The sequence below is a fragment of the Xenopus laevis genome, chromosome 3S (genome assembly GCF_017654675.1).
Source record: "Xenopus laevis strain J_2021 chromosome 3S, Xenopus_laevis_v10.1, whole genome shotgun sequence".
NCBI lineage: Eukaryota > Metazoa > Chordata > Amphibia > Anura > Pipidae > Xenopus > Xenopus laevis.
In genome coordinates this window covers 97,425,365-97,497,453 of record NC_054376.1, presented here as the reverse complement: position 1 = coordinate 97,497,453, position 72,089 = coordinate 97,425,365, and the positions used below count along the sequence as shown (strand labels likewise).

The 72,089-nt window shown below is 38.1% G+C and overlaps 4 protein-coding genes across 10 annotated transcripts in view; 2 read left to right on the top strand and 2 right to left on the bottom strand.

Annotated features, from left to right (window-relative positions):
* Nucleotides 1-7,744, top strand: part of tdg.S (thymine DNA glycosylase S homeolog) — an 18,814-nt gene extending 11,070 nt beyond the window's left edge. For 2 of the 3 annotated variants that reach the window (XM_018254197.2, XM_018254196.2), the window contains exons 8-10: nucleotides 3,111-3,282; nucleotides 4,870-5,001; nucleotides 6,103-7,744. In XM_018254197.2, the coding sequence (XP_018109686.1) occupies nucleotides 3,111-3,282; nucleotides 4,870-5,001; nucleotides 6,103-6,227 (429 nt within the window). In that variant the 3' untranslated portion in view covers nucleotides 6,228-7,744. 3 annotated transcript variants of the gene reach the window in all.
* A 6,589-nt stretch (nucleotides 7,745-14,333) lies between these two features.
* On the bottom strand, nucleotides 14,334-42,235 carry glt8d2.S (glycosyltransferase 8 domain containing 2 S homeolog). 2 transcript variants are annotated; one of them, XM_018256063.2, is made up of 10 exons: nucleotides 41,397-42,235; nucleotides 37,338-37,379; nucleotides 35,841-35,933; nucleotides 35,034-35,196; nucleotides 32,898-33,015; nucleotides 30,212-30,296; nucleotides 21,615-21,727; nucleotides 20,055-20,221; nucleotides 16,984-17,096; nucleotides 14,334-14,567 (listed from the first exon to the last, which is right to left on the bottom strand). In XM_018256063.2, the coding sequence occupies exons 2-10, from the start codon at nucleotides 37,354-37,356 to the stop codon at nucleotides 14,401-14,403; spliced, it is 1,038 nt and encodes a 345-aa protein (XP_018111552.1). In that variant the 5' UTR covers nucleotides 37,357-37,379; nucleotides 41,397-42,235; the 3' UTR covers nucleotides 14,334-14,400. The 2 variants fall into 2 exon arrangements, with proteins under 2 accessions (XP_018111552.1, XP_041444599.1); XM_041588665.1 differs by lacking the exon at nucleotides 41,397-42,235 and having other exon boundaries at nucleotides 37,338-37,955.
* Nucleotides 42,236-47,418: 5,183 nt separating this feature from the next.
* LOC108713204 (deoxyguanosine kinase, mitochondrial-like) lies at nucleotides 47,419-51,649 on the bottom strand. Of its 4 annotated transcripts, none has more exons than XM_041588664.1 (2): nucleotides 51,279-51,649; nucleotides 47,419-48,421 (listed from the first exon to the last, which is right to left on the bottom strand). In XM_041588664.1, exon 2 carries the CDS (start codon nucleotides 48,394-48,396, stop codon nucleotides 47,605-47,607), a length of 792 nt encoding a protein of 263 aa, XP_041444598.1. In that variant the 5' UTR covers nucleotides 48,397-48,421; nucleotides 51,279-51,649; the 3' UTR covers nucleotides 47,419-47,604. The 4 variants fall into 4 exon arrangements, with proteins under 4 accessions (XP_041444598.1, XP_041444596.1, XP_041444595.1 ...); XM_041588662.1 differs by having other exon boundaries at nucleotides 47,419-48,522; nucleotides 51,279-51,648; XM_041588661.1 differs by having other exon boundaries at nucleotides 47,419-48,522; nucleotides 51,320-51,648.
* Nucleotides 51,650-55,932: 4,283 nt separating this feature from the next.
* Nucleotides 55,933-68,351, top strand: LOC121402040 (host cell factor 2-like). The gene is made up of 10 exons (XM_041587768.1): nucleotides 55,933-55,993; nucleotides 57,877-58,128; nucleotides 58,911-59,016; nucleotides 61,613-61,622; nucleotides 62,357-62,480; nucleotides 64,626-64,702; nucleotides 65,155-65,331; nucleotides 66,122-66,407; nucleotides 67,496-67,559; nucleotides 68,133-68,351. Exons 1-10 carry the CDS (start codon nucleotides 55,933-55,935, stop codon nucleotides 68,167-68,169), a joined length of 1,194 nt encoding a protein of 397 aa, XP_041443702.1. The 3' UTR covers nucleotides 68,170-68,351.
* The last annotated feature ends 3,738 nt before the right edge of the window (nucleotides 68,352-72,089 follow it).

Below are 72,089 nucleotides of genomic sequence, written 5' to 3'. Positions count from 1 at the left end.
GGGGGTCTTCCTTTTGGGGCCCCTGTCTGCCACGTGCTTGGGTACACCTATACATATTGGGCATCAAACTGTTCAGAGGACCCTAGGCTTTCATATTTGGGGTGATATCTCTTGATACCTAAAAGTATGTGGGTAATACGATGCTGCAGGGTAGAAATTTTGAGGTGATTTTTGGAAGTATCACCAAAATCTCCAAATTTAGGAATGATTTGTGGCTTGGTACTTTGCAGTACAAACACATGCATACCCAATTTAGATTCATGGGAATGTGTACTTTCCGAAAATATATGGTTATCTGGGGTGAACCCACTTTTTCCTACTTTTGACCCCCCCAAAACGATGTAAATGTGTTGATTTTGCAGTACCTGAAATGACAGACCATATGGGGGCCTTCCTTTTGGGGCCCCTGTATGCCACGTGCTTGGGTACACCTATACATATTGGGCATCAAACTGTTCAGAGGACCCTAGGCTTTCATATTTGGGGTGATATCTCTTCATACCTAAAAGTATGTGGGTAATACGATGCTGCAGGGTAGAAATTTTGAGGTGATTTTTGGAAATATCACCAAATCACCAAATTTAGGAATGGTTTGCAGCTTTGTACTTTGGCGTAGAAAGACATGCATACCCAATTTAGATTCGTGGGAATGTGTACTTTCCAAAAATATATGGTTTTCTGGGGTGAACTTGCTTTTTTCTACTTTTGACCCCCCCAAAACGATGTAAATGTGTTGATTTTGCAGTACCTGAAATGACAGACCATATGGGGGCCTTCCTTTTGGGGCCCCTGTATGCCACGTGCTTGGGTACACCTATACATATTGGGCATCAAACTGTTCAGAGGACCCTAGGCTTTCATATTTGGGGTGATATCTCTTGATACCTAAAAGTATGTGGGTAATACGATGCTGCAGGGTAGAAATTTTGAGGTGATTTTTGGAAGTATCACCAAAATCACCAAATTTAGGAATGATTTGTGGCTTGGTACTTTGGAGTACAAACACATGCATACCCAATTTAGATTCATGGGAATGTGTACTTTCCGAAAATATATGGTTATCTGGGGTGAACCCACTTTTTCCTACTTTTGACCCCCCCAAAACGATGTAAATGTGTTGATTTTGCAGTACCTGAAATGACAGACCATATGGGGGCCTTCCTTTTGGGGCCCCTGTATGCCACGTGCTTGGGTACACCTATACATATTGGGCATCAAACTGTTCAGAGGACCCTAGGCTTTCATATTTGGGGTGATATCTCTTGATACCTAAAAGTATGTGGGTAATACGATGCTGCAGGGTAGAAATTTTGAGGTGATTTTTGGAAATATCACCAAAATCACCAAATTTAGGAATGGTTTGCAGCTTTGTACTTTGGCGTAAAAAGACATGCATACCCAATTTAGATTCGTGGGAATGTGTACTTTCCAAAAATATATGGTTTGCTGGGGTGAACTTGCTTTTTTCTACTTTTGACCCCCCCAAAACGATGTAAATGTGTTGCTTTTGCTGTACCTGAAATGACAGACCATATGGGGGTCTTCCTTTTGGGGCCCCTGTATGCCACATGCTTGGGTACACCTATACATATTGGGCATCAAACTGTTCAGAGGACCCTAGGCTTTCATATTTGGGGTGATTTCTCTTGATACCTAAAAGTATGTGGGTAATACGATGCTGCAGGGTAGAAATTTTGAGGTGATTTTTGGAAATGTCGCCAAAATCACCAAATTTAGGAATCGTTTGCGGCTTGGTACTTTGTAGTACAAAGACATGCATACCCAATTTAGATTCGTGGGAATGTGTACTTTCCGAAAATATATGGTTTTCTGGGATGAACTTATTTTTTTTACTTTTACCCCACCCCAAAACGATGCAAATGTGCTGATTTTGCAGTATCTGGAATTACAGAACTGATAGCTCAAATGAGGTGTCTACAGTTTAGGGCCCCTATATGTCACGTGCTTGGGTACACCTATACATATTGGGCATCAAACTGTTCAGTGGATCCCAGGCTTTCATATTTGGGGTGTTTTACATTGATACCTAATGATGTGTGGGAGATACGATTCTGTAGATTGGAAGCTTTGAGGTCATTTTTCAAAAAATTCACCAATTTCTATAAAACATTATAACTTTAGGAAACAATTGCAACTTGGGAGTTTGGAGTACAACGATATGTTTACCCATTTTTGATTCACCAGAATCTGTTCTTTCTAATAATGGGTAGTTTTCTAGGGTAAACCTACTGTTAGTGGAATGTTTGGCCTTGAAATCAGAAGTATGCCGTTTGGGGAGCGGTGCTTTGGACATTTGCTAGTGTACTGCTTTTAGATTTTGATCTATACAAGTGAGAAATCTCCATAAAACTATATATATTTGGTATTGCCGCGTTCAGGAGACACAGACCTTTCCAAATCAGCTGTTTTCTCATACATAAAGTAAATAATGTTTCTGATATATGTGATTGTTCTTTGTGAAACATGATTTTTTTCATTTTATTGGACACTTAGAAGCCTATATTTTTTTACAGAAGTAGAATTACACCAAAATTCTTGCATATTTTGAAAGTTCAGGTTGTCCTGAAAAAAACAATATATTGTTTTCCTGGGTAAACTAAAAGACCGCCCCAGGAAGGGGCCTAAAAGTGAAAGAGTGCAAAATATCTAAAAACTGCTTGGCAGTAGATGTTCGCATCTAGGACAAAACGGCTGGCAGGGAAAGGGTTAAAGTCTCTTTTCACTCAGCTTGGTCAGATTAGATTCAGTCCCATTGGTTGATTTCAAACAAAATACTTTTTCTTAGCAATACTAACCATCTGTCATTGAGCTATAGATTTCTTTCCACTGACCTAACTAAGTCTGTAGTGTGACCAAGTGCTTATGAATATAGGATAAGGTGCTGTGAAACTAAACCATGTGTTGCTGAATGCAAGACAGTTCTCATTGAGAGTTTATGGAATGCTCATACAAAAGACACTGCATGTTTTATTAATCTGCACATGTGTTTCTAAAGGGTTTCATGAAACGTTGAAGGTTGGGAACTATCCTGCAAAAATATGGTCGTATGATAATTGTGTATTTTTCTCTTCCATCCTCTATACAATCAGATTTGCTATCTGATGCCCTCATCAAGTGCTCGATGTGCACAGTTTCCAAGAGCTCAGGACAAAGTCCATCACTACATTAAGCTAAAGGAACTCCGAAACCAGCTCAGGGGAGTAGAAACTAACAGAGAAATTCAAGAAGTGCAGTACACATTTGACCTGCAGTTGGCACAAGGTAGGATTCTGCTTACCTTAGATTAATTACGGTGATTCTTTTTTATGCTGTGGATAGTCTAGTGTTGTTGAAATCCAAAAACCAGCATATTTTGCTTCTAAAACTGCAGCTTAAGCTTTTTAAAATAGAAAAACTGGACACGGCCACATTGAAATTGAGTAAAATTATTGGGATTTTACTATTTTTTTGTAATTTCCGTTCCAATAAAGCTATTGCTCATTAAAGGACCAGTAACATCAATTGAAAAAAAAAAAAAAAAAAATTAATTGGTATAGAACGAAAAAAACAACAAAGACAAATGAAACTTTTAAATCGCTAAGTCTTTATTAAGAAATAACTTACCAAAACTCTGCTTGTGCTCCTCTTCAGAAAAGGCAATCTGGCGATCCATCATGTGGCACTCGATTTCTCCTCCCTGGCTATCTCCTATAAGGAAGGCAGGGAGGAGAAATCGAGCGCCGAACAATGGATCGCCTTTTCTGAAGGGGAGTGCAAGCGGAGTTTCAGTAAGTTATTTCTTAATAAAGACTTAGCGATTTAAAAGTTTCATTTGTCATTGTGTTCTATACCAATGAATTTTCTTTTTTTAAATTGATGTTACTGGTCCTTTAAGGTATATTTATTAAAGGTTTGCTACAGTTCGCAGAGGGTATTTTACAGTGATCTGTTTATTTGTATAGTGATATAGAAGTGTATTTGTCAAAAGGTAACATTTTCATCGACTGAATAAAAAAACCCATACAAGTAAACAGAGAGCTATGAAATCCCCTTTGGTGAACTGCAGCAAGCAATGTATCGCCCTTTGATAAATACACTCCAATTTGGTTTTCAGAAATACCCTGGGCTGGTGCAGTTTTTAGCAAACAGGAGCACTGGCCCAGGGTATCAGGTAAGTGATTTTTAAGCCTGGCACTCCCCAGTAATTTAAACTTAAGTTTTCCTTTAAAAATACTTTTATTACAAATACTGCATTGACCATATATTAAAAATGCATGCCTCTGGGGTCCATTTACTAACAATCTAATCGCAATTTTTTCCACAAATCTCAAAAAATTTGTGGTTTCTCTATTTTTAAAAAGCTCTTAAAATTCTAAATTTATTAAATGAAAAAACCATAAATACTTCTAATACCAAACTTTGCCATGTAAAAGCTGCTGAGGTGCTATAGAAGTCAGTTGGAAATGCACTGATCCTATTGGACAGTTTTTAATCAACCCAAATTTTAGAGACTTTCGGATTCTTTTTTGTTCTGTATTGTCTGAACAATTTTAATTTTTTGAAGGTTTTTGAGGTATTTGTATTGCATAGTTCTGAGGTTTTTTTTTTTAACACTTTTTATATTCAGATCTTTTAATACATTTAATGACAATCTGGATTTTACAGTTTATGAGTTTAGTCCTGGATTCAAGCCCTAAAATTTGACCTTTAATAAATATATAATAAACCTTTTTAAACATTTTATAATAACCTTTTATATAATAATTTTGTAATTGTTCTGGTGTGTTTTGGACCAAGCCTCAGAGCTAAGCTCAGTGAGAGTTTGACACAGTAACATGAAATAGATTTTTACTTTGTTTTCCTTTGCAGAGGATGCAAAGAGACAAGCTATAAAAGAGGAAAAATATGACCCCGGTTACAATTCTGCCCTTGGAGAACAATTCAATGAGCAGACAACAAGCGGAGAAAGTGGAATGTGCAACTTCTCAACAGACGCCACAGGTATTCTTCTATCTTTCTTACTTTATACATAATGTACACGGAACATTTTGAGCTCTGTTTTGGTTTTGGAGAAATGTTTTATAAAGGAGTAGTGCTTTAGGCATTCAGTCCCAACATTGCTAGACCATATCTCCCAGCATGCCTTAATGCCTAACAATATGGGAAAGTATGCTGGGATTTGGGTGGTGAGCACTACTGTGTAAAGTTTATTTTCCCTTTAAAAAGACTGTACGATAATATTTTAGCTGCACGTTTGCCTGTATAGTAATGAATGAGCAGAGGCAAACTAATGGAAATGTTCTTAAAGGAGAACTAAAAGCATAACTATTATTTTGCGTGCAGTATAAATCCTGATGCGTCTGATGGCATTTACAATAAAGGTTATAAGATCTCTTAGCTTTAAGTCACTGTTGTTGGTTGAACATAAGTTCGGACCCCCTGTTAAAGGAACAGTAACATCAAAAAAAGTGTTTTAAAGTGATAAAAATATATTGCAGTGTTGCCCTGCACTGGTAAAACTGACGTGTTTGCTTCAGAAACACTACTATTGTTTATATAAATAAGCTGCTGTGTAGCAAAGGGGGCAGCCATCAAAATGAGAAAAGGTTTAGGGTACACAGCAGATAATCTCTGTAGAACATAATGGTGTTATCCGTTATCCACTTTTTAACCTGTGCCATATTGCCTTTTTTCAATTTCCACCATTGCTACACAGCAGCTTGTTTGAAAAATAGTAGTGTTTCTGAAACAAACACACCAGTTTAACCAGTGCACGGCAACACTACATTATATTTTCATTACTTTCAAACACTTAAATTTTTTGATCTTTTATTTTAAGAGCAACTGAAAATAAAAAAGTTAAACAGGCAATACTTAAAGTCGCTCTTAAACTTTTTCCAGTTCTGCCCAGGGATATATATTGTCCGTTAAACAATGTGTCTCTGACATCTAGGCCTCACTAACAGTTTCTTATATAAACTGTTCTACAGAATAAACGAAGGAAACACTAAACGGTAAAATAGTGTTTTTATTGATAGAATGTACCATAGACCACCTCATTACTATGTCATAGTGATATGATTCTGTTTTTGTTTGCAACAGTACCGAGCAATGCAGAGTTTAATGGGCAAGCTCAGAATGGACAGTGGATTCCCCAGCCTATTGCTGAGCAGATGTCAACTTATAACCACAGTGGTGACCAACAGCAAGGAGGCAGCAACGCTTGAAACTGCTCCGAGTTCCAAGCTATGCACAAACACACTGCAGTTTTATTGCAGTCCCAAGGAACCGAACCTCAGTTATGTAACTGAAGCCTTTCTTTTAGTTTTTACATTTTACCTCTCATTTTTATTCTAGTGAAATATTTAGATGTAGCTCTTACCTGAAATTAGGTAGTTTTAATGAATTATACTACATTTTTTTTAATGAGAAAAGAAAAAAAAATTAGAATAGTGTTTTTCGGGGTTTTTTTTTTGTACATCTGTTTTGTATTTAACTTCAACTGTGCAATGCAGTTATTCCCAAACTGCATGTTTTGAACCTTTTGATAAAATGCTTGACACAAGGCGGCTGCCACTTGGAATTCAACAGGTGGAGCCTTTGTTTGGATATATATTAAGTAGGGATGCAGCGAATCCAGGATTCGGCCTTTTTCAGCAGGATTTGGCCGAATCCTTCTGCCCGGCGAACCGCATACAAAACAAGGAAGTAAAAAGGGTTTTCCCTTTCCCACCCCCAATATGCATATGCAAATGATTCATCTGAATCTTTCGCAAAGGATTCGGGGGTTCGGCCGAATCCAAAATAATGGATACGGTGCATCCCTAATATTAAGATGGGTGCTATATTGTAAGGGCATCACTTATACTGGATATTTGAACTACATGTTCTATCTGGTTCAGTAGGATGTAGTTTGCTGGGCTGAAGATAATGAGAGTTATAGGGAATGACAGTAGAGCAGCCATGATGTATAAACATACAGCAGATTCACATAGTAGTATTTGACTGGACGTCTAGTTTGTAGCCTGTCCAAGGAAACAACTGCAACTTTTAGAAGATGCTAAAAGCCACACTCCGTGGGAAGGGGCTGGGTATTAAAGATGTACAATAGTTTGTAGGAGCACAGTTTAGACATTCCTGGAGTAGCCTCTGTGTTTTGAAGAAAACTATACCCCCCAAACAATGTAGGTAGGTCTCTATAAAAAGATATTGCATAAAACAGCTCATATGTAAAACCCTGCTTCATGTAAATAAACCATTTTCATAATAAAATACTCTTTTAGTGCCATTGGGTAATCCTAAATAGAAAATTGCCATTCTAAAAAATAAGGGCCGTCCTTATTATCCTAGGATTCACGGTGCACACAAACAAACATACATGTTAGGTCACATGAGCCAATTAACAGACAGTTGTGTCTTTTGCTTCCACACTTCTTCCTGTTACAGTTGTAATATTTGTGGTCAGGTGATCTCTGAGGCAGCACACAGACCATCACGAAATGGGGGTTCAATGATGTAAGAGAGCAATATTTACTTAAATATATATTCCAGTTTGGTAAGATTCTTTAATATGCCACTTAATTTGATCGGTTCATTTTGGGGGTATAGTTTTCCCTATAGAGTGAAATGCCGCAGAATGAGTGAAATGTCCTACATACTATGTTTCTCTTATTTACTAGTCCTACAAAAGTCTTCTGTGTACTTGAAATATATATATATAAATATATAGCAGAATAATTTAAAACATCTGATTATTAGTTTTTTTTACTGTTATTTTAATCATTCAGTGCGGGTTCCTATTTATTGTCTTAAACTTGCAGGCTGCTGCAGGGTATGAACTTCAGAATTGAGTTTCAAAGGATGAACACCGAGAAGCAAATGTTATTGCTGTTTCTGCACAGTCTGAAATAGTACCAAGCTGGGAAGGCTCTGTTATTTCATAGTGACCATGTCTCTTATTTCATATTGTCCCCACCAGGCACATTGATTTAACATGAAATCTATTTTATTAAAGTAAACTTTAGCCTAAATTTTGCAGGTCTTTATAAAAAATATTAGGCCTTTGCCAGGATTTGGCCTTTTTCAGCAGGATTCGAATTCGGCTGAATCCTTCTGCCCAACCAAACCGAATCTGGATCCTAATTTGCAAATTAGGGGCGGGGGGAAATCACTTGACTTTTTGTCACAGAACAAGGTAGTGAAAAATGTTTTCCCATTCCCACCCCTAATTTGCATATGCAAATTAGGGCTTGCTATTCAGCCAAATCTTTTGCAAAGGATTCGGGGGCGTTGGCCAAATCCAAAATAGTGGATTGGGTGCATCCCTAATAAATATAGAACAAGGTTAAGATGTCAGCTTTTATGGTGCAGTGTATAACTAAATTGAATGGGTCCAAAAAATGAATGTAGGATTTATTCATATATTTACCACCACTTTCCCCCTTATCACATAATAATATTACAGATGTATGTTTTTGTTTCTAAAAGTCACCTGGTTTCAAGGGTTGTCAGCACAGATAATAAGCATTAAATGTAACCCTTACTTTACTTCAGCCTAACACCACCCTCCCCTGTGAAATCACGACTTTGTGATGCAGATGTAAGAACGTTAGCTACACAAAAAACTAGTCTGTTAGTAAGTCCCAAATGAGGGCATCTGCCTTGTATTGATCAGCAGCTATTGATTTGTATCGGGCTGCATTGAGTCTGGCACCTCCAAAATACACAATCCCTGCCTATCAGTGATGTGTAGACTCTAACCTGAAATATTTCCCTTCACTCTTTTCTGAGGACAAAGATGATTAAGTAAGTTGGTTAGTCCACCTCTCGGGAGTGATGCTGCATCTGGTTTACACAGTGCCTGGGTGTGTATAAAGTTAACTCCATGTGGGCTAATGTGCTCCATGACAGGTCGCTGTAGCCCCACTATATCATCTGATCATTGACCCTAAGCCAACAAACATCAGCTAGATTTGTCCCGGTGCGTAAGTGTCCACATGGGACAGAGATCAGTGTTAGTGATATGTGCACCCGACCCGAAACCCGCCCTCACTCCACCCGTGCCTGACTTCGGGTTCCTTTTGTAGACTTGCCCCGCTAATGACGTCATGGAAAGGGCGGTTCCTTTTATGGACCCGCCCGGCCAATGACATCACAAAAGTGGCGTTGCCAAGCAGGCACGCTGCTATAAAACTGGAAGTCGGAAGCCATCCATGTAAGGTGGCGGGAGGGGAGAGTAGGAAGAAAAACTTGACCCGGACCCGGTGCGAGGTTGGCCCGAACCTGACCCACCCGCGGGTATCAGGCCAGCCTGCACATCACGAGTTAGTGTATTTTGCCATCTTAAAGGAGTTGTTCACCTTGCAAACAATTTTCTCAGTTCAGTTGTTTTTCAGAAATAAAGACTTTTTTTCCAATTACTTTCCATCTTTTATTTCTTACAGTTTTTCCAAAATCCTAAGTTTAAATTTTAAAGTTCCTGTATCTGGTGTTTGAGTGTGGCAGCTCAGTAACTCAGGCGCAACTTTGCAACATTTAGGGTCTGGCCACACGGGCAGATTCAGGGAGATTAATCGCCAGGCGACAAATCTTTTATTCGCGGCGACTAATTTCCCCCGATCTGCCGGCTAAAATGAAAATCACCTGGGGGCAGGCACTTGGACCGATTATTTTCCGAAGTCGTCCATAATTGCCTCACGAGGAAACTTCAGGTGACTTTGGAAAACAAAGCTCTCCGCGTGCCTGTCCCCAGTCGGTTTTCATTTTAGCTGGCGGAAGGCAGATTGGTCGCCTGGCAACTAATCTCCCCGAATCTGCCTGTGTGGCCAGACCCTTAGTTGATACATTTCTCAGCAGCATCTCCGGAATATTAGCAACTATTGTATCAATTCTAACAGCTGCCTGTAATGAAACTCAGGGATTCTGCTCAGCAGGGACAAAGATGACAAATGTATCAACTAAATGTATCAATTTAGAACAGTTTACAGGGTCAGCGACCCCCCCTTGCCTTTAGAAGATGAAAAATGACACTTTACACTTCAATATTGGAAAATGGAAGGTAAATGGTAAAAGTCTATCTCTGGTGAGCTCTCTTGAACCAATTGAACTGAAAAAAAGTGTTGGAAGGTGAACAATCCCTTTAACTTGTAATATGCATGAGAACTTCTCTTGTTTATAGGGGTGTGTATACATACAGTATGTGTCAGCCTCATTAAATCATTCTGGTGCTCTCTGTATGCAGATTGTGTTCTGTGCAAACCAAAAACTATGGCTGGCTAGAAAACATTAATGACAGCAATGTTATGCCTACATTCTTTTACATGTGCAGAAAACGTTTTGTGCAGGTTTTGAGAAATAATATGCATTAATTATGTTCTGCTAGCTTGAGCAGATGATGTTGATTATTCTTGGAAAGGTCTATGTACCCTCTTCATGTTTGGAAATGGGTACATCGCACTAGTTACCTCTATACAGGTATGGAATCTGTTATCCGGATTACGGAAAAGCTGTCTCCCATAGACTCCATTATAATCAAATAATCCAGATAATTAAACAGTAGCTTGTACTTGATCCCAACTAAGATATTAATTCATCGTTATTGGAAGCAAAACCAGCCTATTGGGTTTATTTAATGTTTACATGATTTTCTAGTAGGTATAAAGATCCAAATTTCAGAAAGATCTGTTATCCGGAAACACCACGTCCCGAGCATTCTGGATAACGGGTCCCATACCTGCACTTACCTCTTATGTGGTGACCAAAACAGTAGTTTACAGCTTTATGGAGTAAGATGGTTTGTGCTGAGTAGCAATACCCAATGAGATATAAGCTAATAATGGACATTTAATATTCCTGTATCGTGTATTAAATCAGTAGGAAATGACCTGTGTGTATGAATTAGTTCAAGCCCGGTGATGTACAACAGACACTGCTATTGGAGTGATACTGAATTGGAAACTGAAAACCGTGATTTTGTGACTGTGTTTATACCTTTGTGCAATAACAACAAACCATGCCTAGAATTATTTCCTAATGATACACATGTACTGTTGGCTTTCCATTACTGAATTACCACTGTTACTGTTCGGGAACTATTGTAAATGTGTTCAGTCATTTTTTTTTTAATAATAATAAAAACATTCATGCAACTGTGGAAATTAAATTCTGTATTTTTTTTTTATTTTACATTTTGTGTCTTAAATCTATAACCTTGTGTATAGCAGTAAGAGAACTGAATTGTGTCTTTGTGCTGTGGGGTCCTTCTGCGTTTTTTTTTTCAGACAGCACAATAGTGTGAATCGGAGGCAGGGCTGCTGTTAAACCTTTTACCACATTCAGCATTAAAGGAGAACTCCACAAAAACATAACTTAAGCTTTTTGAAAACTAAATATAATTTCAAGCAACTTTGCAATATACAACAATTAAAAAATATGCAGACTTTTCATGATTTTTAATGGTTTGGAACAGTTCCCTAAGCCTAGTCCCCTGCTGATCTGTCTGACTACTTTGCTGAGCTGGCTGACTACTGTTACTTTGCATCAACAGTCATCTGTCCTCGGCCTGCATCCTCCAAACCCCACAATTCCCTGCACACGTGATTTCAATAAGGAACATCACAGTGCAATGCATTGTGGGTTATGTAGTTCCTGTATGATGTCTGTAAGCTGTGGAGAAGTTGTTACAATTTGTAACATCAGTGTTTAGTCCCTCCTTCCCTGCCAGGATTTCAAATGATGCAGAAAGAGAAGAACTGTTGGATTTCAGCATAGAAAATGGCATTTATTAATACTTTTTAAAGAAACAGGTAACTATGATGGGTATATTAGGGGTCTCTGTGTTATGTGGCCTCTTTATCAAATTTTGGTTTGGAAGCGGGAGTTTCCCTTTAATAAATATTGGTGAGTACTCTGGTATAGGGAGATCCTACAGCCATTGTATCACCCAGCTGATGACTGTTCCCACTATTGACAGAGCTCTGGCAATTGATATTGGTTTTAGAGTGAGTATTTTGGAGTGAAAATGTTTGCTCTGGCCAATAGGCTGATATTGGGACTAAATGGATGTCATTTATTAAATAATTGTGATACTGTTTGTGCGTGTTATGATTCTTTGAAATCAAAGACCGTTATGAAACCATCAGTTTGAAGGAACACTTCTGATAAAAATGCTTTTACTATCACCAAATATACTAGCAAAAAGACATTTTTAGGCTATCCTTGTTTATAGAAGCTCCATTTGATCTGTGACTGCAAGTATCTTAGAGATGCAAAGGATCCCCGATTATTATTATTTTTTATAGCAGGATTAAGCCAAATCCAAGTGCTTTGGTCGAACCCAATTTGAATTCCTAAAGTCGTGGCTTTTTTTTTGTCCGCTGTGCAAGTAAATTGCATTTTTTTTTTAACCCTTCCTTGCCCCATTTTGCCTATGCAAATTAGGGTTCAGGATTCAGCCAAATCCTTTATGAAAGATTGGCCGAATCCCAACATTGTGGGTTGTATATTTTGAGAACTGAATGATGCTACAACTTCCTTTCACATGTATATAAATAAGGAAATAAAGGGCACGCATGATGAAAGTTTAAAGGAGTGGTTCACCCGTAAGCAGACTTTTAGTATGTTATACAATGGCTAATTCTAAGCAATGTTTTAATTGGTCTCTATTTTTTATAGTTTTTAAATTATTTGCCTTCTTCTGACACTTTCCACCTTTTAAACAGGGGTCACTGACCCCATCTAAAAACAAATGCGCTGCAAGGCGACACATTTATTATTAAGGCTTATTATGACTCACCTTTCTACTCAGGCCTCTCCTATTCATATTCCAGTCTATTATTCAGATCAATGCATGCTTGCTGGGGTAATTTTGATTAAATTCCAAACTGGAGAGCTGCTGAATAAAAAGCTAAATAATTAAAACACAAATAATAAACAATGGAAACCAACTGCAAATTGATTCACAATATCGCTCTCTATATCATATTGAAAGGTTTAGGGGTTTGTTCACCTTTCAAAAACTTTTTTCAGTTGTTTTCAGATTGTTCACCAGAAATAAAGCCTTTTTTTCAATTGCTTGCCATTTTTTTTTTTTTTACCGTGTTCCCGAAATGTAAGTTTGATGTTCCTGTCTCTAGTTTTTCAGTCTGGCAGCTCAGTGATCCAGGAACATCTGAACTGTTACAATTTGCCACATTTAGTTAATACAGGGGTGTCCAAACTACGGCCCGCGGGCCAAATGCGGCCCGATATCGATTTTATATTGGCCCGCAGCGTGCAAAAATCCCTCCCCCTCTCAGCATCTAGAAGAAAAAAAGTTTCCTACCACGTGTCATTGGGGGGCGGAACCTACAGTGCTTCACTGTAGACTCGAGGAAGCTTGTCCTAAACTCCGCCCTCCCCTCCCTGTGACTGGAGTTTAGTGTAGTGAGGGGGCAGTAAACAACTGAAAGCATGGCTCCATTCCCCTTCTACACTGCTGCCTGGCCTGGATTTCGTGCATCTGATGAACTGTAAGTAACTGCTCGGTGCTTGGCTTGGGGGATGGGTGGATTTAGTGAGGCTGCAGCCGGGCAAGGGAGTCCGTTACAGATCTAGTGTGTGATTTACTGTGTGTGTGTGTGTGTGTGTATCTGTCTGTATGTGTGTCACTGTGTGTGTGTCACTATATGTATGTGTGTCACTGTGTGTGTGTGTATCTGTCTGTATGTGTGTCACTGTGTGTGTCACTGTGTGTGTGTGTATCTGTCTGTATGTGTGTCACTGTGTGTGTGTGTATCTGTCTGTATGTGTGTCACTGTGTGTGTCACTGTGTGTGTGTGTCACTATATGTATGTGTGTCACTGTGTGTGTGTATCTGTCTGTATGTGTGTCACTGTCTGTATGTGTGTGTGTGTGTGTGTGTGTGTGTGTGTATATATATATCTGTCTGTATGTGTGTCACTGTGTGTGTATGTGTGTGTGTTACTTATTTACAATTTGTAAAATGAACATGTTAATCAGGGAGTGTGGCCACAAAATGGGCGTGACCACAGTGAGTGGCCCGGCTGTTTGTATATTTTACCGCATATGGCCCTTGGAGAAAAAAGTTTGGACACCCCTGAGTTAATACAATTAGTTGATACATTTCTCAGCAGTATCTGTGGAATATTAGCAACTATTGTATCAATTCTAACAGCTGCCTGTAATGAAACTCAGGGATTCTGCTCAGCAAAGATAAGAAATGTATCAACTAAATGTATCAATTTATGGTTCTTTATAAATAAGAAAAGGGCATTTCTGATCTCTTTTGGTCACTTTTTTGTTGTTATGCTCGGTAGTAAAATATCAAATGATTATGAAGGAATTGTAGGCTTGGTGTTTATTTTAAGCCAGCAATTTGCATGGCATTTTGAGTTCTAGGTGTTAGAGTTTGCGTATCTGAAAGTTTCCGGTGGGATCAGGGATAAACCATTTGTCCCACAGATCGGCATGGGAATGGGCATGTTGCCAAGGCTTGTATCTTCCGTTCCAATGGAGCAGTTTTGCTTCCCGAAGAACATTCTCAGGCATAGGGCTATCAGGGTTCCAACCTTCACACAAACAGAATAGCGCATGGTTAGCAATAACTGAAGCAGCCGGCAAATCCATTGAAAAGGGAGTAGGGGAGGGAAAGAATGAATTATATTATGATTGAGACAATGTATCATTTCCCCAAAGCTACCCTTGGGTTGCAAATGATTTCCAAGCTCCTGCTTGAACAAGAACTAAAATAAAGCAACTATTTTCAGCCTCAGGGTACAACCAGCTCCCTAGGATTCTACCAATCCGCATAAGACACACCTTCCCTAACTTATCTGTTCCCAGCTCTGTGCAGCACTGTTGGTTCCCACTATGTTTGGCCATCTACAGTATTTATTATAAATAAAGCCTATCTCTATTTATTATAAATAAAGCCTATGTGTCACCAAAAGATTCACAAGCAAGCAATGTATTCTGACACTTGGGGGCCCATTTACTTAGTTCGAGTGAAGGAATAGAGGAAAAATAGTTTGAATTTCAAATGTTTTTTTTGGCTACTTCGACCATCGAATGGGCTACTTCAACCTTCGACTTTGAATCGAACGTTTCAAACTAAAAATCATTCGATAGTCGAAGTACTGTCTCTTTAAAAAATTCTTCGACCCCCTACTTTGCCACCTAAAACATACCGAGGCCAATGTTAGGTCCCCATAGGCTTCCTAACAATTTTCTAATCGAAGGAATATCGAACGATTATTCCTTCGATCGTAGGAATAACGCAAAATCCTTCGATATTCGAAGTCGAAGGATTTTACTTCGACCCTAGGTAAATCTGCCCCTTGCCGAAATAACTAATATTGTTTGGGTTCCTCTGTACCACCCTCTGTGATATTGGCCTTAGGCCCCAGGAACACACACACACACTTCTCCGCTGCTGGAGAAAATGCTAAATTGACCAATAAAGACCAAATCCACTATTTTTGGCATTCATTCTTTGACTATTTTTGGAATCTTTCAGTCAAGGATTTGTCCAATTTACAACCAAATTAGACTAAAGAAGGGTTAAAAAGAAACACACAAGTAGAGTTCAAACCCCTGCCCCGTAATTTCCTTGTTTGTGTTACAAAAAATCATGTGAATTTGAGGATTTAGTTGGGCCAGGCACTTGGAATTTCTGCCAAAAAATCCTAAACCAAATCCTGGATTTGGAGCATTCTGGGCTGGAAGGAAAACACTGTTTATTACTGTATTACAGTACAATTTAAGTAAACTAATAGAAGCCATGGGACTCATTTATCAGGAGCCACAGGTTATATGGAGTCCTCTGTTGGCATCTCAGCAGGTGGCAAATAGTGTCAGACTATTACTGTCCGCAAGGGATACACATAAGGTTTCTTTTGAAGCCAACTTACTATTTAAAGGGGACCTTTCATCCAGACATAAAAAAACAGTTTTTAATATTTAATTGCAAAAGGACTTTTTTAATTAAAACATCCATATCAGCGATAAAGGTATCTAAAAATGTGTCAGCTGTCAGCCTTATATTGCTTGCCCCAGGCACTGCAATCACTTTCACTCTGCGCTTCCTAATTGTCACTGCTCTTCTCACAATTATCTACTCACAGTCAATAAATGTGTAACCAGTGTACAGGCATCAGCTTGACTTAATAAGTGTCCAAAATATTGTGTCTGCTTGCTGTGATTGTGAATTTCCCAGACTGAAGGAACCAGTTAAATGATCGATAGTAGAAGTAAAGTTTATTTTATTTAAAGGGATCCTGTCATCAGAAAACATCTTTTTTTCAAAACGCATCAGTTAATAGTGCTGCTCCGGCAGAATTCTGCACTGAAATCCATTTCTCAAAAGAGCAAACAGATTTTTTTATTTTCAATTTTGAAATCTGACATAGCGCTAGACATATGCCCCAGTCATATGACTTGTGCCTGCACTTTAGGAGAGAAATGCTTTCTGGCAGGCTGCTGTTTTTCCTTCTTCTCAATGTAACTGAATGTGTCTCAGTGGGACATGGGTTTTTACTATTGAGTGTTGTTCTTAGATCTACCAGGCAGCTTTTATCTTGTGTTAGGGAGCTGCTATCTGGTTACCTTCCCATTGTTCTTTTGTTTGGCTGCTGGGGGGGGGGGAAAGGGAGGGGGTGATATCACTCCAACTTGCAGTACAACAGTAAAGAGTGATTGAAGTTTTTAAGAGCACAAGTCACATGACTTGGGGCAGCTGGGAAATTGACAATATGTCTCGCCCCATGTCAGATTTCTAAATTGAATATAAAAAAATCTGTTTTCTCTTTTGAGAAATGGATTTCAGTGCAGAATTCTGCTGGAGCAGCACTATTAACTGGTTCATTTTGAAAAAAAAATTATTTTCCCATGACAGTATCCCTTTAACAAACACAATAGAAAAGATCTGGAATTATTTCTTAAGGTGACATGTCCCCTTTAGCCAAAATGCTTTGCTACTGTACTTACCCAGATATCGAATGTGCCAGTATGGGGTAACAGGTGAGTATTTTTCATGAAACACAATGAGCATGGGAGGAGTGGCCACACCACCACCAATGTTGCTGCTATAGAGATTTTCTCTGTTAAAACATATCAGGGAACATACATTATCAGTAACAGTATCAGTAACGCAAACATCACCCTAATTATTACAACAAATACACTTTCAGCAACACACACACATATATACTGTATATATATATATATATATATATATATATATATATATATATATATATATTTATTTATAGAATATATATCTGATTCTCAACCTTTTTTTTTCTTAGTACAGGTATAGGACTTGTTATCCAGAATGCTCAGGACCTGGGGTTTTCCAGATAGCAGATCTTTCCATAATTTAATTCCTGAACCAGCAAGTGTATTTTTTTCGATGTAATATTGGTGTGTAGGCGCCATCTCAGGTCATTTTGCCTTGTCATGTGCTTTCAGAAAGATCCAGCATTTCAGGATGGAACTGCTTTCTGGCAGGCTGTTGTTTCTCCTACTCAATGTAACAATGTGTCACAGTGGGACCTGGATTTCACCATTAAGTGCTGTTCTTAGATCTACCTTTCTATTGTTCTGCAAATGGGTTGCGTGGGGGGGGGGTGATATCACTCCAACTTGCAGTACAGCAGTAAAGAGTGACTGAAGTTTATCAGAGCACAAGTCACATGACTGGGAGCAGCTGGGAAACTGACAATATGTCTAGCCCCATGTCAGATTTCAGAATTAAATATAAAAAAATACTGTCTTTTGAGAAATGGATTTCAGTGCAGAATTCTGCTAAAGCAGCACTATTAACTGATGCATTTTGAAAAAAAATTTTTTTCCCATGACAGTATCCCTTTAAGTCTTCTAGAAAATCATTTAAACATTAAATAAACCCAATAGGCTGGTTTTGCTTCCAATAAGGATTAGTTATATCTTAGTTGGGATCAAGTACAAGGTACTGTTTTATTGTTACAAAGAAAAAGGCAATCATATTTACAAATTTGGATTATTTGGATAAATGGAGTCTATGGGAGACGGACATTCTGTAATTCAGTACTTTCTGAATATTGGGTTTCCAGATAAGGGATCCCATAACTGTACAACAAAATGCTTGTTTTTGTTCCTGACAAATAGAACCCAACTGCTTTCAGGAAATTCATTATAAACAATGCAGATTATTATGACGGACTGTGTGTGCCAAATGAACATACAGTATGTAGAATTTTATTTGGAAAACCACACACACACACCAGTTTAAAATACACAACATTCTAATCAATACCATTGTACAATATCTAGGAATTTAATTGGCCTCTGCCCCACCCATTTTTCACCCCATTGACTTCACCACCCCGGCCTAGCAACATTACCTCCCCACCAACCGGCGGTGTATTAGACAGCAAAAAAAGTGACAACCCTGTAGCTGAGAGAAGGGGACACTTAGGGACATATTTATCAAGGGTCGAATTTCGAATTGAAAAAAACGGCGAAATTAGAATTCAAAAAGACCAACCGAAATTAAGTCAAAGTTTTTTTTTTGGTCGAATAGTTCCGTTTTCGATCGAATTGGTCCGTATTCGGCCGAATATGATAGCGCATTCGCTCGAATTCGATTCAAAGTTTTTCCCCAAAAAAACTTTGATTTTTCAAAGTCCACCCATTGACTCCAAATAGGTTCTAGGAGGTCCCCCATAAGCTAAAACAGCAATTTGGCAGGTTTTAGATGGCAAATGGTCGAAGTCTAATTTTTAAAGAGACAGTACATGATAAATTTCGATATTCAAATTTTCGAATTTTTTTCAAATTCGAATAGAATTTGGACTATTCCCTAGTCGAAGTGCACAAAAAATAGCTTGAAATTCGAATTTTTTTCATTCTAAAATTCACCTCGACCTTTGATAAATCTGCCCCTTAGTCTATGTTAAATGCCTGTGCAAACTGAGCAAGCTGGCACATTATATCAATATGTGCCCCAACATGGCTGCCCACACCAGGATCTCCCTCCCAGTGTAGAGGAAATAACGCTTGCTAATAAAATAATAATGTTTCCCCCATCTGTAGTGAGACAATTTTGAAGTGATAGGTGCCATTTAGGTTGCATTAAAGTAGGAAAGTAGAATTTCAATTAAAAGGGGTGGTTCACCTTTAATTTCACTTTTAGTATGTCATAAAATGGCCAGTTCTAAGCAACTTTTCAACTGGTTTCCATTTTTTTTTTTTTTATTGTTTCTGGATTATTTGCCTTCTTTTTCTGACTCTTTCCAGCTTTCAAAAGGGGGGTCACTGACCTCATCTAAAAACAAATGCTCTGTAAGGCTACAAATGTATTGTTATTGCTACTTTGTATTACTCATCTTTCTATTCAGACCTCTCCTATTCATATTTCAGTCTCTTATTCAAATCTGAGCGTGGTTGCTAGCATAATTTCGACCCTAGCAACCAGACTGCTGAAATTGCAAAATGGAGAACTGCTGAATAAAAAGCTAAAACACTCAAAAACCGCAAATAGTAAAAAATGAAAACCAACTGCAAGTTGTCTCAGAATATCACTCTCTACATCCTACTAAAAGTTAATTTAAAGGTGAACAACCCCTTTAATCCCAGTTTCCTGGAATGAGTAAAATGTTTGTCCAACCCCAAAGCTCAGTGTTTGGGAGGAAGTAAGAACCTTAAGGAAACACATTGGAACCTATTTTTACAATTAAAAATTCATTATTTTAAATTCTTTGAGATACAGTTTTTATAAATATATTTTGGGCATAATGAGCAAATGGCTCAGTGGTCCTTTTCTGGCTCTCTTACCCCAAAGTAGAATAGCAGCATCTTTTCCCAGAGATTGAGCATATACAATGATATCTCATTCAGTGCTACAAGGCTTCCTCTAGGCTCCGGAATATTTAGGTGTTTCATAGTGAGTAAAGGAATCAAAAAGTGCACTTGAATGAATTGCCAGTGACTGGTAGGACATTTAAAATGTAGGTTCACTCTTCTGCAATGGAGCCTTTTGCTCCAAGAAAAAATGACTAATAATGTAATATACATACTCAACATTTTTCTTCATCCATTTCTCCAGCTGTTTGGTGATATGTTGCTCTCTCCACTCTGTCAAATTGGCCACAAACACTCCTGGGTTGAACGAGCAGGTGCTTGGACTGATGTGAAGATTCTGAATGGCTTTTTTTCTGTAGTCGAGAAAACCCATATATGTGTTCTGTAAGGCATAAATGCAGCTGGATTTTAAACACACACACATACACATTGCATGTTAATGTAACACAGCATCAGCATCTGCATCAAAGGCAGGAAAACAGAGCTCAAGCTACACATTGTGTTAAATCTACATGTAGTCTCCCTGCTGCTCTATTAACTACCGGTATATCAAATTCATTTGCCATGTTTTTTATAGCCAAAATTGTCAAATTCGACTAGGGAATTTTTAAAATTCGATTCGAGTTTTTATAAAAAATTCTAATTACATTTTCGAAATTGAACATACACTGGCCCTTTAAGAACTCAAATTCGACTGTTCTCTACCTTAAACCTGCTGAATTGCTGTTTTAGCCTATGGAAGACGTCCTGGGATTAAATTGGAGTTGTTTGCAGCCTTCCTTCCTGTTTTTTTGGAGAAAAAAACTCGAATCTAATTCGATTCAAATTCAATATAAGTTTGCGGGTCGATCCTATCCACCCGATTTCCAAAAATTTGATTTTCTTAATAAATTGCAATTGGTCGAATTTCGAGTTCATGGGGAGTTTTAAATAACTCCCATTTGACTCTTGATAAATCTGCCCCTTAATGTTGACATACTATTACTTATGTTCTACAAGAAACATATATCATATATCTTAAAAGAGACGTTTATGATGTAGCATTCCTATTCTTAGACTGTGTGCAACCGGTGCTTTATCTGCATTTCTATTCTGTATCTTATAACCTCAGCATTAAAATGCTATGTGGTTGCTAGGTTCAGCAATTCTTGGCAACCAATAAGCATATTCACTGTCAGCTTAGAGCTTTATTAACTTAATATTTTATAGTTTGTCCCTTTCCAGTCTTTCACTGAAATCACTGCCTGGTTGCAAGTGACAAATGGACTTGATCAACTAGATAAAGCTGCAGAATAATTAGAAACTCACCATTATTACCTTCATACCAAAACGTAACAAGAAAAAGCCACCCGTATATATATATATATATATATATATATATATATATATATATATATATATATATATATATATATATATATATATATATATATATATATATATATATATATATATATATATATATATATATATATATATATATATATATATATATATATATATACACCTCATTGAAGAAGTTGCACTCACAGTGTTTTCTCTACATCACGCAAACTATGTTGTATTTCAGAAATCAGTGGAATAAGTGTAGTTGGGGGAGGTCATTTTTTTAATCCACTTGTGGTGGCAAAAAAGGTATCCAAAATACAGAAAGATCCCTTATCTGGAAACCCCCATGTCCCAAGCATTCCAATTTTGCAAGGAGTGTCGGTGACTGGCACATAACAATTAGATGCAGTGTAGCAAGACATTTTATATTTGATCATCTGTCTTACCTGTATGCCTTCTTTGTGCACTATATCCTGTGCTGTACGTAAATCACAATCCTCAGAAAATGCAGCTGCGTGTCCTCTAGATATTTTTGTCTCGTAAAGCTCCTGGATGTTCCCTGGTATGCCAAAAGTACAAAAAAAATGTCTTTAGATTTTTTGTTAAGCTGATCATTTTTACTTATACAAGTAATATTCAATTGATATTGTAACACTAATCTGACTAGGCAGACCAAAAGGGGGTTAATATCCAGCTAGTTGTTAGAGCTTGGGTTACATGCGACTCAAAACACTTCAGGCTAGGGCCTTCGCTACATGGAAGATTTCCTAGGTGGAGTAGTTTCACTACAACTCTCACGCTACTTCATCAGCTATCACGCTATCAGGCAAGGTAGTCAGGTAGTACATCCGTTTTCTTCTGCAATATACCTCATAGCGGTCCGGCTCCCACCCTGTGGAGTGGTCAGGGAGAACACCTTTCTAATCCTGACACCCTATACACTTTGGCCCCTTCACTCTAGGCAATTCAAAAGCCTTGGGAAGCTACTCCCTGCTACAATCCTCGATGGAGCTCCAACTGCTCTTACTATCTGTCCTCTCTACCTTACTCTCCTAGAGAGTCTATGACAGAACAAACCCTGTTTAGCTAACCTCATTCACGGGGTTCCCTGTTCCCCGACTTAGACACTAGAGGACCCGGTCCTTCTAGGCACATGCCTTTCTGGGCCTTGCTGTACCCAGGCTCCCCTGGGCACGAGAGAGAGAGAGAGAGAGAGAGAGGAGAGAGAGAGGAGAGAGAGAGAGGGTTTTTTTTTTTACTTAAAGTCCAAAAGCTAAAACATGAGAAATTCAAGTTTTTTTTAACTATAAAAGGATGAATTTAATACTTACCGTAAATTCCTTTTCCCTCAGTCCCGAAGGCAGCACTTACTATAGAGAGAGCTCCTCCTTTGGGTAGGAATCACCGCCCAGCATAATAAAAAACTCCTCCCCTGTTCCCTATAAGAGACCCCTTCACCATATCCCCTTCAGTGATAAATAAGCAATAACACAATGAATGCCAAATATTTTAATAAAGGGGGGGAAAAAAACGTGCTGCCTTCGGGACTGAGGGAAAAGGAATTTACGGTAAGTATTAAATTCATCCTTTCCCTCACGTCCCTTGGCAGCACTTACTATAGAGAGTTTTGAAGCAATATTTCGGGAGGGTTTAGGTCGATACAGTATTTAATACTGCTTTTGCAAAAGCCACTTCCCTGGGTGTATCCACGTTGAGCCTATAATGGTTTGAGAAAGTCCTGAAGCTTGACCAGGATGCTGTTCTGCAAATTTGGTCCACAGAGACTCCTGCACTTTCCGCCCATGAGGCTGACACTGCTCGAGTTGAATGTGCACGCAACCCCGCAGGAACCGGCTTTTGTTGTGATGTATATGCAATAGTAATTGCCTGTTTTATCCATCGAGATATCGACATCTTAGATGCGGTTTTGCCTCTTCTAGCACCTGAATGTGTTATAAACAGGTGATTTGAGATTCTGAATCGTTGCACTACTTCCAGATATTTCAGTAAACATCTTTTTACATCCAATGAGTGTAGGTTCTCCTCATGTTTATTTTTAGGCTCTGGGTAAAAATCCGGTAAAACAACTTCAAAATTTATATGGAAGTCTGATGAAACTTTTGGTCTGAATGAAGGGTCTGTTTTAAGAATTATCCTGTCTTGAAAAATTTGCAAATAGGGTTTCTTACAGGATAAGGCCTGTATTTCTCCCACTCTTCTGGCGGAACAGATGGCTATTAGAAACACTGTTTTGATTGTAAGATGGAATAGAGAGGCCTCCTCCAAGGGTTCAAAGGGTGCTTTTTGTAGGACTTTAAGGACTATATCTAAATCCCACATTGGTGTTAGTGGTTTGCACTTTAGTCGAAGGTTCTGCATTGCCTTAACCAATCTTTTTACTAGTGGATGCTCCGCTAGTGATGAATTTCTAAACGCTCCCAAAGCGGTTATCTGTACTTTAATCGTGTTGGGAGCTAGATTCTTCATGAATCCGTCATGTAAGAAATCCAAAACTTTCGAAATGGGCGCCGTCTCTGGGAGCAGATTCCTTCTTGCACACCAATTTCTGAAAGTTGTCCAAATTCTTTGATAAATGCGGTTAGTCACTTTTTTCCTGCTGCATAGCAGAGTTTTAATTACTGCAGGGGAAACTTCTTGTTGACTTAATGCATCCCCTTCAGTCTCCACGCGGTTAGTTGTAGCGGAATTAGATCTGGACATGAGATTGGTCCTTGGGTCAGTAGATCTTCCCTTCTGGGTAAAAGCCATGGTGGGCTTACTGACATCTGAATCAGCTCCGAATACCAACTTCTCTTTGGCCATGCTGGAGCTATTAAGATTATTTCCGCCGAGGTCAGCCGTATCTTCTGGATCACTTTGCCCACCAAGGGGAATGGTGGGAAAATGTAGGCACGGTCGAAATTCCACGGTTGAGCCAACGCATCCACAGCTATCTCTCCCTGACCACTTGTCAGTGAGAAGAATCTCGGCAGTTTTTTGTTTTCCTTTGATGCCATGAGGTCTATTTCTGGAAAACCCCATTTTTTTGCAGATTTGTAAGAATACCTCTGGACTTAAACTCCATTCTCTTGGGTGTATATCTGTTCGGCTTAGGAAATCTGCTTTGAGATTTGACTGGCCTGAAATGTGCCGAGCTGCAAGACTGTTTAAATTTTGCTCTGCCCATTCGAATATTCTTTTTGTTCTCTGAACGAGGTCTTGACTTCTTAGACCTCCCTGGTGGTTTATGTAATAGGCTGTTGTTACATTGTCTGTATGAATCAAGACATTCTCGTTTCTTATATATGGGCCAAATGCTCTTAAGGCTCTCCATACTGCTTCCAGTTCTAGCGAATTTGCTGCCAGATCTGCCATGCCATCTTCCCATCTTCCTTGTTTTGACAATACTTGAAAATGAGCACCCCAGCCTCTTTTGCTTGCATCTGTCGTGATTAACTTTGCAGGAGTAGGGAACAATTGGGTTCCTTGGTTTAGGTTTTCTATCTGCAACCACCAGGTTAGTGATTTCTTTATTTTCTGCGGTATCTGTGTCTTCCTGTTTAAAGAATTCTTGTTGTGGTCCCATATTGAATTTAGAAACCTCTGTAGTTGTTTCATGTGAGCTTGAGCCCATGGAACAGCCACTATAGCTGCCGAAAAGAGTCCTAGGACTTCTGCAATTTGCCTTAGAGAAGATCGTCTTCCTTCTTGCAATATTCTCACTTTGTCCCTGATTTTTTCGGCTTTCTGCCATGGTAACAACACCTTCCCCATTTCGGTGTCTAGAATCATTCCTAAAAACTTTATTTTTGTTGTGGGAAGAAGATTGGATTTCTCCCAATTTATGATCCACCCCAGCTTTTGTAATGTTTGAACAGTTAAATTTAGGTGTTCTTGTAGGATGACTCGAGATTTTGCTTTTATGAGGCAATCGTCCAAGTATGGTATTATCGAGACTCCTTGTATTCTTAAATATGCTATAGCTATCACCAATATTTTGGTGAACACTCTTGGAGCACTTGATATTCCGAACGGAAGTGCTGTAAACTGGAGATGTTCTGTAAAAGTGGGACTTTTTATCGCTATTCTCAGAAATTTCTGATGACATGGTCTTATCGGAATATGTAAATAAGCATTTCGCAGATCCAGTGTCACCATCTCCTCTCCTTCTCGAAGAGCTTGAATCGTAGATCGCATGGTTTCCATCTTGAACTTCTTCTTTTTTATATAGCCGTTTAGATATCTCAAATCTATCACAGCTCTGAACTTCCCTTCTGGTTTTGGTACTAAAAAGATTGGGGAATATACTCCCGATCTTCTTTCTCCTTGAGGTACTTGGATCAATACTCCTTGATCTTTGAAATCTTGGATTGCCGCACACATAGCTTCTTTTTCTTGTTTTGGAAGATATGTCTTTACAAATTTCGTTGGAGGAAAAGAAGTGAATTCGATGGAATAACCTTTCTCTATAGTTTCCGTTACCCATCTGTCGGATGTTATTTCCTTCCATTCTGCTATAAACTTCTTCAATCTTCCTCCAACTTGTTTGGCGTCATGCCGAAAACAGTCGTTGCTGAAAATTTGCACGTCCTCTTCCTCTGCTAGATCGTCCTCTGAATTGACTATAGGGTCTATCTTTTGTTGGTTTCTGATTTCTCCAATCTTGTCGAAACCTATATGAGGTGCGACACCCACGAAAAGGACGTTTAGTGGATCTTCTATCTTGAGGCAGACATCTCACTTTGTCGTCTGATTTCTTTTCCACTAATGAATCTAGTTCTGATCCGAACAACTTTCCTCCTTCAAACGGAAGATTAAGCAAGCGATTCTTTGACGCTATGTCTGCGGCCCATGGTTTTAACCATATAGCCCTCCTGGCCGATGTTGCAAATGCTGTGGATTTGGATAGAATATCAACTGAAGCTAAAGCTGCTTCCGTGAGAAAATCAGCTGCTGAAGATAACATGGGTAAGTCGGACAAGATCTTGTCCCTTGGCACTCCTTTCTTCAATGCTTTATCCAATTGAGTAATCCACACCTTCAGTGATCTAGCTACTGAGGCTGCAGCTATTGCTGGCTTAAATCCTGCTGCTGCTGCTAGAAATGCTTTCCTTAATGCGCCATCAGCTTTTCTATCCATCGGGTCTCTAAGACCCCCACTGTCCTCCAGAGGAAGCGTTGTTCTTTTAACCGTCTGTGCCACTGGGGGATCCAGTTTTGGAGCATTGTCCCAATCTTTGGCATCCGCTTCATCAAAGGGAAATAGTATGTTAAATTTTTTCTGTAAGACAAATTTTCTATCTAGGTTAGACCACTGATTTTTTATTTTCCCTTTAATAGCTTCATCCAATGGAAAACATTTTTCCGTTTATTGATATTTGCAAAAAGTTTGCTCGTTTTCTTTGGTGGTTCCGAAGTATCTTCTAACCCCATGGTCTCTTTAACCGCCAAAATTAAGGGATCTATATCTTCTATGGGAAAGAAATCTTCTGAATCTGAATATTCTGAATCTGAATCCCATTTATGTTTTGAAGGACATGGTTCATTCGAATCATCCGAAGAAACATTTTCATAAAGAGGGCTGTTTTCGATAGGAATATCCTTATCCTGTTTAGCCTGGTTAAATGATTCAAAAGCCTGCAGCATTGCACCCTTCATCCATGATACTAATTCATTTGAATTAGCAGCTGGGGCTGCTGAATTATTTATCTTATCCTTACAAGCCAGACACAGCTTGTTTCCTTCAGTTGGTAAAAATTTATTGTTACAGCCCAGGCAAATAACTAAGGGTATCTTCTTAGTAGTCTCCTTTTTATCCTTAGGTGATTCAATTTGGGGGTCTTTATTTTTGGTCTTATCTTTCATTTTCACTTTAAGTTCCCCTCTATCAGGTGCAGTGTCAGTCATGTTGTCTGGCGTGTGCGCAGCGTTTGGGGACCTGGACGGTGAAGCATACACCCAGGAGCGGCAATCCGCCATTTCGCGGCGTGTTGTTTATCGCCAAAACCCGGAAGTGACGTAATCGTGACGTCACTTCCGCCGCTACGTCCCCCAGCGCACTTGCTATCGCGCGCACACTAGGAGGCCGGTCATTTGAGCGGCGTCCTATTCACAGCCCATATTATTTCCATTACCTGGAGGCATATACATCTGCATAGCGTCCGGTTTATTTGCTGTAACGGAGGCGCAGTCATCTGACAGGCGTCCGATCCTGAGTCCTGTTTAAGGGAGGCACAGTCATCTGACAGGCGTCCACAGGTTTTTTTTTTTAACGATGTTTTCTGCTGAACGATGTTTCCTCACCGGTAGGAAAAAAACACTGAAGGGGATATGGTGAAGGGGTCTCTTATAGGGAACAGGGGAGGAGTTTTTTATTATGCTGGGCGGTGATTCCTACCCAAAGGAGGAGCTCTCTCTATAGTAAGTGCTGCCAAGGGACGTGAGGGAAATTTGAATTTATAGTGGAAAAAATACTCAAATTTTTTCGAGATTTATTTTACCCTTGGGATGGAAAAAGACAGAATCCAAAAATCCAGCATCTCAAACCTGCTTAGTTTGTATATAAGTCAGTGAGAGAGGTCCCTAAACTATTTGGAAGTTTCTGTGGTCTGTGCTGGAATTAGCCCCAAAATCTGACTATGGGCAAAAATCTGGAAAAAACGCATCGCATTTGTCCACGATCTGATTAAATTGTGCTTTTTAAATTATAAATACGGTCACATTGTGGATTCTAGTTTGGTCAGACTTTTTTTATTTAAAAAAAATCGGAAAAAATTGGATTTTAATAAATAATTATCCCCTTAATGTATAATTGCAAATATATATATGAATAGATGTTATATTCTGCCACTTGATAGAGCATGCATTAAATAGATTCAGCAAAGAGCCCCTACTTCTTCTAAAATCCATGGATATAACCAACCAACCCTTTTAGCAATCTTATCTTATCACTCCCCTTTAGATGAACTACAATAACTTGCCTCCATGAATTTAATAGATTTATGGCAAAAATGTGTATTTTCCACTTGCATATGAGAAATTCCTGTCACCTCCTGTGCTGCTTGTCTTTGGATTGAATAGAAATTGCAGTGAGAGGCAAGACAGGCTTTGATAGGGTGTTCTCCAACCCTAGTAATGTGGTGTAGAGAAAATTCTTTGTTGTCAATAAGGCCAGAAGAGGTCTATGGCAGGAGAATACACATAGAAGACATGACTAAACTATTGCTTAGGCAATGCCTCTTCCATCAAGCAAAAGTAATACAGCTTTTTAATCAAAATAAAAGATCATTTTATGAAGGAAAAAACGTAAAGTTTCAAGCTAAAAAAAAATGATAGCGCCCTAGAGTCTCTTTAAGATAACTGTCCAATTTGACACTTGCAACTTAAAAGCAAGCTCTCAACATGAAAAAACAAAAAATAGGGGGGGGGCTTCATTTGTGATTTTCTTGTAGACTGCCAATCCACATAGGGACTACCAAGGACCACCCACGAACATTGTTCATGTGTTGCTCCCCAACTCTTACTACATCTGAATGTTGCTCCCGGGTAATAAAAGGTTGGGGACTCCCTCATTAACCTATACAACCCTTCTGCATCGTCAGAAAGTGCCAGGTTCCAGTCACAAATAAGAAATAATGTGAGGTGAAAAAGGTTTAATTAAAATATGTTTACATGCATTAATGGCAGAAGAACATACCTAATAGAATTGAAGTACAGGAAGGAAAAGTGTGTCCCATGTCATTGCACCATCCCATTATTTAGTCTGAGATCCCAACCATATAAGGTAAAACTTAACTTTTATTAAATTATCCAAATTAACACGAGAAAAAATAATAATAAGAAATTAAAAGCAAGGTTAGGTAGGGTAGCTGTATAAACACGAGGTCATCAGCTAATGTACGATACATGAGATCGAGATTGTGATGTGGGTTTATGCTGCAATAGCAACTGTTGCCCACCATCAATCTCAACTGCTGCCGTACTGGCGTGCCTCTATGCGTATGAGGGAATTCATGGATGGCGTTTGGAGTTATGTCGGCACATAAAAAGTAAGCGCAGTGTGTACTCTGTAAACTCAAGTGCCGTAAATGGCAGCTTCAACCTGAGAGTCCCCGTGTCAACTGTGAGGGTACTTGCGCCCCGTCCCTTGTATCAGGGAAGAGGTAGTGAAACAATAGGAGGCGGAAGCAAACCTCCGCGATCGAGAGCACCCCTCGTACCCTCCCACACCACCCTTCCTTTGAGATCAGTGCCTTTTAAGTGAGTATCGGCGAACTTAAAGTGCCCTTCTCCAGCCCTTCCGCCCTTCCTCCCTTCCACAAAGCCGCCCGTCCCAGCTTGTAATCGTCCCTGCCTAACAGTTTTAAAAATAGATGCGCCGATCGGCTACCCGCGTCCTAACCGTGGACTGATCTCAAAGGAAGGGTGGTGTGGGAGGGTACGAGGGGTGCTCTCGATCGCGGAGGTTTGCTTCCACCTCCTATTGTTTCACTACCTCTTCCCTGATACAAGGGACGGGGCGCAAGTACCCTCACAGTTGACACGGGGACTCTCAGGTTGAAGCTGCCATTTACGGCACTTGAGTTTACAGAGTACACACTGCGCTTACTTTTTATGTGCCGACATAACTCCATACGCCATCCATGAATTCCCTCATACGCATAGAGGCACGCCAGTACGGCAGCAGTTGAGATTGATGGTGGGCAACAGTTGCTATTGCAGCATAAACCCACATCACAATCTCGATCTCATGTATCGTACATTAGCTGATGACCTCGTGTTTATACAGCTACCCTACCTAACCTTGCTTTTAATTTCTTATTATTATTTTTTCTCGTGTTAATTTGGATAATTTAATAAAAGTTAAGTTTTACCTTATATGGTTGGGATCTCAGACTAAATAATGGGATGGTGCAATGACATGGGACACACTTTTCCTTCCTGTACTTCAATTCTATATGTCATGTGACCCTGCACACCATTATTTTGTGATCTCTCTATCAATGGGAGGTGCTACCTATTACCTTTTGTTGCAAGAACATACCTAATACAATGACATCATCATCCAGATAAATCACCTTCTCGTGTTCTTGGATGAGGAGTGGTAAGTAAAAACGAACGAAGTTCAACTTTTCAAGCGTATTTTGAAAAGGAAGGAAGCAAAAAAAAATGTAAGTGTTATGAACTTGTCTTTAGTTCTTCTCATAACTTCTCTAATATTCCCCACTACTGACAACTGTAAGCAGTAAATTGATGGGTCCCTGGTACAGTGTTTATACATATTGTAGCAAATACTAATACATTTGTCATTTACTGAGACTAAACAACCAACATCTTTTTAAATGACTGTTGTATAAGACTCCCCGCACCATTTGCCATCCACTGCCACATGTTTTCCACTGTATTCAAATGGAATTCTGTCCAGCGGAGTTCCATCTTCAGTTCCATCTTCAGCCGCTTCAGTAATCTTTGGGTCTTCTTCCTTCCCTTCGAAAATTTCCGTGACTTTCGGCAAATGCACGGTTGTCGCGAAACAGAAAATTGATCCAACAGCGCATGTGCCGATAAGGCACTTACTTCCCGAAGATTACCAAAGAGAAGAAGATGGCGCCCGTGAACTCTGCTGGACAGAATCTGCACTGAGGGGTAAGTAAAGAGTTCGGGGCATTTACCAGGGGTAACAGCTACACTGGGGGGAGCAGGGAGGGGGTCTATGTAGAGTAGGGGGGTAGGGGATTTTAGTTGCAAGGGTTTGTTTTTAAGTGTAGCACAACGTGCAGAGTGGAGATCAGCCTGAAAATGCATGCTTTTTTTTTTTTTTGCTTTTGTATTTTTCGGGCTGATTTCTGCCTCATGTAGCTGCCTCAGGCTAACACTGTGCCTGTGAGTGGAGATTCATACAGGAGTCTATAGAAGTGCCTTAGGCATTAAGTAAAAGCAGAGCAGTAGAAAAAGACTAATCAGACAGGTGCAACGGAACTAGTGCAACTGGAAAGGCTAAAAGGGTTCAGGATTTGTGAGTGGTTTGGCTGAAGTAAATAGGTTGACAAACAAGGTAGCAAATACAAGTTAAAGGGGTTGTCTGCCTTTAAGGAGAAGCTTAAAGGAAAACTATACCCCCAAAATGAACACTTAAGCAACAGATAGTTCATATCATATTAAGTGGCATATTAAAGAATCTTACCAAACTGGAATATATATTTAAGTAAATATTGCCCTTTTACATCTCTTGCCTTGAGCCACCATTTCATGATGGTCTGTGTGCTGCCTCAGAGATCACCTGACCAGAAATACTTCAACTCTAACTGTAACAGGAAGAAGTGTGTAAGCAAAAGACACAACACTGTCTGTTAATTGGCTCATGTGACCTAACATGTATGGTTTGTTAGTATGGTTGTGAGTACAGTGAATCCTACGATCCCAGGGGGCGGCCCTTATTTTTTAAAATGGCAATTTTCTATTTATGATTACCCAATGGCACATACTACTAGAAAAGTATATTATTGTGAGAATTGTTTATTTACATGAAGCAGGATTTTACATATGAGCTGTTTTATGCAATATCTTTTTATAGAGACCTACATTGTTTGGGGGGTATAGTTTTCCTTTAACTAAAGAAGTAGGGCAGAAATGATGTACATTATGTTTTGAGCTTCTATACCAGGCCAAGCCAACAACAGCCCTTTAGCAGGGAATAGAGTGAAAAATGACATCCCATAGTTTTTTGGCTTCCAGGGTAAGTAACCCCCATTTGAAGGCTGGAAAGAGTCAGAAGCAGAAGGCAGATAATTCTATGACTATAAAAAATGAAGACTAATTGAAAAGTTGCTAAGAATAGCTAATTCTATAACATAATAAAAGTTAACTTAAAGGTGAAAAAGCTTGGCCTTGCAGACATGACAAGAGCAAAATAAGGCAGTACATGAATAAAGGTCACTAAATTTAATAGCAACTGAGAAAATCAAAAGATTTAGTCTGAAGTTGCTACAATAGCTTTAAAAGCCTCCTGTTCTTATGTGTTCATGTTCTTAAAACTCAGTTTGGAAAGCTTAGAATTTCAGTAACTGATGCAATTCAGCATTTTCTACGAACAAAGTACTATATCCGTAGTAGTAATAGTATTTTAATCATAACAGCTAAGAACTTATAGATGTAATAGATCTGTTTTTGGTTTGTCTGGAAGATATTCATGTTATGTAGAAATGTACATTTGTAGAATATACTAAAATAGCAGCCTTCTATGTCTCTTCTAAAAGAAAACATAGAACATCAGAACATCACAGCCACAAACTATTTCCTTTAAATGTGGTGACTAGGCAGGTTTTTTAGTTTAAATAAGATAATTGACAGTATTAAATGCTTTGCAAATTATTGTGGGTTTCTATATTTTGCTACTTTGGAACATCACCAAATCAGAAGTTGAAAACACATTTTTAACCTGTCAGTTGCACCATGGCACAATGTGAGACAGCTAAGTATTATTCCTTGGGGGTTACACAGTAAACAGGCAAGAGTTTGTCCAAGTCCAACAACCTGCAACAACCATCAGCTTTTATCTGGTTAGTACATTTAGAATAAGAAATTAAAAATCTCATTGGTTGCTGTAGGTTACGGGACTGGTAAAAACTTAATTTTTTTTACAAAATAACATATTTAGACAGTGTGTCACAATTCCCTGTAAAGCAATTTATTAAATACCCCGTGCCGGCTTGACGAAAATCTTCACTTACAGGCTGGAGAAGCTCAGGGAAAGCTGCATCAGGTCTCACTTTGCCTTTAAGCACCAATGGATTGAATTCCACTACTTTAAAATGTATTTTATTTAACTGAGTGCCCTCAATCCATTTCCTAAAAAGAGGGAAAACAAATGAAAAAATAGAAATGCATATAAGGAGAAAAGGTTGAGATGAGATTGTTGAGTGAGCAAGTAATGAAAAGCAGGCAAAGAACATTTAACATTTAAATATTATTGGTTATTATTTCTGAAATTGTCTTTATATTTAATTAATTTTGCTTCTCACCTAGCTATAAGAGATCTTGCCATAAATCCAAGAATCATACATGTTATGGTAAATTGGTCTACTGCTAGCAAGCGCTGAAAGCCCTGGTGCTGCATTATTCATTTTCTCTTACAGTATGTATATAGCTCCAACACTTTTTTGCCGCACTATATAAAGATTATACATCATTCAAATTAGTGTATGTCCCAGTAAAGCTTACAGTCTAAGGTCCCTATCACCACAGTTGTATTCCTGTCCAGGCATTGGATCTCAGCCTGCCCCCTCAGCCTTTGCTGAATGACCTGTTGTACTGCACATGCTCCAATCAAGGCATATGGTAAATTTAGAATTTACCATATAGGCACCTAAGGGCCACCCGCTCAAAGCTGCCACCCTAGGCATGGACTCTTGAGTTCCTACATGGTGAATACGGCCCTGACTATAACACTCACACACAGTAGGGTCGATCTTATCAGGAGCCAATTAACTAACCTGCATGTTTTTTTGGAGTGTGGAGAGGAAACTGGAGAAACAGTGGCGGAAACTCACACAGACACAAGGAGAATATACAAACTCCCCTCAGTGCCCAAGCTGGCATTGAACTCAGGACCCCCCCCCCAGCCAGATTGTGGGTCTTCGTATCTTTTTCTGGCGATTTTTTGTCAATTTTCGTCCATTTTGCCACATGCGCAGTTGTCACAACCCAGGAAACTGCTCCAACTGTGCATGTGCCGCTTCGCCGGTCTCAGTCTCAGATTACCGAAGACCTGGGAGATGGCTGCCGTGAACTGCAATCCCTGAATATGCACCGAGGGTTAATTAAAAATTTAGGGGCATTTCCCCTGGGGGGAGGGGGAGCTAGGCTAGGGCTGGAGGAGGGAAGTAGGGGGTTTGTTGTTAAAGGAGAAGGTAAGCTACAGAGGCATTTTATTGCCAATAGATTAGCAATAGTGCAAGCTAGAATGCTATATTTATTCTGTAGAATGGTCTACCATACCTGAGTAAACAGCTCTAGAAGCTCTCTCTATTTGTTTAGGATAGCAGCTGCAGTATTAGCTTTGTGTTACATCACTTCCTGCCCAGTCTCTCCTGCTTGCTCATAGCTCTGGGCTCAGATTACAGCAGAGAAGGGGGGGAAGAGGAGCAAACTGAGCATGCTCTTGCCCGGGCAAGGAGGTTTAAGCTGAAGGCAGGGAGTCTGATACAGAAGCCCATGTGTACATAATAGAAGGAAAGAAATGTGGTGTTAATTTTGACAGAGGACTCAGAGCAGCATTACTTTGAGGGTTTATTGGTGTATTTAAATAGACCTTGCTGATAAAACTTGCTTAATTTTTACCTTTCCTTCTCTTTTAAGGGTTGAATTATCCTTTAAAAATTATAACTCTTTGCACTGTTTGGTATAATCAGTCACAAACACACATGCAGATGGCATCAATGGAATTAATTTAGACAACTCCAGTCTTTAATGTTCCTAAAGTGATAGGTGTTGTAGTATAAGATAATTTCTGACAGCTATCTTTATATCAGATCAAGTCAAGCTTATTATATTCAAGCAGGGGCAATAGAAGTGTATCTGTGAACACCTACAGTATAGTGGTTATAGAAGAAAGCTACTTTATTCAAAAACCTTTTCTAAAATACGGTAAGAGGGAAAGCAAATTCTTGGTTGGACTGATGAAATAATTATCAAGCTATTTAATTTTTCAATGTAATTAAATACATACAGTACCTAGATACAGGAATGGATTTTGGAATGTTACCTATGAAGCACTGTACTTACAGAGAAGGGAGACTTTGCATCTAGAGTACATAGCTTTAAATACAATGTACAGATTAACTGAATATGATAAAAACAATAAATACCTTATGTGCACTACTGAATTTTTCAAGCCAACTATATAGAACAGCACATTGGCTTCAGTGTTACTGTAGATGCTGTTGATTGCAGCTATGGTTGCCCCCATGCGATTCCTGGCAGCGCATATAACAACTGGAATGACATCTTCCTCTGTTTCTTCATCTGCATCTAAATGTAACAATTATTATATTATTTATTATACATTAGTTGCTATGGAGGCTGGAGTTTCCAAACCCAATATGTTTCTCTGCAACCTTTGTGTATTGGTACATAAAGTGATTACTTTGGGTGTGGAAGAAATGCACAAAATCACCACCCTCCCCCCATTCACTTTGACTAGAAATTGACAGCAATTGTCCAATGCAGTGAAATGACAGGCACTTACATCTCAAAAATGTTCAGTGACACATTTTTGAATGCTAGCCTCCTATCACTTTACTGCACTTGAAGGTGAACAGGGGACAATTTTGTCAAGTGAAAAAAGTTGCCTGAGTATAGGGAAGGAATGTTAGAAAGATAAATTGCTTTAAAGAATGTATTCACTAAGAACTCCCTGTAGTCCTAAATCTGAGATTGCCAACTCAGATTCTCAAGTGTTGCAGATTAGACAGTTTTTTAGATTGCTCATATTGGTACAATGATGAGATGGTTTCTTGGAGGCATAGGTGATTTCCAGTATAGAGGGGATATAGGCTTAGGGCAGGCAGTGGATCAGTCAAGTGACCCCCCACAGGGTTCCTCTTACCATTCAGTCTGGGACCCACCAACCACTGCTACATTTTCTGTAAAGTAGGAATTCATTTTCCGCTCACCTTCATCTTCTTTGTGTCTGGAAACCTTGTATACTGTACTGTACCATATTGCAAAAAATGCCAATACAAGCAGAAACAGAAGAATCTGGTTAACTGAAATAAAAAAGATAATTGCTATAATAAAAGAAACAAAGCTATTTCAACTAAATTCTTCTGCAATATTTAACATTTTAACAACTAACTAGTACAACTTCAATTTATTTTTGATTTTGTTACCTACCAATTAAGCTTTTACTATCATCAATACACTACAAATCAAATTCAACATTAGTGGGTAATAATGCTATTAAAAGCACCATTACAAAGTATCTAAAGGTTGCAAAATAGAGTTCAATTTACCTTACAAGGTAAAAGGAGTAGTAGGTTCTCTATTTCATTTCTCTGTTCATTATTGTAAACTTTATCACAAAAAAAAGAGTCAAACTCAGCCAAACCTTTTTCTTGATAACCCTATTCACTTTATTACAGGTATGGGACCTGTTATCCAGAATTCTTGGGACCTGGGGTTTTGTGGATAACGGATATTTCTATAATTTGGATCTTTATACCTTAAGTCTACTAGAAAGTCATGTAAACATTAAATAAACCCAATAGGCTGGTTTTGCTTCCAGTAAGGATTAATTATATCTTAGTTTGGATCAAGGACAAGGTACTGTTTTTTTTATTACAGGAAATTATTTAAAAAATTTGGATTATTTGATTATAATGGAGTCTATGGGAGACGGCCTTTCCGTAATTCGTAACTTTCTGGATAACGGTTTTCCGGATAACGAATCCCATACTTGCATTCTAGTTCATCTGGTGCACTCCAGAAATATATATTCAGTGCTGTCCAGGACAACATGGACACATTCACTGTGTTTTAGGCTATAAATACAACAAAAGCAAGGCTATGGTGATATCCCTCACATACTGTCCTAAAAAGAATATGGACATCAGGGAAGGGAAAGATTTCTTATACCTGTATACGGTTGTTCTGGTATTGGATGGCAGATACATTAACCCCACATGCTACTGACATTACTCACCTGACTCACAGATGACCCAATACTAAGGGGCCCATTTAATTAGCTCGAGTGTAGGAATAGAATAAAAAAAAATGTCGAATTTCGAATGATTTTTTGGCTACTTCCACCATCGAATTGGCTTCTTCGACCTTCGACTTCGAAACGAACGATTCGAAACTAAAAATCATTCAAATATTCGACCATTCGATAATCGAAGTACTGTCTTTTTTTAAAAAAACTTTGACCCCCTACTTCGCCACCTAAAACCTACCGAGGTGCAATGTTAGCCTATGGGGAAGGTCCCCATAGGCTTTCTAATGTTTTTTTTGGTTGAAGAAAAAATCTGCGGTAAATCCTTCGACGTAGATATTTGAAGTCGAAGGATTTACATTCGGCAGTTGAATATCGAGGGTTAATTAACCCTCGATATTCGACCCTATGTAAATCTGCCACCCTCATTTATTAAAAGTTTTTTTTTAAAAAAACTTACTTCTCTTAAAAACAGCCATAAGGACAAATTTAACTGGATCACCTAAGAAACAAACAGAATACAAGGGATATAATAACTAACATGGCAAGAATAAAAATATTTCCTTTATATGGATAAACTGTATTCAACTTTATCTGTACAGTTAAACCAAAAGTTGAAATTTCCTTCTGATGTACAAATTGTATTTCCACTAAGCATGGGATATGGAATAAATATGGAATTAGGAACACCATGGACATCCTGATGTAAACCATGGTAATGAAATCATGACAGGATTAAATAGAGTAGCCTGAGTCATGACATGTAGTACATATAAATGGTGAAAAAAGATTGTTCATATAGCTCACAAAGACATAATAAATACATAATTTTCACTTTAGGAAGGGGGTGGTGGCCTCCTAAAATGCTGTGCATAGTGGCCGCTTCATGTACACGTGTGACATTAGCCGAAAGTAACAACCCTTCTACTGTTAGGGCAATGTGGGGAAAATAAATTGATTATGGAAATGGAAAGCTATACCCCTTCAACAGCTCATGTAAAACTCTGCTTCATGTAAATAAAACATTTTCATAATAACATACTTTTTTAGCAGTATGTGCCATTGGGTAATCCTAAATAGAAAATTGTCATTTTAAAAAATAAGAGTCCAATCCGCAACCCGGACACCGCAACCTGCATTCTTACACGCTTGTACCCACTAGCCGACCCGCGACCCGCTGACCATCAAGATTCAGGAAGTGCTGTCATTGTAAACCGGAATTGACATCATCGGAAGTAGACTTGATCAGAAAACAGGAGTAAAAATCGATATTGAGAAGACCCGCGGCCCGACCCGAGATCCGATTTTATACCCGCACCCCGAACTTCTACCCACCGGGTACTGCAGGTTTTTGCTGGTACCCAACCACTGCAGTACTCTAATTCATGGTGCACACAAACAAACCATATATGTTAGGTAACATGAGTCAATTAACAGACAGTTCTGTCTTTTCCTTCCACACTTCTTCCTGTTACAGTTAGAGTTGTAGTATTTCTGGTCTGAGGCAGCACAGAGAATATCAAACACGAAATGATGGTTCAAGGTAAGAGGTGAAAAAGGGCAATATTTACTTAAATATATATAATACACAAAAGCTATGAATATCCTGTAAATTATATCCTTATAAACGGTGAGTTCTGATGTCATCAGTTATAAACGGTGAGTTCTGATGTCATTTCTGTCACATGACTCACTGAAACTTGTGTATTATAATAAATAAAGTACTGCCAGTTGTAAAATATGAGGATATTAGAAGTTACCTCGGAGTTCCATGACCTGTATAAAAACACTCGGCCTCGGTAACTTATAATATCCTTATATTTTACAAGAGGGGGTACTTTATTCACTATATATATACCAGTTTGGTAAGATTCTTTAATATGCCACTTCATTTGATATAAACTGTTGCTTAAGTATTCATTTTGGGGGTATTGTTTTCCAGGACATTTTTTTAGAAGGGACAGGGGTTCAGTTTTAGGTTAACTCATTCTTTAACATACTTTCCCTGAAATGCACGCAGCTGTTTTACACATTTTCTCTACAAATTTGTGATTGCTTTAATGTGCTGTATTTAAGTCTTCCTCATCCTCGGCAAACAAAAACATTATACAAAGCAGAAATATAAAACATTATGGTGAAACTAAGAAATGCTTCATATGTATTTTAGATTTCCACTCCACTTTCAACAAGTCCAGTCTTCAACTTTGTTCTGCATCTCTGATCCTGACTTGGCCTGTCGCCACTTTTGAATGTATGAAACTGATTATATGGAGTTTCCGCTCCAGTTATGACTCAGCCAGCTGAAACTGCATTCTGTGTATGTGTTATTTAATAAATAATCATTTATTGTTCTACAAATTACTCAGCTACATATTTATAAATAGCCTCTAGATTTGACAACATGTTTGTTGAATAACCAAATAGTTATTATGCTTCAAGTTTATCATATCTATACTTATGCTACAGTTAATGCTTCTTGGTTGCATTCTCTGTTTAGTTAGCAAACCCCCACTAATTTGCTGCATTACTGCACTTTTATACTCCTGGTTTGCTTCAGGATTAGGTGTAAATGTAAATGAAATTGTGGATAGCAGACAATTCTACCAGTTCGTAATCCTCTACCCACTACTTGGGAATGAGAAGAAACACTGACATGGTTTAAGGAGAGTTCTCACATCTTGTGTTACAAGACAGCTGACTGAAAAATTACTTAGGATGATAAAAGCTAATATTGCTGGCAAAGAACTGGCTGGTAGGGCATTTTGGCATTTTTTTTTTACTGTAGGAGAATAATACAGGAGAATTAACATTTGGTTATAGAGGTCCCTATATAAACAAGAGCTATAATACTGTTTACCTGGGTCTGAGTAAAGCAACTGGAGAACTGGCCAAGGAGTGTATCAATGGTATCACCCTAGACTTGACTGCAAAACTGATCAGAGGTTTCCAGTGTAGCCATTCATCAATTTTACTTTCGGGCACTCCAGACTACTTCTACTGAGTTCATGTGGACATCTTAAAAAAGGATAGCCAGGGCAATTTATTTTCTTTGCATTGTGGCACTGCATAATGGAGTGCAGTTAATACATGACTGAGGAAGGTGATTTTGAAGCACTAAGACACTGAATAAACAATCTGTAAGCAAGAGAACTGTACCGGCCACCTCTGTAATTGTTTTGCCCTTCAATAACATAAAAAAATTCTGGGTGTACTTCAGTTACTGCGCTGCGGTGGCACAAACACAAGACAGACTAGAACTGTGCCATATGATAACATATTTCATTTCAGGATATCTACTCATCTTCTAATCGAAAGCTTCCAAGCGTTTTGGGTTCAGTCACTTACTGGTGAAATCCAATAGGCAGAAATTTAAAAATATGTTTGTAACATTTACCTAAGTATAATTATAGTTAGAGAGAGCGAGACCATTAACTACTGCACTGTATAGGTATCAGCATCAAACTGCAAGAGCTGCGGTGTGAAAATGAAAATGAAACAAAAACCCAGATCCAAGTCTAATTTCAAATTCTCTATATCATATTAAAAATGACCTATACATGATCGAACAGTGATTCTTTCATATTGTAGAAATTATACTGAAAATTAAAATATCTTTTACCTAAATGTTTTTTTGTTTTTTTATCTAAATTTTTGACTGGGAAGATTTCACTCAAACTAGTGGTGTGCGTTCAACTAAAAGAAAGTGTTTACAAGGTTACGATCAAGTGGTATCTATACACTGGCAGACTTGCAAAGATATATCCCAGAACATCTTCATTAAGCTGGAGAGGGTGCTCAAGTAAAAGATGTGTCATTTTATATAATCAGTCTTAAGGATTCTATTACTTACAGCGACTGCCTCATTTTTCGTTGGCCATAACAACACTCAAGCTGAAAGTGAATCAAATTACTATAGAGGCACAACAATCTCTTCTAAATGGAAATCCAATAATGTTCTTTCAATCAATTGAGTTGGTTTCTAGACCTGAGAGCAATAAACAATTTGAGGAAATGACAGCTTACTCTATATAACTGTACCCTCACTGTGTAAGTACTTCTTTATCTATTTAGGATGTTTATTCTTGATGGAACCAAGCTATATCTTTCATCTTTTATTTCGTTCATGTTTTCTTTTTCCATTTTTAAGCATGCTATTGCTAACGTTGATATACATAACAATACTACTGTGTATGTTATGTTTTGTATTTATTTCTCAAAATCAATAAATAATGGTAACCTACAAAAAAAGTACATGTGCCTTAATTAAGTTTGAAATATGCAATGAAAGGCTTAAATACATTAGTGAATAGAAATAATATATGTGATTCAAGCTTAAGGGAAAGGGGAAATATGCATATTTTATATTGAATTGTCTAATTGAGGGCTAAAACAAATAGTTCATCAATAATTTTAATAAACTTAGTTGTAACTCCAAAACATATGCATTTATTTTGGAACACTGACGTTTGATGCTTCTCTAGCCAAATGAAAAACTGTCTAAATACTGTGTTATACATACCAATGATGATTCCTTTCAGGACAGTCTTTGGTATCAGACATTGTTTCAATAATAAAGTTGATTTTCTTTCAGTTCAACCTCCGTAACTGCATTCAAAAACAGTAAAAGTTCTTAAATCTGCAGTGGGTGTTCTGTCTACTGCCGGCGAAAAAGTTGGTTCTTTGTTCAGTGCAGGTTGATGTGCTGCTCCGAACAATAAAATGCTGCATTTGCTAATGGAGACAGCCAGGGAAATGAGTTCCAGATGTGAACAATCCAACCTCTGCACAACTGTCTGGTGATCTGCATATAGATTTCTGCTTTCCTAATGTGACAAAAAGCACAGCAGAAACAATTATTCAGTTAACAAGGGCACAGAAAGTGAAATAATTGGAACGCCATCACTGCCGGAGTTGTGCAAAAATGCTTAGCACACTTTTTCGTGGGTATATAAGGCTCATATTACAAGTGCTGTATCGTGAGCCTACAGTACATTAGAGCTGTGAATCCAATGTGATTGGCCCATTATCTTATCCTATTAAAGTAATGATGCAATTTTAAAAAAGAAAAAAAAAAGTCTGGAGTGCTAGGGCTGGCTGGGAGGTATAATAAAATCCATGGAAGACTGCATTGGTTCCTCAAACACCCAGATGGACAGGAAAAATAGAAAATAAAAAAGCTTGCATCTTTATGAATGAACACAGCAGTGACAGACAACACATTCTTGAGTATACTACAAAAACAAACTAGTATTAAAAGATCTGAATATAAAAAGTATGAATGGAAAAAAGCGCAGAAAAAATATGAATCTCTCTAAAACCACCAAAAATTCGGATAATTACTAGCAATGAAAAATTAGAAAAATAGACCCCTAAAATGAGAATTCTTTTAAAGCTCATAATAGTAGGCCTCATTTACCACAAGGGGGTAAGTGCAAGAGTAATAAGGGATGCAAGAGCACACCCCTTAGTGCTTCTTCAGGAGACATTTTTTCCAATGGTTCAGCTGTGATTTGTTCTTCAAGCAGATAAAAAACAAACATTGCAAGGTACAAACTGGAGCATCCTCTGCCACTCCATAACTTAGGAGGTAGGGGGGTGAGGGGCTTCCCCGCCCTTCATGAAGACAGAGTTGCCAAACACAGGCAGGGTAGCAGCACTGTGCCAGTTTTTTGCACTTTGCATACTGCTTTCCTAATAATAAATGACCCATAGTGTCTTCTATTAAATTCCACTCAAGCAAACTAAGGACATTTAATAGTAGAGGTAGATACAAATTATTAAAAGATGAAAAGCAAAACAATAATACTACAAGCAGACCATTTAGTGCATTAGCCATTATAACTTTATTTTTCCTTAATTAAAGGGGACCTATCATCCAGATTTAAAAAGTTGTATAATAAAAGTCCTTTTCAAATTAAACATGAAATCCAAATTTTATTTTCATTAAAACATCCATACCTGTTATAAATGCATTTAAATATTTCAGCTGTCAATTATATATTGCTTGCCCCGCCTCTATGCCTTAGGCATAGAGGCAGAGCAAGCTATTACTTTCACTTTCCACTCTGCATTTCCTACATGTCAGTGTACTCCTCACATTCTTCCCTCCCTCCTCACTTAATTGTGTAGCCAGTGCAAAGGCATGAGCATCAGGTCCCCCATTCTGGCGCATTCTTAATAACACAAAATGGCTGCTGCCTACTTGCTGTGACCTCAAAGGCTAGTGGCAATAAAGATTTTAATAATTTCATTATTTGAAATTTATTTTGATAAACAAACACTATATATAAGAATTTGGAATTATTTCTTAAGGTGAAAGGTCCCCTTTAATAAACTTTGTTAGGAATACAGTTTTCTTTAAGAAAAATTACCATGACTACAAAAAAAAGTTAGCCCTGTTTTAAAAGTATGCTATATAATTATTTTCATCACCTCTCCTATATTAGAGTTTAATATATTTTCTGAAGCATGGTTAAGGTTTCAAGGAAAAGTTCAGCTCTATTTTCTAGTTTGTATTCTTAATGTATATAGGCTTTATTAACCTCTTCCCTAACATTAATGTAGAATGCACCTGGCTGGAAAGTCAGTTCCACAGTAGCTGCTGGCAGACTAGCGGTTATGGTATAAATAATTTTCTGATGAAAGTAATGTAGGTAACTTTGCAATTAGCCATAATTCTTATAGCATTGGAATTACTTGTTGTACAAATCTCAACAACAACCATAAAAAAGTGACTGCTAGATCTGATTTTCAATTTCTATGGTCTTTTATTGCTTGTCCTGTTTAGCTTCATCCTTCCTTCTCATCCTTGATTCTCACCTTGATTATTGGTTTCCAATATTTTTTGGTCTTATGCCTTGTTAGCATTTAAAATGTAAAATGATGAACAACAAATAACTCAAAAATCATATCAATTAAATGCAAAATGCAATGTTCTTAGAATATCAATCTACATATTAAATAGCAAGTTTAAGGCTTCACCCCATTAATTTATAGGTTGAAGTAAAAACACAGAACAGAAGTGGTTGTCATTTAAAATGATATTCAATTGTTACTGTTGTCATTTTATTGCCTTAAGAAGTAAATGTAGAAGCACCACAAATCACCCTATGTGGCTTAATATAGAAGTAAAGAAGGTAGGAAAGAAGAGAAAGGCATTAAAAAGTCTATGGGGACAGAAGCTGAATTTAATGAATATAAACACTATAATAAATGTTGTAAAACAGCAATCTGGAAGGCAAATATAGGAAATGAAGAGCACATTGCAGCTGAGGCTAAGACTAAAACCAAAAAGTACATTAATAGTAAAAAGATGCGGGTTAAGAGTGTTGCTCCTTTAAATAATGGTACCAGTGTGGCTGTAACAGAAAAGGCAAATGTGCTAAATCAGTTTTTTGTGAATAAAATAGAGGAGTCAGGGTTCCTAGACTCACCTCATAGCTGCACTGTTGGCTCAGTTCGATCTAGTCAGTGACTGACTCAGGATATGGTTCATAAAGCTTTAATAAAAATTAATGTGAACAAGGAGCCAGGGCAAGATGGAATACACCCCCGGGTTCTAAGACTTCGTTTAGTTTTAGACCAGCCTCTATTTCTGATTTTCTCTGATTCGCTTTCATCTTGTATGGTACCTATGGATTGGAGGAAAGCTGATGTCATTCCAATATTTAAAAAGGGATTACGATCTCAGTCTGGCAATTATAGGCCAGACATCTGTGGTGGGCAAACTATTTGAAGGCTTGTTAAGGGATCACATGCAAAATTCTGTCCTAGTGAATGGCATTATGAGCAGCAATCATCATGGCTTTATGAAGGATAGGCCATGTCGGACAAATTTGATTGCTTTTTATGATGAGGTAAATAAGATGCCGGACAGCGGGGGAGCAGTAGATGTTATCTATATCTGTTGGGCTTAAAGGAGAAGGAAACCCTTTTGGCGCAAAATCCATCCAGGATGTGGCATCCTTGCAACAGGATCTTGACAAACTGGCAACTAAGTGACAGATGAAATTCAATGTTGATAAATGTAAACTCATGCAACTGGGATGTAAAAATATCCAAGCCACTTATACCCTTATTGAGACTGCACTTGGCAAACCCTATTGACCACGCCTTTTTTATGCCACACACCCTAGTTACCATGTCGATTTTACAAAATTTGGCAGGTTATAAAAAGTTCGAACACATTTCTGGTCGTTTTAGGGCCATGTGTTATAACATTTTTGCAAATAAAGCTGCCCTTTAAGCTAGTTTTCCCAAGAGACTTGCTTATCTTAAATAGTTACAATGTAACAGTAACACCAAATAAATGAAAGTCTTTTAAAATAATGAAAATACAATGTACTGTTGTGCTGCACTGGTAAAACTGATGTTTGCTTCAGAAACACTACTATAGTTGTTGATATAAACAAGCTGCTGTGTAGCTATGGGGGCAGCCATTCAAAGCTAAAAAAAAGGAGAAAATGCACAGGATACACAGCTGATAACAGATAAGCTCTATAGCATACAATGAGATTCTTTAGTACTTGTCTGTTATCTACTGGCTTGTGCTTGAATGGCTGCCCCCATGGCTAGACAGCAGATTGTTTATAAAAACTATAGTTGTGTTTCTGAAGCAAATAAAGCAGCTTTATCAGTACAGAGCAACAATACATTATATTGCCATTCCTTTAATTCACTTTCATTTTTTGGTGTTACAGTTCCTTTAAGTTTCAAAAAACGTATCTTTTTCTGACATCACTGCAGGAGATCAAAGAAAAACTCTGGACTTTTTATGAAAACCTGGGACAGCAGAACTGTAAAAATCGGGACTGTTTTGCAACAAATGGGACAGTTGGGAGGTATGATGGAGACCTTTGGAGTCTCTTGAGAGAGCACTGCTTCAGCACTCTGATGCAGTTCTCACCCAGTGGGAATTTCAAACCGTTTTAGTCAATTTAATCAAGCAGACCCTTTAGAGGGCCCCATACATGTGCCAATAAACTTACAACTCAGTCTAGATGGGCCAGCTAGTTGTGTGGAACACAGCTGTGTTCAGAATAATAGCAGTCCAACATCACAAAGCTGATCAATCACTTTTTTTGGTAAAGTTAAATGGGTTGTTCTAGACATTGTTCAGAAGAACAGGGTACTTTGATTAAAAAGTTGATTGAAGAGAGGAAAACATATTAAGAAGTGCAGAAAATGATAGGCAGCTCAGCTAAAAAATTCTCTCAAATGATTTAAAATGGCAACCAAAATCTTAAAGGCGTTGAAGAAAACGGAAAACTACCATTCGAACGGATAGAAGAATAGACAAAATAGCAAAGACTCAGCCAATGATCAGCTCCAGGAAGATCAAAGGTCTAAAGTTACAAGTGAGTACTGTTACAATTAGAAGATGCCAAGCTATCACATAGATAGAAGACCCACAAACACTGAATTCAAGCCACAGTCCACTGTGAAGATGGTGAAGCATGGTGCTGCAAACATCATGATATGGGGATGTTTCTCATACTATGGTGTTGGGTCTATTTATCACATACCAGGGATCATGGATCCGTTTCAATATATCAAAATACTTGAAGGTCATGTTGCCTTATGCTGAAAACAAAATGCCCCTGAAATTGGTGTTTCAACAAGACAACGACCCCAAACACACCAGTAAACAAGTAAACAACATCTTGGTTCCAGATCAACAAGATTGAAGTTAATCCCCAAAACCTTAATCCAATAGAAAATTTGTGGGGTTGACCTAAAAAATGCTTAGGCAAAACCAAGAAATGCAGAAGAATTGTGAAATGTAACAGGTGCCAGAAGTTGGTCGACTCTATTCAACACAGATGTGCAACAATTTTCAGAAACAGCTAACAACTAAATATTAGTTCGAGATTCATAGAAAAGCAAAGTCTTGAAACATTTTTCAGTTTATACAGTGAATGTTTGAGTTCGTAAAGAAGAATGCAGACACTATTCCCTAATATTCCCTTTTCTTCACTTTCTGTAAAGGAATAACACAAATTAGATACACGTTTCTATATGTTTTGACTTGGAATAGAATGTGCAGTGTTCCCAATGCAATTGAATGTATGGAAATAAAAGATATTATAAGGATTTTGCGCTTTATTAACCATGGAGCAAAGCTGAATCCATGTTAATAAATGAGGGCCACTGCCTTAGGCACACCATAATAAAAAGTATATTATTTATGTTACAGGTTCTTACACCATGTTTGGGCAACAGTGCATATTTTGTAAATAATTACAATAAAGAAAGGGTGTATTGTTTATTGGGCACAAAATTGTTAGATAAAACTACCTCATAAGAACCTTAAACAGGTTTAAATACTAATGAATATAGTAAACATGTATTTTGATGTGTTCATATCTTGCCATTTAAGGTCATGTAAATTCATAAAAATTGTAATTTCCATTGCCAACAGCCCTATAGCGTTCTGAGTTCCTTCAGCACAGCCTTCTTTTCCCAAATCCTGAGAGCAGAACATACCTAGGGCATCATCACCCCAGAAAGTACAAGCACATCAAATGACCAATAAAACGATGTCAAATTTTGCAGCCTTTAATAACTGTGACACAAGTGTGTAACATTACTATAAAGCAACTTTTTAAAACTAGGTACACAAATCAAAACGGATACAAGTAAAGAGCAGCAAATAGAGTTAGGCACATACCTAGGATTTTTTTTCTGTTTGTTTATCTGTTGCAATATAAATACATTTAGTTTTAAAATCACAGTCCAGCAACAAAGGTCTTAACTCTGTTGTTGAATTCATCACCTGCTGCAGAATTGTTTTTAAAGTCTTCTTCAACATCCAACAACAAAACTGGAATATTTTTCATGTTTTCAAAATGAACTTCAGTTGTCTTCTTTGTCAGCCAACTTTCATGTTGATCATGCAGCTTTTCAAGGTACTGAAGTTGCAAAGTCCTCTCCTCCTTTCTGGCCCTTCTTTGCAGTCTCTCAAAACATTTTTTAGGAGTTGCTCGTAGGTAAATAATTCCATCCAGTGCAACTCTTCTAGAAAATTCTTGAATAAGAAAAGTGTGCGATTCTTGATACAAAGTCCACTCCATTTCATTTAAGTGTTGGAGTTCATAAAGAGTTTTAGCAAATATATATCTGTCACTATAAACAGATCTCTCAAATATCTGAACAGACTCCTGCTGCTCCTTTAATACTTGCTCTGAAAGTGGCTGAATTTGTATTTTAAATCGACTCATACAAGAATATGTCTGGAACGTGTAAGACCATCGTTTAGGGTCATCATACATCAGTTGCAGGAGGTTGTCCATAGACGGTTTTGAGGGAGTTGTTGTTTGGAATTGAACGTTCTGCCATTTCTTCAGAGGCTCTGTAACAAAACTCCATTCTTGGAATGTATTGGAGAGCAGCCTGAGAAAGGTGGATTTTCCTACTGCTATATTTCCTTCCACAGATAATCTTTTCACTTGCATTTCTTTATTAGAACTAAGATTTGTTGAAATTGACCATTGAAGTGGTTTCGTGGTTTGACTTTCCATGAAGTTTCCATGCTGATTTCCATCTCTATGAACAAATGTACAAAACAGATTTAATTTGGTCTTTTGAGAATAATAGGAATGAATTTCTGCTGCATCCGAAAGTCACCAGACTTTAGATAAAAACATCTGTTGACAAAAAAAATTGTAAATTTGAATTTGTTGCACTAATGATAAAAAAGTGATGAACACCTCTACACTTATGTAAATATACAAGTACTAAGATAGGGGACAAGCACCTTTTTGACATTCCAGCTGTTGGAGAACTGCAGATTTCTGTATATACTCACCAGCTTAGCTGGATCATGAATGCCTGCATTTAAAAGCTCTAGTGTGACTTTTAATTTTATCAATTTAGTATGATGTAGATATGGTGATACAAGTTGCAAATGATCTTTATCTTCATTATGTGCCTTATGAATTTTCATTGTGTTGCGCCTGTTTTTACATATTGTTCCACATAAGTACCCAAGGGCATGTGCTTAGGATGGCATCTTTGGAGGGTTAATATAGAAAGAAGTGAAAACACTTAAAAAGCAAATATTACCCCCAACTCACCAATAGACACTTGTAGCTAAATCAGGTGCTAGTGCTGAGTTGGGGGATACTCACCTCTTCTGTGATTAGTGCACGTGCAAAGACTGTACTGTTCTTGTGTCCACTGAAGAGGGGGTCGCTGCCTAGGGCAGGGCAGTTCACAAACAGAGATCTGCTAACAGATGTCTCCTATAAGAAGTCACACTTGTGTAATGATTACCGCACTGGGCTCTATACAAAGTCAGGGGCTTACTGGAAACCCAGTGCCAGTAGGCTCATTGATTTATAGGTAGGAGGCACATAAGGAAGGCACTGTTGTGCAATTTAAAGCTTTTTCTCTTTTACATCTTATTCTTTTTCATTATTTATTCTGTATAGCTTTTGAAATATCAATGTGATATTATTTGCCGTTTTCTATAATGCAACTAAAAATAGGAGAATTGGTTACAAGGTTTACTAACCCCAGCAAACAAAGGATTTTATTTTGATTTCTAATCTTTCTTTTCAGGCCCAACCCTATCCACCTTTTATTCTGACTTTCAAACTGTTGACTGGTTGCTAGAGGAAAATAAGCCCTGGCAACCACATAGCAATTTAAATTTCATGTCTGCGAATTGCAGAATATGCAAATAACTTCAAAAAAACAAAATAAAACTTGAAGTCTAAGTGCAAACGACAGCAGTATACTGCTGAGCTGACTACAGCACACAGTAAGTTCGTTTTAAGCTGGGCCATGTCCAATTGTATTTGCAGAAGTCATTAAAATGTGGCGTTATTATTAATAATTAATTATCTGTGTTTTCCAAGCATTCCACTGTAGTTAACAGATGGTGGTGAGCCACAAATGAATAGTTCTCAGCCTAAAGCATCTTTATAGTGTGCGTGCCAGGGACCAATGCCAAATCAACAGTAAGCAACTGCAGCAGAGCAGAGCCATACCTCTCAAGTAGATGCAGCTAAAATGAGCTCATTCTTTACATAGTTTGGCTTTATAATTTCACTTACCTGCTATGTACATAAATCATGCGTCACTTCCTAAACCTTCCCCGCAGAGTTGCCAGGTTGTCGGTTTTCCAGCCAAATTGGGCTACTAATTTAAAGCCCAGGTGGGTTTTGAAAGTACCAACTAGCCAAAGTACGCATTTGGGCTACTTTTTGGGCCTTTGGCTGGTTTGTACTTTGGAAACCAGCCAAAGTTTTTCCTTGCCCTAATGTGCCAAGCCTGCGTCTCCCAGTGCATATTGGGTAATGTAGTTTTTGTTTAACAATTTACCAACTGCCATGTTTAATGTAAGACTATAATACCCAGCATGCAATGGGACTGATTTGTGTAGAAGTCGGGAGTTACCAGATTTTGGGCTCTGCACCCCAGTTTATCATCCCATTCTAGCATGTTCTGGTGACTTGCCTCAATTTTAGACAATTTGGGGGCAAAAATCTTCTGCCCAACAAAATGACTAGAGGTTGATCTGTTTTACCAATATTTATTGAAATTGTATATGTATTAGAGCCTTATGGGACCCCCTCTCTAGTTATGTCCCTGGTGATGGGTGAATCTGTCACATTTAACTTCATGGAAAAATTTGCGAAACAGTGAAAACATTTTCCCTGCAAATATTGTGCTATTTTTGGGCTACTTTCATACTTCCCAACTGTCCCATTTTCCCCACCAATGGCTATGCGGTCCCAAACGTTTGCTCATAGTTATTAACATATGCCCGTCACGTTGATACGGATAAATACATTTTAATCTCTTATGCCCAGGGAATCTTTTCCTACCAAAAGCTGTCTTCATTTGACTGCTCAACCCACAGTCCCTCGTTTGTACTGGAAAGTCACAATTTTCTCTGAAACAGCCAGAAAAAGAAACAATGTTTGTAACTTAATTGGCTTTTGGCAGAGAGCCCAGAATAGCCACAGCTAAGATACTTTTGTAACAATTTTGAGATAAGCAAATAAGTAAATTGTAACAATATAAGATAACAAGTCCCTCTGGAGACGTTAGATTCACAGCTTAAAGGGCAATTCACCTTCATTAGCAAAACTGTAATAACTGGGGGAAAAAAACCACAGAAATATGTTCAAACTTTCATAATCTGCCAAATTTTATAAAATGATCATGGTAATTAGGAGGTGTGACCACAAAAATGGGCGTGGTCATAAAAATTCACAGTGCACCAATTTTTTTGTCCCTTTTTTTATTTCCAAAATATTGGGAGGTTTGTTACTTTTGAAGTGGCTCTTGGCTAGTTTTGGGCTGGTTTTCGTAGCTGACTTTGTCTGATAGTGAACATTAGACCTGGCAACCCTGATTCCCACCCTCAGCTGCCCACGCATAACTCACTCACCGTAACTTTAGTATGAACACAGCATTAGCTATAGTACAAACCTCGAATAATAAATGAACTTGTGGGCCACTGAGTGGTGATATGACAACCACTACACAGCACAGGCGCTCGCCTTGCGCAAGCAGGAAGAAGCGTCTGACGTTGCCACTGTTGCATTCTGGGAGTTGTAGTTTTAAACCTCACGCAGTTTTCAGGATCAGCGTGACAGTAGATGACATCACTATTAAAAGACGGGTTAAAGGGGTTTATGTTGGTAACGTGTGGCTATTTTTACCAGTACATGACATGTACGATGTGCTAATGGAAGAGGCTTGTTACAGAGGACGTGTGCTCAAACATCAACTCCCAGAATTCCCAGAAAATCCCTTCCCTTGTGTTCCGGTCTCCTCTAAACCAGAGCCAGAAGCGCTCTCGCTGAGTGTGTGGCACAATTTTATAGGGACCAACTAAAGTTGTTGGGAAAAGACAACGTGCCCGGTAAAAACAAAAGTCCGGTGCCAGAGCAGTCGTTTACTACGTCTCAATAATTGACGCAGTTGCGAGGCGCCAGGATTTAGTCTCTGTAAACTGTTGCCAGGCAACCGGACACGCGTGGCTCTGAACATTTAGGGCCTTATACTAGACAGCTTTTGTTAAGAAAAGATTTCCCGGGCATAAGAAATTAAAATGTATTTATCCGTATATAAACCTTTCAACGTGACGGACATTTGTTAATAACTATGAGCAAACGTTTGTGACCGCATAGCCTACGGAACGCATTTTAGGACATGCTGCATGCGTTGTCCTATGCCTTCTCTATAGCGCATCGTTTGCAGGCCGGCAACTTTATCTCTAGCTGAACTGCTGCCTGTGATTAAGCAAAGACAACGAGGCTGTATAGGGGAGAAGTTGTACTTTAGAATCAGCTGGCAGTTGCACAATTGTGACCTTTATATCGGTCAATAAATGATCATTAGCACAACATGGGCAATTTAAGCGTATGGCAAAAAGGGCATTTGCCCTCAATAACAAAGGTGAGAAAAAGAAGTATAAAGGACGTTTTATAATGTGCAACAATTTGTCAGGTGCACTTTGTACTCCATGCTGCTGCTCTCAAGCTGCTCTTCATCTTTGCCTTCCAGCATCCTAGCAGAGAGAGTCTTGAGTTTTGTAGTTTAACAACAGCACCAACAAGAGGTGCTGCAGGTTTGATCTTGGTAGTTCCACCCATACAGAGCCCCCAGGCACTCTTCTCAAACCTGGGGACCTTGGCAATGCAAGGTTTGGGCAGATGGAGAAAATGTCTCCACCAAGGTTTCTTTTTAGGGCTATTCCACACGGGGAGATAGCCACGCGTTTGCGGTCGCGGCGACAAAGCGCCGCGCCAGACGCCGCGACCGGCGCAGGCGACAGTTTTGTATGGGCGCCTATGTAAAAACGCCTGTGCTAACCACACGAGGCGATGCGCTTTTCAACAGTCGCCTGAAAATGCCTGGCGAGGCATTTTCAGGCGACTGTTGAAAAGCGCATCGCCTCGTGTGGTTAGCACAGGCGTTTTTACATAGGCGCCCATACAAAACTGTCGCCTGCGCCGGTCGCGGCGACTGGCGCGGCGCTTTGTCGCCGCGACCGCAAACGCGTGGCTATCTCCCCGTGTGGACTAGCCCTTAAAGTATCTGCTCTGCAGAGGACAATTCTTGCCGCAGTAAAATAGGTGTATGTGTATTATTTTCCTCTCCCTGGAATGCTGTTCTCCTACGCATTGCATTTGCAGCCATAGCTCTCCTGAGTGACGTGTTGTTCTCCTCCCCCATGGCATATGCACTCATAGCTCTCCTGAGTGCTGTTCCCCTCCTCATGGCATATGCAGCCATAGCTCTTCTGAGTGCTGTGCTGTTCTCCTCCCCATGGCATATGCAGCCATAGCTCTCCTTAGTGCTGCTCTGCTCCCTGTGGCATATGCAGTCATAGCTTACTTCTGTATTTCTCTAGTTCCAGGATTTCTTTAGATTAGTGTGATTTGACTGTATCAACATGGGACCTAATATTCTTAAATGGGAACCCCTCCAAAACCTTTTTTTGCATAGTTAAATGGGTTGATCACCTTCCAAACACTTTTTTTTCAGTTCAATTGTTTTCAGATTGTTCACCATAAATGAAGACATTTTTCAATTACTCTCCATCTTTTTTTTTTCTTACGGTTTTGCAAAATCTAAGTTTAAAGTCCCTGTCTGGTGTTTGAGTCTGGCAGCTCAGTCATTCAGGTGCAGAATCTAAACTGTTACAATTTTGCAACATTTGGTTATTTAGATACATTTAGTTAGTTAATTTAGATACATTTTCAGCAGCATCCCTGGAGTATTAACAACTATTATATCAATTCTAACAGCTGTCTTTAATGAAACTCAGGGATTCTGCTCAGCAAGGACAAAAAAATGTATCAACTAAATCAGTGATCCCCAACCAGTAGCTCATGAGCAACATGTTGCTCTCATTGTCCTCAAAAAGCAGGTGCTTATTTTTGAATTCCAGGCTTGGAGGCAAGTTTTGGTTGTATAAAAACCAGGTGCACTGCCAAACAGAGCCTGAATCTAGGATCACAATCCACATAGGGGCTACCAAATGGCCAATCACAGCACTTATTTGGGTCCCCAGGAACATTTTTCATGCTAGTGTTGCTTCCGAACTTCTGAATGTTGCTCACGGGTTCAAAAGGTTGGGGATCCCTGAACTAAATGTATCAATTTAGAACAGTTTACAAGGTTGGCGACCCCTCCTCCCAGAACTGCTAGGTGAAAAATAAAACTTTGCACTTCAACATCAGAAAATATTAATATCAATATTAGAAAAACTGCGACAAATAGAAAATAATTGGAAAAAGTCTTTATTTCTGGTGAGCTGTTTGAAACAAAATGAACTTAAAAAAGTGTTTGAAGGTGAACAACCCCTTTAATTAAAACCACTAAGCAACATTCCAAAATACATTTGTTGGACATTTTAATTGGTAATAAAGTTATGTGGCAATGCAGTTGCTTCTGCAAGCAGTATTTGTCGGCTGTTTTCTGACTTCTGCTACTTTGTTTCAGAATCTTCAGCTTCCTTTACTGGTCTTTTATCATGGGCAATTCATACTCTAAAGGTGACCATACATGGGCCGATAAAAGCTACCAACAGAATGAGTCGGCAGCTTATTGGCCCATGTATGGGGCCCCCCGACGGTCTTCCCCAGATCTCGATCGGATGGGACAAAAAATCCCATCTGTTCGTTGATGCGGTCCCGCAATCCGACCGCCCGCTCCCATTCGTTAGGATCCGATTGTTGGGCCCTAGGGCCCACGATCGGATCAACACGATATTGCCCACCTCAAGGTAAGCATATCGGAGAGAGATCCGCTCATTTGGCGACATTGCCAAAGTGCTAATTGCACTGGTGTCTGTGCTGCCATGTAGTAATTATCTGTATTAATTACTAATCAGCCTTATATTGTGACATTTATTTATATATATATATATATATATATATATATATATATATATATATATACATATATATATATATATATATATATATATATATATATATATATATATATATAGATGTATTGTATATTGTGAGTGGGTCCCTAAGCTCAGTAATTGACAGCAGCACAGAGCATGTGCAGAGAATCAGCAGAAAAGAAGGTGGGGAGCTACTGGAGACACAGATCTTCCCTGCTAAAGTGCTGTGGTTGCCTTGGGCTGGTACAGAAGCACAAAACATGTACAGCATGGCGGTCAGGAATCTGACCTGACCTGGGAAGGTCATCTCCCATACACTCCATTTTAATCAAATAATTGTAATTATTCTAAATGATTTCCTTTTTCTCTGTAATAATACAGTACCTTGTACTTCATCTCAACTAAGAAATAATGAATCAATATTATTGGCAAATAAGGCCTATTGGGTTTAATTAATATTTCAATAATTTTTAGTAGCCTTAAGGTATGGAAATCCAAATTACAGAAAGATAACTTGTCCAATTTTATAATCTTAATTTAAAATTAAATCTACTGTTGAAAAGAATGTATTTAGTAGTGGATTGCTGTGTATTGGTATCTCCAACAGGATCTCTTGTTTGGTGCTGCAGCCATGTTATTTCATTCAGTTTGATTACAAGTAGGCTAATGTCACAGGCTAATGTTGATAATGTTGCTCATCTCTGATCTCCAAATACACTCCTTCATGCAACCTTCGCTCTGCTTCTGATCTTCGCCTTGCTTCTCCTCTCATCACTTCTGCCCATTCTCATCTACAAGACTTCTCTCAGGCTTCTGCTTTTCTCTGCCTCGAGCTGTCAGACTTTCTCCTTCTTTCCAAACTTTCAAGTGCTCCTTAAAGACCCACCTGTTTAAAGAAGCTTATTCAATGTACCTTAATTAATCAATCATTGCTGTAACATAAATCACAAACTTGTTTCTAAAATCCTAATGTCTCAATTGTACCCTAACCTTTACTTTGTAAACTCTAATTTGTAGGGCCCTCTAATCCTATTGTACTCTGTAACTCTCATTTGTTATCCACCATTTATTCCCTGTTTGTTATAACTAAGGTAAAGCACTGCGTATATTGTCAGCGCTATATAAATAAATGATGATATATAACCTTATATATATATATATTTATTGTTATCTCAGGATGTATGTTTTTGGCGGCTGGGTTCCCCAGAGACAATGTGATGATAGTCTGTTATCCAAAGGTAACCAGTGGAAGTGCACCAACTCGTTTTCATTCCTTGATCTAGGTTTGTATTGCTGATTGCTTATTAGTTTATTTTTATTTTTTATTTTCTAAATTGTATATGAAGCATTTCTTTTCTTGCATATGTGATCTTTAAAGGAATTGTGTAAACTTCCTATTTAGCGTTTGTTGATTAGATAAAGTAAGGGTGGGTAACTTTGAAATCAGACTGTCAGGAAGAGAAAAAGAACTGGCCAGGCCCCAGGGCAGGACATTGTGCAGTAACAATTGGCAAACGTCTGTACATCTGGAGTGGAAGAGATGGCTACAATAAGGCATGGAATTACCAAGTTTGCTGTAAAGACTTATGGTATATTGACACAGGTAACTTAGTCTATTAGATAATCTGCTTCAAATTCCCAATTGTTTTCATTTATTCTCACGGGATAAAATTAGTTTTTCATGATTTATGATTATTGAGGCAATTTATTCTTGCTTGAAAATATGCAAAAAAAATATTTACAAAAAGCTCGGATTAGACTCTGATACAGATTTTCACTTTGCATAAAAAAAAAACAAATGATGACTTTCTGGCTTTGTCAGTTGCTAGAATTCAGGGTTTTTTTTGGCACTTCAGACCTGCTGAACACTGCTTGGTTTAAGCCTCCCTTTGAGGCCCAACAGTTGACCAGGGCCCCATTTAGCCCATAGCAAGCTGAACAATAACTGTTTACCTAGAATCTTGCTTTAACTGTCATTGGGCTTCAAGGAATACTTTGGACACAAAAAAAGGCATCCTACATCAATAAGTGGCCATCAGGTTTGGCCCAAATGGGCAAGTTCCACAGTTATGGAATACTGTGGAAGGCATAGATGAAAGCACAACTAGCTTTTTATCACCTGCTTATGCTGTTGGGTAGGTGTTTCACCAGTCTTTCACCAAAGTTACCTATTAATAAGGTTAGCATTTTGCTTCTGAAGCTGGCCATACATGGGACAAAGTGTACAGAGTCAAAATGACAGCCCGTCCAGCCAATATATCTATCAAGCAAGTTTAGGTAATAAGGGCTGCATGAGTTCTTTCCCAACGTGTCTGTATATGCCCTTATAATGTGATAAAGGGCCTGGGTGCCAAATGTTTGCATCAGCCACCTTTGCTAAAACATCCTCGGATGAATATCTTGCCAAAGGAGCAGATCTTTCAGTGTATTTCCAACTTGATGTTTTGAAACATTCCCTTTAAACGACTGTTAAGTATTATTTCAGACAAATACAATATTTATATGAAAATCTGGACCCCTTGGATTAGGTATACCAGTCAGTGATGGATGTATCTGTTAATTGTGAAAGATGGGAGAGCCCTTAACTAGAATAAGGTTGGAACCCTGGGACGATATGACTAAATGTAAGGAGGCATTTATTATTACATGACAAAATGCACACGGAGACGAATACAAAGTAATAAATGACATTACATGTTGTTAAACAAGTTTATTTGTTTTTTGATATGCAAATTACATTATGTTTCTTTACAAGTCAATGTGGCAATGTAACTTTATGTAATATGTTTTCATGCTAAGTAATAATTCTCCTCTGTGTAGGAGAACACATACATTTTATAAAGGAAAATTGAAATGGTTTGTCAATATTGATGGATAATTAAAAAACGTTTTGAAAGAAACATTCCCTTTATTTTAGACAGCTGCTCCATTAATCTAATGACCCTTCTGCTTTAATAACTGTTTTTGTGCAAGGAAAACTTTTCCATCTGGGTAGCTATATAATTACTAAGAGTAAATCTTAACTCTAAAAGATTGTGCACTTTATTCATCACTACACATGTAACCTAACTGGGTACTGTTAATCTAGAAAATCTAAACACAAACCTCTTTTTATATTCAGATACACTACCTCCACCATCACAAGTTCAGCTGATCCAAGCTACCACCAATTCTTTTCACCTTAAATGGGATGAACTTCCAACAGTGGAGGGATATATTTTGCAGTTGAATCCAGAATCTCCAGCTTCCTTAGTTGCTGGAACTCCTGCTCCCATCAGTGAAATTTCATCACTTAATCAAGGCAACAGCCATTCTGGAGTTTATTCAACTACTCTGCCTTTGTTTCAAACAGGCCTTTTGGGTTCTGGTGAAGGTATGTTATTCTATTCACCTTTCAAAGATTGTGGAAGTATTAATTGTATTAATGACTTACGTGTAAGAATTAAAAATAGATCAGTGAAAAATATGTATAGAAATTAGAGCTGATACTTAAAGGAAAACTATACCCCCAAAATGAATACTTAAGCAACAGATAGTTTATATCAAATTGAATGACATATTAAAGAATCTTACCAAACTGGAATATATATTTACATAAATATTGCCCTTTTACATCTGTTGCCTTGAACCACCATTTCGTGACTCTATCTGTGCTGCCTCAGAGATCACCTGACCAGAAATACTACAACACTAACTGTAACAGGAAGAAGTGAGGAAGCAAAAGGCAGAACTCTGTCTGTTAATTGGCTCATGTGACCTTACATGTGGTTTGTATGTGTGCACAGTGAATCTTACGATCTCAGGGGGCGGCCCTTATTTTTTTAAAATGGCAATTTTCTATTTATGATTACCCAATGGCACATACTACTAAAAAAGTATATTATTATGATAATGGTTCATTTACATGAAGCAGGGTTTTACACATGAGCTGTTTTACTCAGTATCTTTTAATAGAGACCTACATTGTTTGGGGGGTATAGTTTTCCTTTAACAACATATACTGGTTCAACTGATACACATTGAAAGGGCAACCAAATTTCTAATCTGACATGGACTCTGTAGCAAGTACTAGCACCAGAGACTGCTATATCAGCAATAGAACTACGGTGATTATCTCTTCTTTTCACGTTTTTTGGCATGTTTTTGTTAAAGCAGGTGCAGACTGCCAAGTGTCCCCACAGCAAGCTGTAAATTGTATACTTTCTTCTGGCCTTCAAGATGACATGTGTGAACAAAACAGTCAAGTATTTTGCCTAATAAGGTAAGTAGCTTTGATATGCTTTCAGGGCCCTGTGTACAATTGTCCACAGTATGTAATTCATTACAAAGACAAAAAAGCAGAGTCATCTACCAAAAATGGCTTTAGCCTAAAAGATGTCCTTTATATCCTGGCAAGAAATTGAGTATTCATTTTTCTTTAAGGGATAGTGACATAAACCAGTTTTAACCAGAACGTGTCACCATACCTATAAATAAGTGATCAGTGCTAATCTTGCTTTTGAAAGGTTCCCTCCGTTCTCTATTGCTCACGTGTGTGAAGCACCAACACAGCTTCTAGCACAGAGGAGTTAGTGTTGAAGGTAATGAGGCAATTTACGTGTAAAGTAAGAGGCTAATACAGGCAATTTAATGATTAAATTAGATGAAACCAAAGATTTTAACTTAAAAACTTGCTGGCCAGATCTAAAAACAGTTAATAAATTTAGCAAAACACACAATTCATATAAAATTAATCAAGAATCAATAGCAGTTATGAGCACATTTCATAGATAAATTCATATAGATATATAAAGTCAATTCATTACAACCAGAAGATTTAAAAGCCTTTCTTAGTCTGTCCAGCTTTACCAGAAGTTACTGCACATATTCTTATATACTGAATATCACTTGTTTATTCAGTAAGTTTAAAGACACTTAGGAGAAAGTATTTAAATTAGAGGGAAGCCCCACCACCAAGAAACGCCGTGTCTCTGGTAACTCTGGCATAAATGCAGAACACTGTTTGTCACTCATTCCCCAGTTTTCCCTTTATGTCTGGCCTGTAACCAACAAGTTGTCACTGCACGGACCTGCATACGTTCCACAACTTATTTAGAGACGGATTTAGAGATGTGCTTTCAATCGCTCTGGATTTTGTGCTCCAGCTCCAGAGCACCTCTCTCTCTCTCTCTCTCTCTCTCTCTCTATCTCTCTCTCTTTCGTTCTCTCTGAAGCAAACAAATCCATTTTATCAGTGCAGGACAACAGTACATTATATTTTCATTACTTTAATGCACTTTAATTTTTTGGTGTTACTGTTCCTTTAAGCCCTTTGGGCTCAATGTATTTAGTTTAAAGTTCCATTCTTATTCTTTACACTGTAATAATGTATCTCTAAATCGACCCCACCCATTTAGGTACCCAATCAATAGCCATAAATTTTAAATCATTAACATTTTTATTATGTATAGAAGCAAAGTGTTCATAAAGAAAAGTGAAATCTCGCTTTTCCTAATTCTTACCCCTTTTTACATTACTTAGGTTAGGTGTTCTCCTATACTTACCCTTAATGGGCGAATGGTTTTACCAGTATATAGGAAATTACATGTACACTTAATTAAATAGACCACGTACATTTGAAAATTGAAATAGTGCTTAATATGATACATCATCAAATTAAAATTGTTCACTTTTCTACCTACTTGCAGTGGCCACCAGGAAACATTCCATTTACCTTTGGAGGGGAGAAAGAGCTAACACTTTTATCTTTCTTTGCTTTTTTTTAATTGACTAGGAGCCAATACATTTTTAATTGTAAAATCACATTTATCTAACACTCTACCTAGGACTTTGTCTTCTAAAGAATGTGCCAATGCTATTTTCAGAATATGAAAACCCTTCCAGCTATCTCCACTATAGCTGGTTACTAAAGTATATATTGAATTGGCACCAGTTATATAAATTAAAAGCTTTTGTATTGGTAAAAAAAGCACCAACATTTTCACTATTATCTTATAAGAATGAGTTTTTTATTGCCCTAGTTTAATGATGGCATGGTAATAACATCTATATATGTAACAATTAGCCCTTTGTAATTAGGGTTTTACCCCTTTAAGAATGAGAGTATATCCAGAAGGAATGATGGTGAAAGCCCATTCTTGTGAGAGAGAGGGAAAAACTGCTTTAGAAAGTCCTGAGAGATTAAAAGGGGCGCAGAGTTTATTTTTTATAGCTGGAGCACATAACCCAGAGAGAGAGATTGAAATCAAATCTTTTATTGGTCTCTAAAGAAGCTGCAAAAGTGAGAAAGGAATTTTGGAGATTTGTGTTCCACTGTGGAATGCACACAGCTCTGTGCAGTGACGCCATCTTGGTTACAGTCTAGGGATACCAGGGACAACTGATGAGTGAGTGACAAATAGTTTTCTGTATTTATGAGTTTCCATGGCGCTTTAGGACATTACCCAGTGGTGAGAACTTTTCTTTTCTGGGGAGTAGAAGCACCTATAGCAAGAGGGTTGAGGGGGACATCCCACATAAATTCCCTTCTTAATAGTTTCTGTAAAAAAGGTATCTTGTTGCAACTGCTTTAAAGTCTGATCTCCCTCTAATTTACATACTTTTTCCAAAGTTATTTAACCTTATTGTATAAACAAGCAACATTTAGTATATATGGAATATGTGCAGTAACTTCTGGAAAATCGGATAGACTGAGAAAGACTTTTAACTCTTCTGGGTGCAACAAATTGACTTTATACATCTTTATGAATGTATCAATGAATTGTAGAGGCTTTTATTTAATTGATTATAGCTGCTATTTAGTCTTGATGAATTTTATATGAATTGTGTGTTCTTCTATATTTATTCATTGTTTTTAGATCTGGCCGGGTAGTTTTTAAAGGAGAACTAAAGCTTAACTAAAGAAGTAGGTTAAAAAGGTTGTACATTATGTTTTGTGCTTCTGTACTAGCCTTAGGCAACCACAGCCCTTTAGCAGTAAAGATGTGTGCCTCTGAAATGCCCCAGTAGCTTCCCATCTTCTTTTCTGCTGATTCACTGTACATACTCTGTGCTGCTGTCACTTACTGAGCTTGGGGACCAACTCGTAATATACAATACATATAGAATATAAATGTCAAAATATAAGGCTAATTAGTAATTAAAACAGATAATTATTACATCGCAGCACAGATAGCCCCCCCATCATCTGATTTAATCATTAAATTTGCTGTTGTCCCCATAGACGCCAAAGGGCCCTTTCAATCCTGAAGTGATTAATATCTGTACTTGTAAGGTGTCACAATCTCTTTATTATCAATACAGGCAGTTTGTATATCATTACTCTTAAAAAAGGTGACAAAGTAGTATATAATTTACCATATACATTCCCTTGAACTCCACAGTGCTACCTCCCATGCAGTGTTATTAGCTTAAATTTCAATATTGGCATAAAACGATGCACTGTAGAAAGGGTATAAGCTGAAAAAGAAGGAAGGTTATTTGAAAAATTAGAAAAATACATGGTTGATTGACTTGATGATCTCTTTTTAAAGGAAAAAAAGTCTGCTAATAGGTTCAGTTAAAATCTTATGATAATAACAATATGTTTAATTTTGTACCAGCTACAAATTCTGCCACCAAATTTACTGCAAGAAAGATCTGTGGTTCAAACTGAGAATCCATCACTTTCTAGCAGAACAGAATTAAATGGCAAGCAGCAAACACAGTTCAAGCCCAAATCTGCAGGTAAGAACTGAATTATTTCCTATTATTGTCAAACATACATTGCATCAAACATATAACATTCCAGTAATGGAAATATGAACAAAATGGAATCAAAGTTTTACGTGTATCTTTTTTTAGTTAAAATGTGGTGTTTTCTATGTGTAGGGAAAGTAGAAAATATAATTAGAATCCTTGATTACAGATCTTATAGATCATATTTATTTAAAATATTTTATATATTAATTTTATGTGAGGGCAGGAAGAGTTTAATGGGTTGTCATTTACTTTGTGCCATAGATCCTTATACATCATCAATTCTGACTGATGTGCATGACATGGACATACTGTAGGACTTTTAACAGCTGAAGTTTCTGCATCCTGCATTGCCTCCAGTGCACAAACTATGGTAACCCAGCACACCATTAAAACTGATGCATCAAGTACACATGTTAAAGATGAAACTTCACTAACAGCGTTCAGTAGAAAATCCGAAGGTTTCAAATACGTTTCACATACTGTATTTTGAGCCATTTATTTGTACAGCCATTGCATTTTGTGGTGTACAAAGCCCTGTTCTGATAGTATTCATAGGGTTATTAGCCTCAAATTAAATTGGACCAGCTGATTCTGTTCAATTATGAAGCAGAAACAGTGAATATTCTTCAAACTTATAATTTGCTACTTAAAGTGCTCAGTTATAAAAGAAAAATATTGGCAGCTATACCATAAACTTGAATTATATTGCTATATATTTTGAAATGTATTTGGAAGATATGAATAAAATGATTCAATGATAGCCAGAAAGTAAGATTTATATGCAGGCAGAAAAATGACTAAAACAACTGAGCCCATCACATTACAACTACCGGTATAGGATCTGTTATCTGGAAACCCCTTATCCAGAAAGCTCTGAATCACGGAATGGCTGTCTCCCACAGACTCCCTTATAATAATCCAAATTTTTAAACATGATTTCCTTTTTCTCTGTGATAATAAATCAGTACCTGGTACTTGATCCCAACTAAGATATAATGAATCCTTATTGGAAGCAAACCCAGCTTTTTTTAATGTTTACTTGATTTTCTATTCGACTTAAGGTATGAAGATGCACATTATGGAAAGATCCCTTATCCTGAAAACCCTAGGTCCTCAGCATTCTGGATAACAGGTCCCATACCTGTACAAATATTATGATCAACCACATAAACCAAGATGATGATATCTAACATGCTAGAAGTTGCTCATTTTGGGAAGCAATGGACAGAAGTGTTAAAGATGTTTTTAAAAAATTTGTTAGTATGATACAGGAAAAAAGACACAAAGATATATTAAACTTTAAAGTCACTAAATCTTTATTAATAAATAACTTACCGAAACTCAGATTGCTCTCCTCTTCAGAAAAGGCGATTGGCGATCCATCGTGTGGTGCTCAATTTCTCCTTCCTGCCTTCCTGCCTAGGAGGAGAAATCAAGTGCCGCACGATGGATCGTCGCGCTGTTGCCGTTTCTAAAGAGGAGTACAAGCAGCGTTTCGGTAAGTTATTTCTTAATAAAGACTTAGCAATTTTAAAGTTTAATATATGTTGGCAACTTTTTTTCATAGCATACTTAAATTTTTTTAAATTTTTTTTTGCTGTTACTGGTCCTTTAACACTTCTGTCCATTGTTTCCCAAAATGAGCAACTTCTAGCATGTTAAGGTGGCCATACATGGATAGATCCACTCGTTTGGCAATGTCGAACCAACGGCCAAACGAGCGGATCTCCCTCCGATATGCCCACCTTGGGCAATATCGGGCAGGTCCGATCGTGGGCCCTAGGGCCCGTGTATGGCCACCTTTAGATATCATCATCTTATGCTACAGCTTATGTGATGATTTTTTTTTTAAGAAAAAAACACCTGGTCTTCTCTGCTAGCTTGCTTGCAACACAGTCATGCTGCAAGTGGTAGATAACTCCACATGGGGAACAAACATTGCCTGTTTCAGCTATAAGTTTAGGTTCTGTGTGTTATTACATATATACGCTAGTTGCATTTTAATGATTCATAATAATATTACTGCAAATATATTTTAAATCTGAAAAACACTTTGGTGGAAAGCAATGCCAGTGTTTGTTTTTTTTCTGGCATTTTTTTATTTATATACAATTCTCTGTCTTTTTCCAGTTAAAACTCCACTGCAATATATGCCTTGTATTGATAGCTGCACATCACAAGTTAAGAGTACACTTCCACACCCAAATGTAAGTTAAACTTTACTTTCTTGTTTTGTAACGAAAAGTCACATGATTTCCTGACCCTAATTTACATTTGCAAATTAGGATTCATATTCGGTTCGGCCAGGCACAAGGATTCAGCCAAATCCGAATCCTGCTGAAAAAAAGGCAGAATCCCGAACCGAATCCTGGATTCGGTGCATCCCTATTATACACTAGGTGGGGTCCACATTTTAGACCATGGAGAACCTTATCTTAAAAATGGAATCCTTTGTTTGGCAGGATAACATGAACATCACACAACAGGGAATAATCTTCTTAATTATATTGAACTTGGTGTTTGATATACATTTTGGCTGTGCATATTTACTTTTATTGCATCTTCTTGTATAATTTACAATGTAAAAAAAATAGCTACAATTTTTATTGTGTTTTTATTTCTGTCATGTACATTTACATGCTTTTCTAGGAAAATCTAGAATGGTGATCCAGATTACACACTGCTAAAAAAGCATGATTTATTACCGGGAAGTGTTTACAGATTCAGGGTGGCAGCAATTAATGGATGTGGAGTGGGTCCTTTCAGTAAAGTCACTGAATTTAAGACATGTATTCCAGGATATCCTGGGGCTCCTTCATCTGTGAAGATTACAAAGGTAAAACCTTATTCTTATATTTTTAAGAGGGTTATGACTACCAGACTAAATAATACTGTGTATTTACAGATGTGCTATGTGACCAGGGTCATTTTAAGGCACTGGCAGCCCAAGGAATAGATCCTTCAACTACAACTACACTACTGACTATACGGTGCAACCAAAGTTCCTTTAATAATTTGTTTAATTTAATTAAATATGTTGTATTTCATTCCTAGACCCCAACTACCATTCCGGTAAATTAATGATCAACCGTTGAAAAGAAAACATAATTCATCTTGTTTGTGCATTTTATAGTACTTCTTGTGGTCAAACCAGCAGAAAAGTTTATGTTAAAAAGTTAAACATTTTACAGAATATTTTGGATCTTTTCAATTGTGCTGTAAATCCAGAATATAATGGAAAGTTCTTCAGCAATCTGCTTCCTCAAGATGTGAAGTTTTTGATACAGTGGACCATAAACTAAACCAGGAATTTTGTGATTTAAAGGGACAGTGATATATGCAGGTGTAAACAGCATTGTTCTAAAACTGCCACCATACTGGCCTGTATCAATCAGTGACACAGTTTTTCCCAACAAGGGCAAATAGGTGGTGGGGGCAAACAGGGTTTAGAAGGTGGTTGTTTTTTAATGACGGACACATTACTGGTAAAATCTGAAATGTGTCAATAGCCCCTTTTTTGGTATTTATAAATAAATCTTTATGCGTCATAGAAATTGGAGGAAAGCTAATCTGTTGTTGGAATCATTAACATATCTTATATGCTTTGAATTGTGTTTTACCTACAGAATGTTGAATGTATCCATATATCCTGGGATATACCCTCTTCACCCACGGGAAATATTCTAGAATATTCAGCCTATTTAGCCATACGCACCTCACAGCTTTCAGAGACTCTAAATCAGCTGGTATTCATGAAGATTTACTGTGGTCAAAGAACTTCTTGCATTGTGACCGCAGCACAGCTGACAAATGCACATGTTGACTGCAGCTCTAGGCCTGCTGTGGTGTTCAGAATTTCTGCAAAGAATGAAAAAGGCTATGGCCCAGCTACTCAAGTGAGGTGGCTACAAGGTAAGTAAGTTGCTCCATGGCATGTCCTGTCATTTGCCTTGATTGATCACACATCACATAAGGCAGGAATGAATAAGGGACAGATATAATATAGGGCCTTCAGTAGGAGCTAATTTATATGTTCCCTATCTTATCTGCAAAAAGGGAACACATTTGTTCAATATGCTTTGTACCCATGCCCACGCCCACCCTTTCCCCCCCCAAGTGAAGAATATTGGTTATATATAATATTCAGAGATTTGTGGACGTACAGTTGCAACTTACATTACAATCAGCTAGGGAAAAAAGTTAAAGGGATACTGTCATGGGAAAAAATTTTTTTTTCAAAATGAATCAGTTAATAGTGCTGCTCCAGCAGAATTCTGCACTGAAATCCATTTCTCAAAAAAGCAAACAGGTTTTTTTCTATTGAATTTTGAAAACTGATATGGGGCTAGACATATTATCAATTTCCCAGCTACCCCAAGTCATGTGACTTGTGCCCTGATAAACTTCAGTCACTCTTTACTGCTGTACTGCAAGTTGGAGTGATATCACCCGTCCCTTTTTCCCCCCAGCAGCCAAACAAAATAACAATGGGAAGGTAACCAGATAGCAGCTCCCTAACACAGGATAACAGCTGCCTGGTAGATCTAAGAACAACACTCAATAGTAAAAACCCATGTCCCACTGAGACACATTCAGTTACATTGAGAAGGAAAAACAGCAGCCTGCCAGAAAGCATTTCTCTCCTAAATTGCAGGCACAAGTCACATGACCAGGGGCAGCTGGGAAATTGACAAAATGTCTAGCCCCATGTCAGATTTCAAAATTGAATATAACAAAATCTGTTTGTTCTTTTGAGAAATGGATTTCAGTGCAGAATTCTGCTTGAGTAGCACTATTAACTGATGCGTTATGAAAAAAACATGTTTTCTGATGACAGGATCCCTTTAAAGGGGCCCACAGCAACTATGAATGGGCTGCCCCTTGCATGTTGTGCACTTCTGTTTTATATGTAAGTAATCTGCTGCATATGTTATTTATTCATTTTTAGGAAGCATGAAACTGTGATATCTAGTTTAGCTGTATTTTCTTTTACCACTTAGATTCATCTAAAAATAAAAAGGAAACAAAGGCCGCAGAAAAACAGTGTGTACCTCCATCACAAAGGTATTTCTTTTTTTCTTGTTCCCATGATTTATAAGAAGCTGAAAACTGGGGGTGTTCCTAAATGGCAGGATCAGGCCAGGTCGGCCAGGTGCCCTAGGCAACCTGGCCGGACAGATTGCCCCCCCACCCCTTGCACACTCGTGAGAAAGGAGGGAGCGGAGAGGAGGGAGGAGCCGACCAGTATAACGGAGAGGAGGGAAGAGCAGACTGCTGCAACTGAGAGAGGGAACGGAGAGAAGGGAGGAGCTGGCCGGCTGGTGGGACTAAGAAAGATGGGAGAGAGAATGGAGGAAATGGAGAGGAGGGAGGCAGCTGGCCGGCACAACTGAGAGAGGGGAGACAGATGGAGAGGAGGCCATGGAGTTATCTCCAGGATTTGTACAGCAGGTTGCTTAAATTGGCGCATCAGACTGCACCCAGCGAATTGGTTGCAAATGCTATATTGAAGCTTCTACCTGGAAGTGGCTGGGGGGATCTAATCAGATTGTGTGAATGAATGAGATTAACTGCCTATTAACTACCTAATACAATCTCGAATTATCTTCTCAAAATAACGAATGCCCTGTTTTACAGCAGAGAAAATGTAATGCTCAAATTGGAGAGTCCGTAGCAAGATATGGAGGAGATATCCAGATTCTGAAAGGCATTTGTCATCGCAACTGAAAGGATTTCATGCTGTCCCTTTGTTTTTTGGGGGGTTTTGGCTACTGTTTTCAGTAGGTGTAGGTTTCACCTTTTGTAATATTTTGTAAATCTCAAAATGTTTATTTTTGCATTATGCTTATAAGACTTACTGTATAAATACATATGTATAAATATATGGATATATATATATATATATATATATATATATATATATATATATATATATATATATATACTTTTAATATGCATAAATGTGCTCAGGAGGAGTTACTTGGTAACATTTCTGTTTGTAAGAAACAATTTGCTTCCACTTTGTAACCACTCACCTGTACTTTTAAATATCTGGTGTTAAGCAATAAAATGCAAAGGGATTGGAGGGATAACGTGCAATACCATAGGCACTGAGCATTTGACAATGCAGTGGGGATGGTGCCAGTTTTACATAACAGAATAAGGAATATCGAAGTGTAACTTATGATTTTATTATAGATTTTTAAAGAAGAAACAAATCCACATATTTAATTTAAATATCTGACTATTTTAAATAGTTCTACATAAATAATCTATAATAAGATAAACAACAAGGAAGATATAATTCAGCAGAAAGATGGTGATAAAGGCAGATTGATGAAATGTATGGATTGTTAGTGAACATGTCACAAGTTGAAGTTATTTCTCTTTATTGTATAGGATTATATTAAAGGAAAACTATACCCCCAAAATAAATTTAAGTAACAGATAGTTTATATCATAACATGTGGCATATTAAAGAATCTTATCAAACTGGTCTATATATGTAAGTAAATATTGCCCTTTTACATCTCTTGCCGTGAACCCCCATTTCGTGATGGTCTGTGTGTTGCCTCAGAGATCACCTGACCAGAAATACTACAACTCTAACAGGAATTAGTTAAGGATTTTAGGGTAGATGCTATCTATATAGTAAGAGCCGTGCACAGGTCCACTTCAATTGTAATACATTAATTAAAGACATACACAGTTTCTCACTTAAAACATTTATTCGTGCATTTTAACCACAGCAAAATTGCATATCAACACATTTTACAAACACGCCACAGTGTAGTGTCTCCCCCCCCCAGTTTGCCTACCTTGTGTTAGCCACACCCTCCTGACGCGTTTTGTGCTATTGGTGCTTCATCATGAAGAAAATAGCCAAAATAGCCACCATGAAGCGCCCAATAGATCGAAACGCGTCAGGAGGGCGTGGCTAACACAAGGTAGGCAGACTGTGGTGTGTTTGTAAAATGTGTTGATATGCAATTGTGCTGTGCATGTCTTTAACCCTTTAAGTGCCAGCAGAATTTCACATTTTGGTTACGCGAAATGCCAGCCGTTTTTGAAACATTTTGTGCTCTCTCACTTTAGGGGCATTTTCTGAGGGGAAACCTATAGTTTACCTAGGAAAACTATACATTGTTTTTTTCGGTAGAAACTGAGCTTTCTAAATCTGCCGGAGTTTTCATGTATTTCCACCTGTGCAAAAAAATTTATAGTGCTAAATACCAAAAAAAAATGAAAAATTACCATTTTTCATCGTATATCAATTTATACCAGAAAAATATTTCATTTTAGGGATGAAAATCCAACTGATTTGGAAAGCCTTATGTCTCTCGAACGTGCCAATACCAGATATGTATAGTTTTAGGGAGATTTAGGATTTCTGTACAGCAAAAACTCCCGGCAGTATATTACCGAATTTTGAAAGCACTAAGGCAGAAAACGGCATGCTTTAGATTCCAAGGCAAAAAATCCTGAAACCGTAGGTTTACCCCAGAAAACCATACATTTTTGAAAAGTACACATTCTGCCGATTACAAAATGGGTAACTATGTCTCTCTACTCCCAACTACCAAACATAAAAGCTTGTCTGAAAATAGCGGTTTTTCAAAAAAAAATTCAAAATTCTGAAAAATCATTTCAAAGGTTTTATTTTGCTGCTCCGCATATCCCAAACTATATTAGGTACCAAGAAAAAGCACCTGAAATATGATTGCCAGGGGTCCACTGAACAGTTTGATACCCATTATGCATAGGTTTACCAAAGTATCTGGCATTTAGAGACACCAATATGAAGTTAGCACATCCAAATTGATCAGGACTTTACTTCAGCTACTGAGAAATCAACACATTGACTGCATTTTTTGTGGGGTAAAAACACAGAAATATATGTTTACCCCCCAAACCCATATATTTTTGGAAAGTACACATTCTACTGAATCTAAAATGGGTACCCATGCCTTTCTGCTCCAAACTACTGAGTCGCAAGGCTTTCCCAAAATTGTCGGTTTTGGTGAAATATCTGAAAATTGCCTCAAACCTTCAACTTCCCAGCACCATATCGCCCATGTATCATTACGTACTAAGAAAAAGCACCCTAAATATGATTGCCAGGGTTCCTCTGAACATTTTGGTGGTCATTGTTCATAAGTTTACCAAAGTATCTGGCATTTAGAGGCCCCAAAATGAAGTTAGCGCATACAAACAGTCCCGTGGGTAACTTCAGCTAATGAAAGATCAACACATTGACTGCATTTTTGTGGGGTAAAACACAGAAATATATGTTTACCCCCCAAAACCCATATATTTTTGGAAAGTACACATTCTACCGAATCTAAAATGGGTACCCATGCCTTTCTGCTCCAAACTACTGAGTCGCAAGGCTTTCCCAAAATTGTCGGTTTTGGTGAAATATCTGAAAATTGCCTCAAAGCTTCAACTTCCCAGCACCATATCACCCATGTATCGTTACGCACCAAGAAAAAGCACCCTAAATATGATTGCCAGGGTTCCTCCAAACAATTTGGTGGCCATTGTTCATAGGTTTACCAAAGTATCTGGCATTTAGAGGCCTCAAAATGAAGTTAGCGTATACAAATAGTCCTGTGGGTAACTTCATCTAATGAAAAATCAACACATTGACTGCATTTTTGTGGGGTAAAAACACAGAAATATATGTTTACCCCCCAAACCCATATATTTTTGGAAAGTACACATTCTACTGAATCTAAAATGGGTACCCATGCCTTTCTGCTCCAAACTACTGAGTCGCAAGGCTTTCCCAAAGTTGTCGGTTTTGGTGAAATATCTGAAAATTGCCTCAAAGCTTCAACTTCCCAGCACCATATCACCCATGTGTCATTACGTACTAAGAAAAAGCACCCTAAATATGATTGCCAGGGTTCCTCTGAACATTTTGATGGCCATTGTTCATAAGTTTACCAAAGTATCTGGCATTTAGAGGCCCCAAAATGAAGTTAGCGCATACAAACAGTCCCGTGGGTAACTTCATCTAATGAAAAATCAACACATTGACTGCATTTTTGTGGGGTAAAAACACAGAAATATATGTTTACCCCCCAAACCCATATATTTTTGGAAAGTACACATTCTACTGAATCTAAAATGGGTACCCATGCCTTTCTGCTCCAAACTACTGAGTCGCAAGGCTTTCCCAAAGTTGTCGGTTTTGGTGAAATATCTGAAAATTGCCTCAAAGCTTCAACTTCCCAGCACCATATCACCCATGTGTCATTACGTACTAAGAAAAAGCACCCTAAATATGATTGCCAGGGTTCCTCTGAACATTTTGGTGGCCATTGTTCATAAGTTTACCAAAGTATCTGGCATTTAGAGGCCCCAAAATGAAGTTAGCGCATACAAACAGTCCCGTGGGTAACTTCAGCTAATGAAAAATCAACACATTGACTGCATTTTTGTGGGGTAAAAACACAGAAATATATGTTTACCCCCCAAACCCATACATTTTTGGAAAGTACACATTCTACAGAATCTAAAATGGGTACCCATGCCTTTCTGCTCCAAACTACTGAGTCGCAAGGCTTTCCCACATTTGTCGGTTTTGGT

Bases quoted from the DNA above. Each gene is read 5' to 3' on its own strand.
- glt8d2.S (XM_018256063.2), bottom strand. The intron at 35,197-35,840 runs GTGAGCGGAAAA...TGTTACATTTAG, and splicing joins CAGACACAAAGAAGATGAAG to ATGCAGATGAAGAAACAGAG. The intron at 30,297-32,897 runs GTAAGTGAAGAT...ACGCTTGAAAAG, and splicing joins TCCCTGAGCTTCTCCAGCCT to TTGAACTTCGTTCGTTTTTA.
- LOC108713204 (XM_041588664.1), bottom strand. From the start codon at position 48,396: ATGGAAAGTCAAACCACGAAACCACTTCAATGGTCAATTTCAACAAAT.
- LOC121402040 (XM_041587768.1), top strand. From the start codon at position 55,933: ATGTATGTTTTTGGCGGCTGGGTTCCCCAGAGACAATGTGATGATAGT. The intron at 58,129-58,910 runs GTATGTTATTCT...TTGTTAAAGCAG, and splicing joins CCTTTTGGGTTCTGGTGAAG to GTGCAGACTGCCAAGTGTCC. The intron at 66,408-67,495 runs GTAAGTAAGTTG...TTTACCACTTAG, and splicing joins TCAAGTGAGGTGGCTACAAG to ATTCATCTAAAAATAAAAAG.